Here is a 72,089-nt window from a genome sequence, read left to right as displayed (position 1 = left end):
ATAAACAAGGTTTACAATTTATTATAATATAGTTTTATTTCTAAACCGAAGTGAGTAACACCACTAGGTCTCTCTGAAAGTGATGTAACCGAAAGAATTTAATATGAATCTATTGTTGGTATTTTTTGGTTTGTAAATATGTGCTATTATCATTCGACTTAAATTTTCTCACAAGAAATATGTGTTTGTTTGGGAGGGCCCGCCAATCTAGCCATGTTTCCCTTTGTATTATATCCTATTTGGTACATTTCCATTGTAGATCATTTCCTAATTGAGTTATTTGATGAATATGGTTTTTATAGCTTTTGGTATTCATATCTCTTGTGGATGTCACAAATGGATAACCATAATTTGTGCGTTTTATACATCGTGATTTGATTGATATGGTTTGCAGCAGGTTCATGAAGTTTAGAAGTTATATAATTGAATCTAACCCTTCAGCCACAAAAAAAAAAAAAAAAAAACATATTTCAATAGTTTCCCTAGAATAATTGTGTCAACCTTATGGTTATTCGACATTTAATTTACTCTTTCTTTATCTATTTCAACCTTTGGTTTATGCTTCCAAAAGTGGAACTAAAGTCTGAAGGAGAGAATTGATACACTCCAACCTTCTATGGTTATAAGACCTCACCAGGATTTAGGTGTGAAAGACTATGATATGATAAGGAAGGGACCTATATCTATGCTAATTAGTCCCTCTAGTTTAGGGTTTATTTTATTTTACTTTTTGTTTCATTATTTTCCCACTATAAGGTGTTAGGTTGCAATACAACACTGCTTAGGCCACAAGACTTTTATTTATGCCTAGTGGTCCCTCTAGTTTAGGGTTTACTATTTTTAATTTTTGTCTCAAGAGTTTCCCACTGGAAGGTGTTAGGTTGCAGTACAATGCTACTTAGGCCACCAGAGGATTTTCCTATAGAAAATTCACATAGGTTGTGGCTTAGAGCTTAGGGGCTTTGCCATAAACCCCCTAGAGAGAAAATAATTTGTAGAATTTTCCTTTGAATGCAGTTTTTTTTCTCTAACAAGCCAAGTAGGTTAAATTCGTTGAAGGTAAGGCATATAGGTGATCCACGTAAACCCTTAGCTATAGCTAAACAACTAAATGGAGTTTTAGTATGGTTTTTAGGAAACCAATAGGTCTGTCACCCATGACTTGATCCCCTAACTCCTTGAAAGTAATCTAATTGATATACATTGTTTATTGTAGCATAGGCTCCTTAACATCTTAAACTCTACACATACAGTGTAGTGCATCAAAGTCTCAGTTCTCAGATTGACAAAGTAATTTTTTGAATTTGAGGTAATTAAATTCAACCAACATTTTGGCCTAGTTATCGGGGAGGTACTAGAAGAGCTAAGACATTACTGACCTGATGTTTTTTTTTATACCCAAAAAATTGAGAATTGATGGAGTGGGAGGCTAAGTTAGGAGTTAAGAACATGTGAAACTATTTTGGCCAGTCTGATCGATCCTTATCATGTTGGCATGGTTATTAGAAATACTGGAGGGTGAATCAATATTTCATTTCAATTAATCTTCAATTTCACATTCAGAATTTTATATGTGACTTCCTTTCAAGCAACTCACATGTGTACATTCCTTTAATGAACATAAATAACATATATGCAAGTTACTTGTTTTTTCACAAATTTACATAGTTATCTAACTCATTATATAATTAACCACACATTATGTAATAACCATGAGTAGTATCCAAAATAAGAACAGAGAAAACCATCAACACAAGACACATATGGACATTGGATGTTTAGGTGGAAAACAAATTTGGGAGAAAACCATCATTTTTGTTGTTTTGTCTTCTTCTTATTATTAAGAAAATATTCTTAAATATTTCACTAACACATACTTTTATTGATACGTAGGATCCTACCTAAAGGAGGTTATAACCTCAAGAAATGATCTGTATCTAACTCGAAGAAAGATACTACTCCCTAATCAATTTTACTGGCTCCTACCAGAAGGCTCCTACTCCTTCATCAATTTTACCAGCTACCACTCGAGGGAAGCTCCTACTCCCTCACTAAGGGCTCTGACCTTTAGGACCTTTTAGGGCCATGTCTTAGAACGTTTAACACTAGATCCACCTCATTCAAACACAACCAAAATCCTATAGGCCATGTTTCATCCAAATTTGTAACTATACCCACAACCAACAATATGCTCAATCACTAAATAATTGAATGCTAAGATACCAATATCCTCTCTGAAACCAAATATTTATCAAACAAATATGCTCAAACTATATGACTGAATACCAATATACAAATCACCCCTCTGTAACCAAACCATGTCAAATATCAACAATACTATTCGAGTCAAATTATTTTCTCACAAAGCAATCAAAACACTATCTAAAATCAATTTAATCTCTTTTCCAAGCCAATCTATCATCATCAAGTGATTCAACTCTCAAGATCTTGCCAATTAACTCAATGAAACCATCATGATACTCTGAGTTCATAGATCCATAACATAAGAATTTACCATACAATGCTCATGAACAAATGCCTCTTTCCCAATCAATGCTAAGCCAACCTCTAGCTAATTAACACTACCAAATTCTGACCTCAAACTCATGTGTGCAACCATTACCACACTATGCAATATAACTATTAGAAGCATACTTAAAGTAGGATCATCAATCAACAACTATGACAACAATAACATTAGCTTCAATAAAATAAAAACAAGAAAATTATTTACATTATATTTGAAAGGCTCTACCCTCTGCCCTAAATACAACCTATGCGACAACCTTTGTCATACAAAACTCTATCCATCAAAATATATACACACCTATCATTAAAGAAACCCATGTATATATGTGTTTCCTATGTATAATAACAACACATATATCTCAATTCATTATTCTCAAGCTTTTCATCAAACCCTAGCAACAAACCATAACTCATATTGACTTCATCAAATTATAACATTCATCAACAAATAGAAACAATGACCATATTCAAAAACAAGAAGAAATATAAATAATGGTTGAGTTACTCAAAAAATATAAATGATTATTTAGAATCAGATCTATGTATTGATATGTTATTCAGGAATACATATAGCGTACATATGTCATAAAATTAGTCACTAAACGCTCTCTGCAAACATAATCTCCTTCGTAGTGAAACAACCTTTTGAATCAACATTTTTCATACTAATCTATTTCACAAGTTTCTGCATACAATGTTAAATCAACACAATGACCTCTGTAGAAAAAACATTAATGACAATATTACACATGCAGTGAATCAAAGAAATTTTAACCTCTGCAAAAGTTCCTTGATATGAAACACTTAATCAACCCTCAGATCCCTACATTCTCATAATTAGATCTGTACTAAAACATGATTTTACAAAAATAAATAATTAGATCTAATCCTACAACTAAGTGAACTCACACATTACTAGTTAGCCCAAAGAATATTTATCTCTGTTAGATATCCACCAAGTCTCTTAGATCTAGGCCTCCTCCTTGCACCATGGTGCACACTTTTCTGAAATAAATCACAATAAACGCTACAAATTCACTTATTATTGTTCATTCTCCTTCCCCTTTTATAACCTATTTTCCTTTCCAATACCACAGGAAAATCTCTTGGATTTGTTGTCGGTAATTGTTGATGGGATCAAATATATGTTGAAAACTCAAAACCTTGGGAGATTACCATGGGAAACAATCATGGATTTTTATTTTCCATGCATAGGGTCATGTACACAACTCTTGTAAAAGAGACCTACATATGTAAGCAAATTTATCTCAAAGCAATAGCATATGGTTTCTCAAACCACAAATTCTTCAATCTTTCTCATATGAAACTTGTGACTAAGTTGTCAATACACTTCCTCCTCCTCTATAACACTTTTGAAAAATTTCATATTACCTAGATCACTTCAACAAACTATTTTAGCTTCTCTATAACCACCAGGACTCTTGCAACACCTAAACAATCATTAAGCACATTCTTCATCCAAGATATAGGTAGGAATATGATTTTGTACTCAATCATAATGTGGCAATAGTATTTGAAAAAACCATGACGTTGACGTCAAGGAAAACACATTATCCATAATGCCAACAGATTTTCCCTTTGGACTTGATGTTAACCTCTTGCAAAACACCAAGTACTTCTCCCCCTTTGACATCAAGGAAAAATGGAAGAACCAAGTTGAGAGAAGTACTCCCCCTAACATTCTCAACACTATAAATATGACCTACTTTTGTGAACCAAGGAGCATAGGTGCAAGATAAAACAATAACCTTTCATACTCAACATGCTCCCTTTGAGCATATACTAGACCTTCTAGAGATATGCAAGATGAGTACAAGGATTTATGAAGAATGCACATATGAATGATTTATACCTCTCCTATAAGCATGAATTTCATCAACCAATGACCCTACAAACCCAAGTTTACATCAATCACTCATAGCAATGGGGTTACATACATGACATGAATTTGATCTACAATAACCAATACATGATTGAATTTGACAATGTTTACAACATGGGTCTCTTCATTACCAAAAGATATGACAAAGATGGTACGTGTGTATGATCAATACATGACATTCATCAATGATAAAATATGATATCACATTGATTACTCGTCAGCAACATATGTGAAGTCAAAGAAGACCTATAACATCACAAGCCATTTAAGTAGAATATAATTGATCAACAACATATTACAATGAAAACATCCATAGTAGAAAGCCAAATAGAATGGAAACATATATATCCTTCTCAACAGTGATTATATCATCTAGAAATGCAACAATCTAAGGAAAGTAATCTATAAAACAACAAGAATACCATTAATTCATCATAGGTAAACACACTTTTATGCTATTGTTGAGCTCCAAAACTGCCCTTTCCTTAGCAACTTTTCTCATCCATTCTTCTCTGCTTTTCCATGAAAAATGCATCCTTATCATCAATCACCATTATACATTGCCTCAAGGAAAACATTTTAATGATTTACATGTTATACTTTTGCATTCGTTGTTTGAATAAGTTTTTGTCTTTTAGCTATGAAATGCAGGCACATTCTGTAGCTAATCAGCTGTTCCACAGCTATCTCCACGTTTTTGCAAGTTCCAGGTGTCAAGAGGGAAAAGTGACTACATGGGAAGCTTGGAAAACATCACGGCATGGATCGTTTCCTATACACCTAGCCCAATTAGACAAGGAAGACTCCGGTCAAAGGGAAGTCAAACATAGAAGCCTAAGGCAAACAGGACTCTGTTTTGTACACGTTTCTCAATGATGGGGTATGAAGCAGTTTCCTGAGGCTACTAACTTCATCAGCCACTTGTGCAAACTGAATCCAACATCCATTACCTTAGATTTATGTCTCCAACAACTAAGGAAGAGGATTCCATGAACTTGTCTGCCTACATGTTTTACTGTAGCTTATTTTTCTCCTTAAAACAGTTGTATGATTTCTCTATAAATACATGTGTGAAGAACGCAGAACTAGTTCGATTTTGCTCATGTGTTAAGTTCAGATTACCACTTTGTAATTTTGAGAACACATTCTCTATTTTTAATATGAAGACTGTGTATTTCATGGACACCTGAAAGCATTTGTTGGAGTGTTGATTAATTTCATTTAACCTGAGCAGTTGTAGAAGGCCCCTGCATGGGCTAAGGTTACATTTCCTTTTTGTTTTGTCTTTCATATTTGAATTGTAAATTTACTATGTTTTTCCATGATGTTTATAACCATTTGCTAACCCTGTTCATAATGCAGTTTTTATGATTTTCCTACTAATTCAGAACAACTTATTTCAACACAGAATAGTCTTTTGGTTAAATTTCTTTTCAGTTCTTCATCAGTATCTTGAAGTTGAGTTTAGTAGTGTAGAGTAGTTTATTTAATTTACTGTTCATTAGTATTTAAGTTCTTAGTTAAAACTAATCAGTGTCATTTTTGTCTTGTCATTCCATTACTAGTTTAGTGACTCATATTGTAAGTGAATATTTCTAAAAAGCCCTTCTGGTTGATGGTTCATCTTAAACCAAGTGGTTGGATATTTCATTTATGTAATGAGTCTTTTTCTGCAATTTTGTATTTAGTTTTTTTATCATAGTGAAGTATGGAGTCCCTCAAAATGTTATCACAAGGAGGTTGTTCTCCCAAACTTGTGTAGCAGAGTGACAAAGCACTTCATTTAGTTTCCATAGTAGATTAGTTGCAATTTCATTTTCAGTCTTAGCTTTTCATCTAGATTTGTTGCAATTTCATTTTCAGTTTTTTCATTAAGTTTTGATTCTGCCATAGACTAATTAGTAGTTGTACTCTCACTTTCAGTATTTCATTTCAGTTCTGTTTTCATAATAGATAGTTGCAATTTCACTTTTAAGTCCTTTTCGTTCATGATTTGGAACAATAATAAGAGCAGGAAGAGAAACTTTGTCTTCATTTTCTTGGTTAAAACTTTATTTCCAGATCTGGCTTAAAGCACTTCATTTCTCTAGATTCTTAGCAGCAATAGATTTAAGATGTTGTTAAGTACATTGAATAACATTAGGAATTAAAGGAACAAACCCACAAAACAACAAAAAACTCAAAAACAGTGAGGTAAGAAGGGTCATCTAGCACATATAGTGCACTACACTTCATCAGTTTACGATACTCAGATTGATAATTTATGTAGAGAAGTTTAGGACACTAAATTGACCAAATAGTTATCCAAAACATTAGGTCAACATTATGAAATAAACCAATGTCATAATAATAATGTTATCAATGCATTATCATAAGCACATGAGCTGCTCCCCCTAAATATGTGCCAATTCCTCATCACCAAACTTGATAATAAACTTTTTTCTAAGGGAATAACTATGTATATACATGAATTTCATTCATAATAATCACATATAGAATATGAAATGTGAAATGTTGAATTTTACTCGAAATAAATCATCCACAACTCCCCCTAAGCTCATAATTCCTTATTTTCCTTAGCACAATCACATTAGTACCAAAAGTCATCTTCATCAAAATCACAGTTGATCTAATGAACTAACACACATGCATATATCCCCCTGAGATGATGCACCATTGATCCTATGGACATGATCTCCATTAAACTATCATCTACTCCATATGAACTTCTACAGTCCTTTTATACATAAGCATCATATATAATGGAATGTAGTGGGGACTATCTTCCTCTACTCTCAATCTGAAGACGAGGAACTTGAATTCTTATTTCTTCCTAAATATTGCTTTCGAATAAATATTTTGTCTAGATTTCTAACTCCCTTTGCTATAACCTTTCCAATGTCTTCTTCTATAATTTTTCATCCAATTGAGGTAAATAAAATTACATGCCTTTTATCATCTATTTGACCTACACTTAGAAAGTTATGGTTTTTCAATTAAACTAACAATAAATTAGCTTCTTATGTATTCTCAACATCAATATTAGCACTGCCTTTTCCTACTACCTTTGTCAATGCACTATTTCCAAGAATGAATTCACCGCTCTCATTTTTATTGTGAAAGATAAATTTTCTCTTATTTCTAGACATGTGATGAGAACATTCACTATTTATGTACCATTGATATTCTTCTTCAAATGCACGTAGATAAAGGCCACACTTCACTTGCTCCTATTCCTTTTATTTAATATTAGAAGTGATGGTGGATCCGTATTCTCAGGGCTTTTGATAACTGAATTCTTATCTAGTTGCTTGTTTTTGATAGGTTCTACTTGATGTCTGAAATTTCAAAATCATAAAATTAACTTGTGCTACATGATTTTGCTACATGTCCAAATTGATTTAATGTATAACACCTTATGTGACCAGAGAATGGGGCAAGAGAATCATAATATTTTTACTTCGTATTTTTTCAATAAATAACTTTATGACCAAATAAATTTCATGTAAAAAAATACCCTTTAAAGAAACTTGAGTACTTAGGAACCGATGGTCTTCTTGTGGAGAGACTATTTGCTTGAGTTCTGAATAATCTACTTTTGCAATCAGCTGCAATGTGTCCAAAGTTGTGATAGATAAAACATTCAATATCATTGACCAAAGGAGAAAATGGATTGTTATTTCTATTTTTGGGAGAAAATTATTTCCTTTGAAAGTTCACTTTTCTTGGTTGTTGTTTTGGTTGAATTATTAATTCTTTATCATGATTTTCAGAATTTTCTTTGTTGTTCTCAAAATTTCTTGCACAAGCTTGTTGGCTAGATTCTCCCTTAATATTATCTTGAAATCCATGGCCTAATCTGTTGGAGGGAGACCTTTTATTCTTGTGAATATTATCCAATACGTTAGTTCTATATTTAAATCACCAATGTTTATCCTTTTCTGCCAATTTACATTTTAATGTTCTTACCTCATCTTCCCTTTCCTTTTTTGTCTCTTCCAATTGTGTTCTTAACTCGATAATTTCTTATATAAGCCCATTCTCTTGTTCTTGAAATACTTAAAGTATCTTCTCATTTCATTTATTCTACTTTTTGAGATCAGTTTTAAGAGAGATTATCTATGCTTCAAGTCCTTCACAATATTGTTTCTTCTTATTAAGTTGTTTTTTTATTGCTACAATGGTTACAGATTCATCATGGTTCCTACTTTGATATTCTTGCAACTAAATCTCAAGACTATTAATCAGTTTCTAAGTAGAAACAATTTTTCTCCTAAGAATAAACATGTCCTATAACCTTTCTTCTTCTGAATCTTTAACTCCATTTCATATATTAAAGGTTATTTCATTATCATAATCATATTCTGATAGACTACAAGTTCCTTCAGATTCATTTAATGTTTTAGAAACAATATTACCTATCAGTTTACATGATGAAAAAAAATCTTACTTTATTAGTTTTTTATGCCAGCCTAAGCCGCAAATACCATAATGATGCAGCCTAAACTACATATACCCATAGTATGCAAATTAAATTGCATGTCACAATATGCGTGTCCCAAGAATTCCTAAATATTCCTTTGTCTTAGTAAAATCTTCACTTAATCAAAGTTTATGCAGAAATGTTTGACTTAGCTATCCAAAGTCTAAACCTTTGATAAACCTTTAAGCGGAACCTTACACAACCCTTCATAAAGTTTGGTTAATTCTTAACTTAACCCGAAATACATTAATCCCCCTTATTTCTATTATAATTTCAGTATAATATAAATATCTCATAAACACACTTAGACCTTACCTTTCCTCCATTTTTTAAACCTTTGCACATATACCAATGCTCTCCTTAGCCTGCTAAATCTCTGCCATCGATCTCATTTCTTGATCTGATATCAGATTGGAAGCATGCGAGAAAAGTGGTTTTCTCTCTCCATCATTTGTTACGTGTCAGCCGCTAAAGGTAATCGTGTGAATTTTGAGAGACTGCTTACCACCTTTAGGGCTCACGAGAAACTACTCACCCCTTGTGAATACCACCCACATGCTCAATACAAAACTTTAAAGAACTCGTCTTAATAAAAGGTTATCGCTTAATCTCAGCCATTCATCTTCTTGACTTCATTTGTGCGGCTTAATCTTAGTCTTCTATCTCCCTTGCTCTCATTCATTGATTTGACTGATCTAACGGTGCCTGAACATTGTTACATTCTATTGGTTCTTAATATGTAATCACTCCTTCAGCTTTCTGCCTGTGTATTTGTCTTCGCCTCACAATATTCACTTGTTATGATGTCGATCTCTTCTCGTGCTCCTTCACCTTCGTTGTAACATTGAATGCTTCCTCCAATACTATCTGTGTGTAAAACCATAACACTCCTCTCTGTACTTCTTCTCTGATTCTGCACACTTGCAACCTATGTTACGCAGAATTATTCAAGTTCACACACAACTTATAATTCAAATACACATCACACGAACTCAGAATCGAGTTATCTATATTAATAAACACCCATTTACGCAGGAATTTATTCCTCGACCTGATTTTCAATATCGGTGGCCTTTCCTTTCTTGCCCGTAGGCCTAAATGACTAACTCTCTGACTCCTGACTGACTGAATAACTCTCTACCTTACTACTATGCCTTTTAGGCTTACATTTATACAAAAGGTTCTATTTAACTAATTCTGGTTCAGATCCTTAATCTGCTGAACTAAATCCTGAATATCCTCTAAGTCCACTTTTAACTCCATTAATCCCTAAGAATCCTCTCTAGTTGCACAAAACCATGACAACACTTTCTGGTCTAAGACTTACAATTGATTTCCAGCTCTCTCGTCATCACTCATCATCATTCATGTTCTCCTACATTCGAGAGCATTTACAAATATCCTCACAATATCTAGTTAATTCCTATTCTAATCACTCAAAACATTAATAATTACATATATAGGAATCTGTTACACAAAAAATTGACCTCCTCATCAGCTCAGAGGGGAAAGATAGGATGATTGAAGCAAAGACCACAATTACAGGCCTTGATTCCACACTAACGATGGTTGCACACTGAAAACGTGCTTTATAAAGCTTGTTACCAAGCCTAAGGGTGTGTTAGTGACCCTACTAACTCAAGTTGTTAGGCAGGGGACAACATTAGTGAAACGAGATGCAGCTCCAAGGGTCAAAGGAACGAACTGACTCACAAATATGTAGATATTTGTTCCTAAAAATACTCAAGAAAAGCAACGAAACATCCAAATTCGAGATATTTGGAGGAATTCTAATCTGAGAAAAGGAGGCAAATGGGAAAGAGCTAAAAAGCATGACAAGTTCAATTCCTTTTCCCTAGTGAACTCAAGGAGGACCTTGGCAACCCTAAATCAATTGCTATATAAGCAAGGTGAGGGTTATTGTGAAAGAGGTTAGAGAATTTGAAAGGATAGCCTACTTAGCTGTCGAGAACTGTCTCATATCTAAAGAAATGAGCTAGAAGGGGGAGAGGGAGAGAAGCGGAAGGGGCAAAGGAATACTGATACAATAGATGGTTGTAATCACTCTTCCGTTATTAATACATAACTGCAGTTGTGTTCCCTACTCCATGGTGTTGGTAACATAGTTCATTAAGTTGTTCAGTCGATACTTATTTATATGAGTAGTTTAGTTGTATGCAAATATATGTTCGTTGTGTATTCATATATTGGTTTTCAAGGTTGTATGCGGTGATTGTGTTTGCCTTTCCTTTGTGCAGGAATTGATTTGGAGCCGGCTTTGAGGGAGTTCCTCTTGGCTGCATTGTGATCTCCAAACAAATCTAGAAGGAGACTTGAGGTAATACTCTTTCCATACTTTGTTAATTGATATTTGTCTATGAACATGTGTATAACTTGGTAGCATCTACAGATAATCTTACAGTTTTTCGAAGGTCCCGGTAAGGACTTTGAGGGTAGTTTTCATTCTCCATACACCGTTGCATTTTACCCCATAGCAGAATCCAACTTCCTTGAAAAGACAAGACCCCCTAAGTTAACTAGAACATAATGAAATTGTTGAGCTATATGCTCCTCCATCAGACTTCCAAGGTTAAAATAATCATGATCTGCTGATCATGTGCTTCAGACCTTTGTCTTCCTGGATCCCATACTTTGTTCTATAATTTGTCTTTGGTTGTTGTTGTTGTTTGTTGTTGTTCTCCAAGTTTCCACACTTTATGTTGCTTTGCTCCACTAGCTATGCTTTCACAGTCTACTATCGTCTTTCTCTTTTTGCTGCTTGACCTTCTTACTACTATTTTCTTTTGAGGCACCTTCTTCATCAATATTATTATTCTTTCAATCTCTATGTCTAATTTATCTTCTGACTGAAAATTACTTTGCCATTTTTTGTTGTACTCTGTCCACTCATTTTCAAACTGTTGTTTGCTTTCTTTGCTTTGAATTTGTTGGATTCTTACATCCACCCTTTCATCCTTACCCTCTTGTTGCTTTCCAAACAACCTCTGTTCAATATCTGTAAATTTACTTTCAAAAAGTAAATTGTCCTTCAATTTTATTTGTACTTGATTCCTCTCAAATACATTAGTATGTTGTTCATAAATTCCATCATATTTTCCTTCCTCTTCTTTCTTTACTTGACTGCTCATATGTGCCAAATTTCCTCCAGCATCTGCAACAAAACCTGCACTCACAAAACAATTATTAAAATGAAAAACATAAGGCCTCAGTGCCTCTTCTTCCTTCAGTAACATCTCAGTATGCTACTCTGATTTTTCCTCTTCTATCAGCACATCAGTATGTTGATTCCACCTCTCTAAAGAATTCTCTAAAGGATTCTCGATACTGTTAGCAAATCTCTCTTCCACACCATTTGTTTTAATGATGTCTCTCTGCTATTTTCCACTATAGTGAACTCCTTCCTCTCCAATCACACTGTCATACTCAGATTTTTCAAGCAAATATTCCAGCAATTCAATTTCTCTTTGACACTTCATAAGTATTTCATCATCACTTATAATTCTTACATTTTTACACAATTTATCAGTTTGATAAGTACAAGGTTCAACAGTCTCAACTGTTGCTTCACATATCAGTTCTTCAAATTGAATCCCATCTCCTTCTTCCACAAGAAATTGTTCCTGGATTGTAAGAACTTCAAACATCAATGTATTACTAAATTCCTTTTGTTGCAATAATTCACTATTTTTCCCATTTAAGAGACATTCTCCATCCTTCTTTACTTCAGAGTATTCATCTTCTAAAAGATACTCTTCGATACTTTTGACAGTTTCAAAAGGATTCTCATCCTCTTCAAAACCTTCCTTTGTTAGTGACCAATCATCAGATGTCATTTCTCCCTTTGCTAAATCTTTAGCATAGACTTCTTCTTTCTTAACATCTTTCAGTAGTTATCCTTCTTCTTCAATACATTTTCCCTTGCTGTACCTCTGTAACCCTTCTTCCAGAGCTATCCTTGTCTCATCATCTGCATTAATATTGTCCTGCATTTTTTCTTGATCAATAACATTAATTAAATTCATTAGATTACCTCTCTGAGATAGTATTCCTTCATTCTTCAACAGAATAAGATCCTGATCTTCCTTCTTTATGAAAGCCTTAAATGATTGTCTTCTCTCATTAAGTAACTCATCCATTAACTCTTCCTCCTATAACCAGTCAAATTCTTCCTCTTCTGAGAAATATTCTTTGTCACATTTTACTTCAAGATCTTCATCCATCATAAAGACATTTCACAAGGTTGTTTTTCTCCTGCAATATCTGCAATCATACACAAATTATTAGCTTAAAAACATAAGACCTTGTGGTCTCTCTTGATGCTTCAGTCATCATATCTCCTTGTTGTCTTGAATTCTCACAATAATTCATAAGATATTCCACAGATCTCCAGTCTTCATCTTCACCCAGAACTTCACCCTTTTCTGCTTCACAAATGGAAGCTTCCATTTCCAACTCAGCTTCTCTGAGTTCTTCCTCCAGCCACTTCACTTGCTTCTGTTGTAGCCTTTTTTGTAACTTAGACCACTTCACTAAATTTTTCCTCAAGACCCAACCTTGTCTTTGGTTTTCCTCTAGTATCATCCTTAATACATTGAGTTGTTCTTTTAAATCTACAATCTCCTTGTCATGCTACTCATTCTCTTGCCATTTGCCTTGGCATCCTCCTTCTTCATTTTTCTTCTGTTGTGGTTTTCCTCAAAACCTTTGTTATCTCTGTTATGATTATCAGTAGTCATCTTCTTCTCTATCTTCATGATTTCCTCACTCACTTACTATGAGTTGCATTAAAGCCTCTGCAACAGCAATTCCTCCCTGTTGCCACTTACCTCACCAAGCTCTCCTTTGTACTTGGTCTTTTGGCAAGCACTTGGCTCTCTATTCTTTCGAACCTCTTTGAGAACTTCTCTCTGCTCCTTCTAGGCTTCAACTTATCTGCACCTTTTAACAACACAATTGTCCTCTTGTATTTCAATCACAATGAAATACTAGGTTCTTACCACCTCTTCTTTCACTCAAAAATTCTTACTAGCTTTCTTCGTCCCTTAGCAATTCTACCCACATCCTTTGTGGAATTCCCTTTATGATATTTCTGTGAGTTGCAACAAAACCTTTGCAGTAACAAGTCCCCTTCTTGCTACACATGCCTCACTAAGATTCTCTCTTTTGAGCTTAGTCTTTTGGCATCTCTTTGGTTCTCTTCTCTGGAACCAATTGAGCACTCCTTGTTCTAGGTTGCTGCAATCTTCTCACCTGTTATCTTCAAGACCTCTGCATGATCTTGTTCTACCATTCACCTACACTTTGAATGGATTGTTCTCTATCTCTTTGCATCTGCAAATTATGCTACACTTTATCTCTATGTGCCTACTGTTGGTTCTATATTTAAATCACCAATGTTTATCCTTTTCTACCAATTTACATTTTAATGTTCTTACCTTATCTTCCCTTTCTCTTTTTGTCTCTTCCAATTGTGTTCTTAACTCGATAATTTCTTCTATAAGCCCATTCTCTTGTTCTTGAAATAGTTAAAATATCTCCTCATTTCATTTATTCGACTTTATGAGATTAGTTTTGAGAGAGATGACCTCTACTTCAAGTCCTTCACAATATTGTTTATTCTTGTTAAGATGTTTTTCTATTGCTGCACTTGTTACAGATTCATCATGGTTCCTATTTTCATATTCTTGAAACTAAATCTCAAGACTATTAATTAGTTTCTAAGTAGAAACAAGTTTTCTCCTAAGATTAAACACATCCTCTAACATTTCTTCTTCTAAATCAGTAACTCCATTTGATATATTACATGTCATTTCATTATCATACTCATATTCTGATAGACTACAAGTTCCTTCAGATTCATTTAATGTTTTAGAAACAATATTACCAATCAGTTTACATGATGAAAAAAATTCTTACTTTATTAGTTTTTGATGCCAGGCTAAGCCGCTTATACCCACAATATGAAAATTAAATTACATGTCACACTATGTGTGTCCCAAGAATTCCTAAATATTCCTTTGTCTTAGTAAAATCTTCACTTAATCAAAGTTTAAGGTTCCTTAATTAAACTCTATGTGGAAACGATAGACATAGCTATCTAAAGTCTAAACCTTTGATAAACCTTTAAGCAGAATCTTACACAACCCTTCATAAACTTTGGTTAATTCTTAACTTAACCTGAAATACACCAATCCTGCTTATTTCTATTATAATTCCCGTATAATAGAAATATCTCATAAACACACATAGACCTTACCTTTCCTCCATTTTTCAAATGTTTGCACATATAGCGATGCTCTCCTTAGCGCGTTAAATCTATGTCTTCGATCTCATTCCCCGATCCGACAATTATCGTGTCACCTGATCATAAACTAACACAAACGATCTTTACCGTTGATCTGCTCTGCCCAATCCAATGACTATCGCGTCACCTGATCACCAACCAACTTGGCGGATATCCACCATTTATCAATCCCACTCGATCCAATGGTTATTGCGAAATCTTGTGCAAATATTTGCACGGTCGATATCAGATTAGAAGCATGCGAGAAAAGTGGTTTTCTCTCTCCATCATTTGCTACATGTCAACTGCTAAAGGTAATTGCATGAAATTTTGAAAGACCACTTACCACCTTTAGAGCACGTGAGAAACTACTTACCCCTTGTGAATACCACCCATGTGCTCAATACGAAACTTTAAAGAACTCGACTTAATAAAGAGTTATCACTTAATCTCTGTCATTCATCTTCTTGACTTCATTTGCGCGACTTAATCTTAGTCGTCTATCTCCCTTGCTCTCATTTGTTGATCTAACTGATCTAACGATTCTTGAACACTGTTACGTTCTTTTGGTTCTTAATGTGTAATCGCCCATTTAGCTTTTTGCCTATGTATTTGTCTTCGCCTCATGATCTTTAGTTGTTCTGATCTTGATCTCTGATTGCACCTTTATTCTTCCTGCACCTTTGTTGTAACATTAAAGGCTTTCTCCAATACTGTCTGTGTGTAAAACCATAACACTCCTCTTTTCACTTCTTCTCTGATTTTTCACACCTGAAACCTACGTTACACAGAATTACTCAAGTTCACGCACAACTTATAATTCAAATACACATCACACAAACTCATAATCGAGTTATCTGTATTAATAAACAACCATTTACATAGGAATTTCTTCCTTGGCCTGATTTTCAATATCAGTGGCCTTTCCTTTCCTACCTTAAGGCATAAATGACTGATTCTATGACTCCTAACTGACTAAGTGACTATCTACCTTACTACTATGCCTTTTAGGCTTAAATTTATACAAAGGTTTTGTTTAATCAATTCTGGTTCAGAGCCTTAGTCCGTTGAACTAAATCCTGAATATCCTCTAAGTCCACTTTTAACTCCAGTAATCCCTAAGAATCCTCTCTAGTTCCATGAATCATGACACCAATTTCTAGTCTAAGAATTACAATTGATTTCCAAATCTCCCATCATCACTCATCATCACTCATGTTCTTGTACATTCGAGAGCATTTACAAGCATCCTCACAATATCTAATTAATTCCTATTCTAATCACTCAAAACATTAATAATTATATACATGGGAATCCAATATCCTTGAAAACACAAGACCCCCTAAGTTAACTAGAACATAAGGAAATTGCTGAGCTGTATGCTTCTGCATCAGTTTTAATTCTCCTTCATGGATGGCCTGTATATTATCCCATACTTCCTTTTTTATTCCATAGTCCATAATTTTCTCTAATACTGAATCAAGTATGTTACAAAATATTTCATTTAATGCATGACTATTGTTTTGTAGTTATTATCCTGATGGTGGAGTGTTAGTATAACCATTACATACTAAATGATTGAGATCCAAAATATGAGGAGATAAACACATAAAAAAAGCCACATATGAACAACAAATTTTTAGGTGGAAACACAATTTGGGAGAAAACCATTGTTTCTAGTGTTTTGTATTCTTCTTATTATTAATAAAATCTTCTTACATCTTGCACTAGCGAAAAATATTACCAGTACATAGGCTCCTACTTGTAGGAGGTTACAACCTCTTGAAATTATGCATCTCCAACTGGAAGGAAGCTACTACTCCCTAATCAAGTTTACTAGCTCCTACTAGAAGGAAGCTTCTACTCCCTCATCAATTTTATCGGCTACCACTAGAAGGAATATCCCACTCCCTCAAAGAAGGCTCTAACCTTTAGGACCTATGTGGATTGCATTTAATAATAACTCACACTGGATCCACCTAACTCAAACACAAACCAAAACCTATAGGCCATGTTTCATCTGATTTTTAAACTAGACCCACAACCAAAAATATGCTTAATCACAGAATAACTGAATACTAAGATATCAATATCCTCTCTAAAACCAAATATTGATCAAACAAATATACTCAAATTGTATAACTGAATACCAACATACCAATCACCCCTCTACAACTAAACCAAGTCAAATCCTCAATAATACGAACCAAGTCAAATTCTTTGCTCATCAACCAAGCCAAACATTGTCCAATATTAAGTAAAACTCTTTTGCAAACCAATCTATCATTATCACGCCATTCAATTCTCATTATCCCACTAATTCACTCAATGCAACCATCATGATACTATTAGTTCATAGATCCATAACATAATACTTTACCATAAAATGCTCATGAAGAAATACCCTCTTGCTGAATCAATATTAAGGTGACCTCTAGCTAATCAACACGACCAAATTCTGACCTCATACTCATTTATGAAACCATTACCACACTATGCAATATCACTATTAGTAGCAGACTCAAAGTAGCATCACCAATAGGAATTTGTGAGGACAATAGCATTAGCTTTATTAAAAGAAAAATAATAGCATTATTCACATCATCTTTGAAAGCCTCTATCATATTCTCATCATACTACCTATGCAGCAACCTTTGTCAAACAAACCATATTCCATTAGAATATATAAACGTCTTTCATTAAATAGACGCACATATATATGTGCTTCCTATGCAAAATAATAATGTATAGATCTCAAAATTTCATTATTCTCATGTTATTAATCAAACCCTAGAAGAAAAGCATACATCACAGTGACTTCATCAACTTTTGACATTCGTCAACAACTAACAACACTGACCATATTCAACAACACGAAGCAATATAAATCAAGGTGAAATTAAGCAAATAATATATTTGATTTTTGAAAATTAGATATTCATATGTATGTGTTATTCAAAAATACAAGTAGCATACAAATATTAGAAAAATAGTCATTAAACCCTCTCTAAAAACACAATATCTACCCTAGCGAAACAAGCATGCCAATCACAACATTCTACATACTACTCTACATAACAAGTTTTTGCATACACTGTTAAACCAACACATTGATCTCTGCAGCAAAAACATCAATGACAATGTTAGACATGTAGTTAATCAAACAAATGTTAGTTTATACAAAACTTTCTTGATCTACAACACATAATCGAACCTGTGATCCTTGCATTCTCATAATAAAATCTATGTTGAAACATGATTTTATAGAAATCAAATCATTAGATCTCCTCCTATAAGAAATTGAGTTCACATATTAGAGGTCAGACAAAACAATAATGATTTATATCATATCTCCATTAGATATCTTAGATTTTTACCTCGTCCTTGTGCCCTAATGCACAATTGTCTGAAATAAATCACAATCAACAATACAAATGAACACACTAATATTTAATATCATTCTCATTTTATAACCTCTTTCCTTGCCAATAACACAGGAAAATCCCTTGGATTTGTTGTTAGTAATTATTGAAGGGATCAAATAGATGTTGACACAAAACCTTGGGATATTACCATGGGAAATGCTCATGGTTTTTTTATTTTCCATGCATAGGGTTGTGTACATGACTCTTTTTCATGATACCTATATATGTACATTACTTTATCTCACAAGAGTAGTGTTTGGTTTTGCAAACTACAAATTCTTCAATCTTTCTCATATGAAACTTGTGACAAAGCTTCCAATTCACTTCCTCATCCTCTACATCACCTGTGCAAACATTCATATTACCTGCAAATATTCAGAAAACCATTGTAGCTCCTCTGTAATCATCAGGACTCTTGTAACACCTAAAAAATCATTAAACACATTCTTCATCCAAGATGTAGGTAGGCATGTCATTTTTCACTCAATCATAACGTGCCAATAGTATGTGAAAAAACCATGAGGTTGATATCAAGGACAACACATTTTCCATAATTCCAATAATGGTTTACTTCTCTTTTATTTATGTAAATATTTTTTAGGCTAACTGTGTGAATAGATAACTTGTTTATGGCAAGATCCTAATAGCATCAGGAGCTCATAGTGTTTTTTTATTTCATTACTTTATTTTGGTTTCTTTTCTTTTAAGAGTTGCATGAATAGAGGAAGAGACATTAGTGGTAGATTTAAAGGTAGACTTAGACTATATATTCTTGAAAATAATCCTCCTTCTAATGGTAAATTGCTAGCAGATAAATCTTTTAAGAAGGACCAGATAGACAAAGCCACAAAAGGAAACTCCAAACCTCAAATAAACAAGGGAACAAATTTCACAACTTCTGTTACTGATTCCATAGTGAAATATACTCTAGTTGGATAAAAAGAATAAGAATGTAGCTCTAAACCTTAGGATACAACAATAAATAAAGTAGAAGATACAATAATTCCTCAAACTACTTCTATAATGGTATCTACTCTACTCAGAGAATTAGAACCATAATTAGAGATAGATTGCAACCCTTCTTAGGGGCCTAAATCACCACACATGGAAATTGAGTTCATTATGTTGGAGGATAAAGACATGGAAAAGAGAGAAGAATTGTTTGTAGAAGGACTAGCCTAAATGAATAAGGAGGAAGTGGTAACCTTTGGATTCCCCATTGTGGATCCTAACATAAAGATCCAAATGGAAAATTTCCCTCCATCATTTATACCACATTTTTATGAAAAGATTAATGAATACCCTAATTTATTTTTTAGTTTTATATATTATGTGGAAGTTAGGAATATTCTAATTATGCCTAAAATCCTAAGTTATTCATTTCCATCGTCATGGATGCATCCTTACTCTCGTTTATGGGGCTAGGGGGTGAAACTTTAGAATATGGAATGGGATACATAGAACCATCCTTAAAAGGTGATGAGAATTCTCTAAAACCAAGGAATTAAAGGAGGAAATCATTAATCACACAAAAAGAAGACGAAATCTTGGAGGATTACCTCAAACTATTCCTATTTTACCAAGAAATAATGAGGATAAAACCATACTAGAACCAAAAACAATCCTTGCAACAAGGAGCAAGAAGTTACAAAGTCACACAATTATTATGTTCCTCACTAAGTCAAAGAACCTACTAAAAGAGGAGGCAAAATGGGAATGTAAGTTATTCAAGAAAAAGAAATCATAGCTAATCAAGTGTTGAGGGGAACACTTGCTTCAAGAGGAGAGGCATGTTATAAATCCAAATATATTTAGTTAATACAAATCTGCTATTATATTAGTGTTGTCTACTAGACACCTTAATTGTAATTGAATATTTTTCTGCTATATATTGCAATCTCATACATTAAAGTTGAACACAGATAGAACTTATTAGTCTTACTTTGTCTTCTGAGGCAGTACTATGAATTACACTATTCTTTGAGGATATCAAATTTTGATGATCTGGTTATTATTATTTGATGTGATGATAACTCATGATGTTCTTATTCATATTTTATTCTAGACTATGAAGATGGTTATAATACTTGTAGTTATTGATGATTTTTATGTTACTTATGATGCATTTATTTTGAGTATTTATCTTTGTGACTAGATGTTACTAGTATTTGTTTGATTATAGCAGGAAGCTACCTTATCACACGTGCATGATGAGGAAATAATTCTAGTATGGTTATTTGACTATAATTTCTATTCAAAAATTGGAATTATCTATAATATATTTTTACAAATACTGAAAACATGTTAGTGGTTGTAGACACGGGTCAAGGGCTTAATTGAATTACTCACACATGGGTTATGGGAATGTATAGAGTACAGTGTATATTCATGGAAGGTGTGGGACAACATCCCTGATTCCACCCACTAGCACTTTCACCATGGCTTGGGCTAGAAGGTGCTAAGCACATTTGCCTTAAAATTTCATGACATCATGAGGTTTTGACCACAAATCCAGTCAGTCATGAGTTTTAACTTAGGGGAATGCATCAAAGTCGACACCTTGATCATCGGTCACAATTACTGTAACAACCCTGATGAAAATTCCATGTAATAAAAGTTAAAAAAAAACCATGGACGAATGGGATACTTATTCCAAGCTAAATGTTGGGCATGACATCCTAGGGGATTTTCATTTGGTTGTTTATGGCTAAGGAAATTAGCAAAGGAAATGGTTAAGGAATTAAAGAGGAAAAAAGGTATTTTGGCACATTTATTTATGAAAATAATGGAAATTAGAAGAAAAGGAAGGTGAAAAGTCACATGTTGCATGTGAGGAGGAAATTGAAGGAAAATAAAGGAAAATGATGAAAATAAAGTCCTCATTAATAAAAAGGCTTATGAGGATCAGTGTTAGGTCCCTATACTAGTAGTGTAACCCCTTAATGTTATTAGTACAACCCCCTTATTATATTGTTGTGCCCCATAGAAGCCTACTATTGTTATTATTGTGCCCTTACATTATTATTGTTATGTTGGCTCTGATTGTATTATGACCCCTTAGGCTCCTATATATAGAAAGGAGGTCTTGTCATTTGTATCATCCAAGAATTGTTCATTTGTGTAATGTAAAGGAGGTTTCCCCCTTGAAGAGGCTAAATTCTAAGGTGTTCAACTATCTTTTCTATCTTCTTGTGAGCTAGTTTCATAACATTTGGTATTAGAGCTTTGGATTATAGGGTTTTGCTGCTCCAAACAGGTCATCATGGCATGTGTGCTATAACATTTTTTTTCTACAACGTTTCAGATGCTAAAAACAAAATCCATTTGGGTTGAAATATTTCTAAACCTAGGGTCTAAATTTCAGAGCTTTTCGCGCTATATTTGCAGTGATATGCTCTGAGGAAGTTGGCCTTTTTGCAGAGTCTCGAATTACATTCCAAACAGGTGACCTAGGGAAAATAGTTGTAGCTTTTGTTTTGAGCATCAGATTGAAATTTCGTAAGAATTTATAGAACAGGGACAGACTGTAGTTTTCTGTATACATTTTTTGAGATCCAAAGGTCGAAACAGTGACACATGGCACGTCGTACAAGTTCGCTCTACTGAACCAGTCTATAATCAGGTCACTGTGGGCGATTTGGCATAACTCTTCCTTGGAGAATCCAATTTGGATCAAACTGGTGGAATTGGAAAAAGGACACAGAGGGCTACTATAGATCATGATTTCAAAACTAGACGATCCGATATTATAGAGTTATAGTCGTTTCAAGATCGAGCTCCTAAAATCAAGAAAAAGCGAGATGAGGAAGTTTGATGGCAAGGATCCGATAAATTGGATACTATAGATGGAGAAATATTTTGATCTACATGGTGTACCACTGTTACAAAAAGTATGTATTGCATCTAATTATTTAGAACCGAATCAATTTTTATGGTATAAAGGGCTTTGTTCTTGTAAACCACTTGTCACGTGGTCAATTTTCACGGAGGAAATGATAGCACATTATGAGGACACAAAGAGAAACACCTTCTTTAGCCAATTGATAAATCTCAAACAAAAGTGTTCAATGGAGGAGCACATTGAGGACTTTCAAAAATTGAATATAAGGTAAAATGATAGTCTAGAGAAGCAAAGGATTGATGTCTCCATAGGGACTTTAAAGGATAACATTCAACATGAGGTTCGTCTTTGGGAACCTGATTCATTGGACAAGGCATTCAGGTTGGCAAGAAAAGTGGAAAGAAAAATTATGGAAACAATGAATTCTACCCCTCATAACTATAAACATGGAAGTGTTGTTTCTCCTAGCCTTCCACAACTTACAAGGGTGACACCATCACAATTGGAAGAAAAAACAGAGAAAGGGCATTGTTACATTTGTGATAGCAAATGCACTAAAGGTCATAATGTTAGGTAAACTTGACTCAGGATAGAGTCAAAGTTGACCAGGTTAAACAATGATGGTTTTGGGGCACATGGTATTGTGCACCCATAGTATTCTACCCGTGGTATTATATGTAATGGAGCTTATAAAAGACTGGAATGACTTCATTGTAATGCAAGACCTGGACGTGAGTTGTGAAGGCTCACTTGGTCGGATTGGCTAGGGTTTTGGCAAGGATAATGGAATTTCTTTTATGGTTGGGTTTTTCCCCGGATTTGGGGTTTTCCTGGATAAACATGTGTGTTTATGTGTTTATGGTTGTTGCTGGTTATTTTTATATTTATTCCTCTCAGTAATTATTTATGTTATGTAGTAAATTTCTTAACAACTTGTATCAGAGCCAGATATTAGCTTCAAAGGGATTCTTTGATGCCAGGGGTTTATAGTGCCTCAGAAGATCAATGTAGCCTTTTTACAGATCTGGTTCTAGAAAATAATGGTGGAACAATCATACGCAGAGGAACCTTGAGGAGAATGCATGGAAGATAGTGCTGTAACTTCCAGGGATCGCAGTGCGTTTGCGATATTTACCAGTTTGGAACATGCTGACAAATTGTTCGGGATTCATGTGGCTTCGAAAATTGTTCGTTTTCTACTATGTGAGGCCTTGCTGGAATCTACAAGGTTCTCATCGGGCTCTCAGTTGGAGCGGTTTGTAGAAGTTTTTGAGAAAATCAAATTGAGAGAGGATGGATCAGAATGGCAGCAGCAATAAACAAAAAAAATAAAATTAATGAAGTCAAAATTATTGCATGTAAATGAGCATACTACTGTAAGACCTAGTAAGGCATGTGTACCCCTCGGTGATCACCGGTAAAGTCTGGGTTAGACTTAGGTGATAGGGGGGATGTCGGGTTAACAATACCCCGGGTAAAAACTATGAGAGGGGTAAGAGCTAGAGTGAGGGGATTGTCTCACTTAGGTTTGGCTAGAGTTAGTCAAGGAACCCCAAGTCAAGTTTAAGGGGGGAATTATTAGGTAAACTTGACTCAGGATAGAGTCAAAGTTGACCAGGTTAAACAATGATGGTTTTGGGGCACATGGTATTGTGAACCCATAGTATTCTGCCCATGGTATTATATGTAATGGAGCTTATAAAAGACTGGAATAACTTCATTGTAATGCAAGACCTGGAGGTGAGCGGTGAAGGCTCACTTGGTCAGATTGGCCAGGGTTTTGGCCAAGGATAATGGAATTTCATTATGGTTGGGTTTTTCCCCGGATTTGGGGTTTTCCTGGATAAACATGTGTGTTTATGTGTTTATGGTTGTTGCTGGTTATTTTTATATTTATTCCTCTCAGTAATTATTTATGTTATGCAGTAAATTTCTTAACACATAAGTGTGCTGAGAAGAAATTATTTTACATAGACTATACAGAGGAGGAAGAAAAGGATCAATAAATATCAAAAGAGGAGGATATACACCAGGAATCAACCCCAGAGAAATAAGAAATGAATCCGACCATATCTTGTGAAGCATTGGCAAGAATTACCACCCCTCAAACTCTCAATATAGAAGGACATATTGTAGGTTTTAACCCCGTACAGAAATTACCTGCATACAAATTCTAAAACACAGAAAATAAATAATGCAAGAGCAGAACACGTAAGCACATATACACAGAGATTTTCCCCTGGATCCCAAAACCGGGATTACCAGCTTGATTTTTCATTATGTTCCTTTCAATGTTACAATACATATTTATACATGCCGAAGCATCCAATACCATGGACCGAAAACCATCACGTCCAATACCATGGACCGAAAACCGTTGCATCTAAAAAACATGTGTGAAAATCATGCACAAAACCATAGGTGGGTCCGCCCAACCTAACATAGGTCCAAAACCAAAATTTTCCAGGGCGTTGCCCTGGACCCCATAAAGTGGGGTTACAGGTGCCCTTCAAACCCCCTATTAACTATGTGGAAAGAGTATAACACAACCCAACATTCTCCCACTTGTTGTTTTCTTTCCACCGGGGCCATAGGAGAGCTTAGTCATTTTTCCAGCCCTGAAATGCCCATTGTTTCTCTACACCAAGAAAACTTCTCAGAGCTCACAGATTTTGTCAATGCATTTGCATTATTCTTCAAAGTGTCCACCTTTACTAGAAACACCTTTTTGTCTCCTATCATATCCCTCACAAACTGATACTGAACATCAATGTGCTTTGTCTTTAAATGATATGCAGGGTTCTTTGCCAAGAAAATTGCATTTTAGCTGTCACAGTCTATCCTTATAGCTTCCTGTACTAACCCCATACTTGAACACAATCTCTACAACCAAACTTCTGCCTTGCTTGCATGAGTGGCTGCCATGTATTCTTCCTTTGTAGTTGATAGTGCCACTACAGATTGTTTCTTACTCATCCAACTGACTGCACCTCCAAATAGGTTAAACACATACCCACTTGTAGATCCTCTCTAATCCAGATCTCCAGCCCAATCTGCATCAACAAGTCCATGAATATCCAACGCTCTATCCAATCCTGGTCTTCCTTGGTAGCACAAACCATAATCACTAGTCCCACGTAAATACCTGAAAACCCACTTCACTGCTATCCAATGCTCCTTTCCTGGTTTTGACATAAACCTGCTCAATACTCCCACTGCATGTGCAATGTCTGGTCTAGTACAGACCATTGCATACATCAGGCTACCGACTACACTTGCATATGGAACATGGGACATATCCTCTTCCTCTTCTTGTGTCTTGGGACACTGCTCAGCAGATAACGTTACACCTACAGGAATAGGAACCTTCACCGATTTACTATCCTGCATATTAAACCTCTGCAATATTATCTCTTTTAATTTCCATGCCCAAAATATAGTTTGCAGCACCAAGATCTCTCATGTCGAATTTGGAGGAAAATTGGGTCTTCAAATCCTGGATAATTTCTTTGCCATTTCCAACTAGCAACATATCATCCACATACAAGACCAGATAAATAACACGGTCACCAATTAATTTAAAATACACACAATGATCTGCTTTTCTTCTGGTGAAGCCAAGTCCCCATATAAATGTATCAAATTTCTGATACCACATCCTTGGTGACTGTTTTAACTAATATAGAGACTTCTTTAACTTGCATACCATTTCTTTCTTACCTTTCACCGCAAAGCCTTTAGGTTGTTTCATGTAGATTTCCTCTTCCAGATCCCTATGAAGAAATGTTGTCTTTACATCCATTTGTTCTACCTCAAAATCAAAAGTAGCAGCAACAGATAAAAGTAATCTAATAGAAGTTACCTTGGCAATAGGAGAAAAAATATCACCAAAATCAATTCCTTGCACCTGGGAATAAACTTTTGCTACCAATTGAGCTTTGTTTTTCTCCGATTTTCCTTCTGCATTTGTCTTCTTTTTGAACACCCATTTGCTACCAATGGGTTTCCTTCTAGTCGGCAACTCCACCAGATCCCAAGCCTCATTTTTGTGCAAAGATGCCATTTCATCAACCATGGCCTCTTTCCAGAGTTTTCCATCCTTTGAATCCAATGCTTCCTTCACAGTTCTAGGATCACCATCAATAACAAAAAAAGCAAAATTTGAACAGAAAGTAGATGGACTATACATTTCTAGCTGCCTTCTTTCTCGAACTGATCTTCTCACAACCGGAGTTTGTGGCTCTTCATCTTCTGATTCCTCCTCTGCTGTAGAGTCTGATTCTTCCTCCTTTATCTCAAACTCTATCTTCTCAAGTTCCTTTCATCGGACTTTATGTTTAATAACATCTTTCACCTCACTGAACACCACATCTCGGCTGTACACAACCTTCCTTGTTACTAGGTTCCAAAGCTTATAACCCTTTAAACCATCCTTATACCCAATAAAGATGCACTTTTCAGATTTACTATCCAACTTGGTTCGTTTCTCCTTTGGAACATGTACAAATGCATCACATCCAAATACCCTCAGATGTGAAAGAGAGGGTTTCTTACCAATCCATACCTCTTGTGGATTCTTATCCTTCAACGCTGATGTAGGTGACCTGTTGACCAGGTAACATGCAGTATCCACTGCCTCTGCCCAGAATTCTTGTCCTAACTCGGCACCACTGGGCATGCTTCTTGCCCTTTCCATCAATGTCTTGTTCATTCTTTCTGCAACTCCATTTTGCTGAGGTGTATATGGAGTAGTCTTCTGCTGTGCTATACCACACTTCTTACAGAATTCTTCAAATTCTTTACTGCAAAACTCTCCACCATTATCTGTCCTCAGCAACTTTATCTTCTTCTCTGTTTGGTTTTCCACCAGAGCCTTAAATTCTTTAAACCTGTCAAAGAATTCAGATTTCTTCTTAAGGAAATATATACATGTATTCCTTGAGAAGTCATCTATAAATGATACATAGTACACAAAATACCCAGTGATGGAACCTTCACAGGTCCAAAAACATCACTGTGCACAAGTTCTAATATTTGTTTCACCCTCTTACTACTAGAGGGGAAACTCACTCGATTCTGCTTCCCATATACACAATTTTCACAGAAATCAAAATCCAGAGAGCTATTACTCATAACTTCTACCATACCTTTACCATGAAGTATCCAAAGGTCCTTTTCTCCAATATGTCCAAGCCTTTGATTGCACAGCATGGTCTTCTCTCCAGAGACCACTAGATTTTCTGCTCCATTTTTAGGAACCACAGAACTATTACACCCATCAATAACAGTGCTACCTTGCAACTTGTCTAGAGTTCCAATCCAAACTCCCCACATCAATACTAGTGCTCCCCAAACCATCTTGTAGGTATCCTTCTCGAACACTGTTTTTACACCTGCATCATCCAACTTACTTATAGAAATCAAATTTCTGGCCAATGCAAGAATATGTAGAACACCCAGAAGTGTTCTAACCCTTCCACCTTGCAACTTCAACTTTACTTTTCCGTGACCAATGATTCTATCGTTCCTGTCATCCCCCAAGAAGACATCACCACCATCATATTTCTTATACTAGTAGAACCACTCTCTATGGGGAGTGAAGTGAAAGGATGCACCTGAGTCAATCAACCATGCCTCATGATCTACATGTGTACTTGAAGAAGCCAAGTACACATCCCCACCTTCATCTGAGGTGGTTTTCGTCTCTGCAAAAGGAGCCTCATCATATCCCTTTCCTTTGTCAGGAACTTTAGATTTACAGACCCTTTTAAAGTGGCCTTCCTTTCCACATTTCCAGCACACCACCTTTACAGGTTTTCCTGGAGATTTAGATCTCCCACTCGATGACTTATTTTTGCTTTTGTTCTGGGACTGTCCTCGTACAGACAAGGCATCACCATTTTTGCTCTCCATATTTTTCCGTCTCATCTCCTTCGTCAACAAAGATGAGACTATTTCATCAAACTGCAAGGCAGTTGCATTGCTACCTATTGCAATAACCAGACTATCCCACGAATCTGGTAGAGAACACAACAAACTGATGCACTTATATTCATCTGAAATTTTACTATCAATAGATACTAACTGACTTACCACAGTATTAAATGCATTCAGATGCTCTGTCACCGAGTCTCCATCCTTCATCCTCAGGTTATATAGCTTTTTCCGCAGGAACAGTTTATTCACCAGAGACTTAGATTGGTACAAAGTCCCTAAATTGTCCCACAAAGCCTTCGCCGTAGCTTCCCCTGAAACATTCAGCAATACTGAATCTGAGACACACAATCATATTGTGCTCTTTACCTTTTGATCCAACTTCTTCCATTCTTCATTGGACACTCCCGTTGGTTTAGTACCCGGATCTACTGCGATCCACTGATCTTTATCCACCAACAGATCCTCCATCTTGAGTTTCCACAACTCAAAACTCTGACCATTAAACTTCTCGATATCTATCTTTCCACTGCTCACTGTCTTCTTTCACCACCAGAATCGATCTCACAGATCTCCCACTGAACAGGGTCTACCACAAGCCTGAGCGAAACCCCTCAGCAACAAAGGTGTCCCCTTGAAGACAAAACTGCTCCAATACCAAATGTAGGTTTTAACCCCACATAGAAATTACCTGCATATGAATTCTGAAACACAAAAAATAAATAATGCGAAAGCAGAACACATAAAAGACATATACACAGATATTTTCCCCTAGATCCCAAAATCGGGACTACCAACTTGATTTTTCATTATGTTCCTTTCAATGTTACAATACATATTTATACATGCTGAAGCATCCAATACCATGGACCGAAAACCATCGCATCCAAAAAACATGTGCGAAAGTCATGCACAAAACCATAGGTGGGTCCGCCCAACCTAACATAGGGTCCAAAACCAAAATTTTCTAGGGCGCTGCCCCAAACCCCATAAACTGGGGTTACGAGTGCCCTTCAAACCCCTTGTTAACTACGTGGAAAGAATATAACACAACCCAACACATATCAAGAAGAAAAAGGTTCAAGAAGTGAAAGATCACATCGAGAAAGAAGAAATGAATCCAACCATATCTTGTAATGCATTGGCTAGAATTACCACTCCTCAAACTATCAAGATAGAAGGACATATCAACAAGAAAAATGTTCAAGAAGTGAAAGATCACATCAAGCATCAAGAAATGAATGCGACCATATCTTGTAAGAAATTACCACTCCTCAAACTCTGAAGATAGAAGGACATATCAAGAAGAAAAAGGTTCAAGCAGTGAAAGATCACATCGAGCATCAACAACAAGTTCTCCAACTTTTAAAGGATAATGCCACTTTGGTGCAGAATCGAATGAAACAATGGGTAGATCAACATCACAGTGAAAAATGTTTTGATGTAGGTGATTGGGTATTTTTACGGCTACATCTCAAGCAAGATATTTATGAGAAGGAATTGTTGGCAATACTACATGCACTTAAGAAATGGCGGTCTTACCCAATGGGAAGACACTTCAAGGTAAAAATGGATCATGATAATGTTAAATACTTTTTAGAACAAATATTATCTTTAGAAGAACAAAAAAAATGGGTCACAAATATGTTGGGTTATGACTTTGACATCATCTATAGAAAAGGGAAGCAAAATTTTGTTGCAGATGCACTCTCAAGAAAAGATGACGATGTGGAAACATTGTTTTGTGCTATTTCTATTATCCAACAAGATTCGATAAACGAAGCAAGGGATGAATGGAAGAAGGATGAAGTGTGGCCACTCATTCAAAAATTGCAGAACATCCCAGTTCAAACAATATTGCCAGAACTTGACGATGAAGGAAAAGTCATATTGGATCCTGGAGCAATCACAGAAAAAAGAACCCGATAGCTACAAAATCAATCAATTTCAGAGTATCTCATCAAGTGGAAGAACTTACCCGCTGAAGATTCCACATGGGAGGACAAATTTTTTATACAGAAACATCAAGAACTACTCAAGTGTTGAGGACAACACTTTTTGAAGGAGAGAGGCATGTTAGGTCCCTATACTACTAGTGTAACCCCTTATTGTTATTAGTACAACCCCCTTATTATATTGTTGTGCCCCATAGAAGCCCACTATTGTTATTATTGTTCCCTTACATTATTATTGTTATGTCAGCTCTGATTGTATTATGACCCCTTAGGCTCCTATATATAGGAAGGAGGTCTTGTCATTTGTATCATCCAAGAATTGTTCATTTGTGTAATGTAAAGGAGGTTGACCCCTCGAAGAGGCTAAATTCTAAGGCATTCAACTATCTTTTCTATCTTATTATGAGTTGGTTTCATAACAATCAGTGGGAAAGGCTTGATCAGTTAAGCTTTGGAGCTCTCTCATTATTCTCTCTCTCTCATACTCTTGGACACTTAGAGTTTTCTTGGAGCACATTGACATTGGAGCAACAAAGGAAAAGAAGGAAAGAGGAACCAAAGATCAAGTAGGGAAAGGCAAGATCAAGCAACTACAATAGGCTTCATTGTAGGTATTGACTTGCATGTGTATTTTCATTACTATATTTTGCATGCATGGGATTTCATGTGTTAATTTTATACCATGGCATGGGTTTTTTGAGGTGTGACAGTACTTTTAGCCTAGCCTTTCCATTTCCTGATAGCTTTGATAAGATGGGTTCTCTCATTCAGTTTATGTGTGATGGACGAATTGGATTTGAAGTTGAGTGGGGTGGATCTCCTAATTGACAAAGACATGGTGTAGTGGTCCCTGAACCAGACTAAGGACACATAAAACCACTGGCCTAGTAACCCCTTAAACATATTGTGGGTTGCGGTAAAGCCATATTATCTACCTCAGTGGGTCTAGGAATCCTTGTCAGTGAATGGTAAGATATATGGTAAAGCCAAGAGGTAAATTTTCTCTCCATTGGGCCTAGTGATTTTTGGAGGGAATGCACATTAAATCCATTAGAGTATATCTTGGCGTAGGGTCTACTGATCCCTGGATCAGACTGGGAATGCACGGTAAAGCCTGAAAGACTAGGAGGCACTCAAATTCCTCACAGTGTAGGTTGAGAAGTCTGGTGGAATCCATATTTATTGGTTTTTTTCATGTGTTCTATGAGTCCCACATTCATGCTTGGAATATGGTATGGCGGTGATTGGCTAAAGAGAGACTTAGCTCAGCCAATCTATGGTCAAGTGGAATGTGGTATTCCCATCGCTAGTTGGTTCATTGCATTGATTAATGAGAAATCCATTCTATTGATTTTCATGTGTAAATTTACTGGTGTATATATGGATTTTGATGGCTGATATGTTTATTGTATTTTTGTTCCTATTATGTTGGTTATATGCACATTTTATGACAAAAATTAGGTTTGGCGCTTAGCATGTTTTTACTTGTATTTGAATTGATAATGTATATATGACCTATTACATGATGAGGTAGAAAATGACGTGATGAAACAATGGTTGATGGCGATTCTCAGGTAAGTATGAGACCCGTAAACTTAATTTTTCTATTTACACTTGTAGGTTACATGTTGATGATATGTTTGATAAAATGCCTGTCATCACTAGTAGGGTTCTAGTTAAGGTCTTAATAAAATATTTACTTTTGTAGCATTGTTGCCCTGTACTTTACTTGATTCTGATCTTTCATTCCATTTTAGGCAGTATCTTGGGATCTGGGCCTGAAAAATGGCTTAAATCCTAGGTTCGCTGGCATAGAACTGGAAAATTTAGTCCACAGTCATTGAAAGGCAGGCCTATGAGAGAGACTTTAGGTTTCTAGTCACTCACTTTCCCATAGAATGAAAGCGACTATGGCCTTAGACGTCCAAAACAAAAATGGGACCTAGGGACAAGCTATCTGATTGGCTAATGTTTCTCCTAAGGGTTCTGTTGATGATGTTGGACGACTGTGTGTGCTATTACATTGATTTCACTTCCTTAAGGTAACAGAGGAGGTTGAATCTGATCATAGTAGCCTCTCATCTCATGTTTAGCTTAATTGGCATAGTTACTTGGGTGGATGTGGGAGGAGTGTTATAGACATTTTTGTGCCTTACAGCTATAAGCATGAAATGTCCATAATTCAAGGGATCCAAAGTCCCTAAAGATGTTGTTACAACTCCTAAAAGAACAAGGTCAACCAATGATAGCTTCTCCCAGAAGTTCTCCACCAAAAACCACTCAGAAACAGTCAATTCAGGATCAATTCAGATGCTCTACTAGCTACCTGCGTTGCAAAGCACCCAAATGCACTGGCTAGGTGCGTTGCAACGCACTTGGATGCACTACCAGGGTGCGCTGAGCGGGAAATGATAAATGGCAAGCTCATTCAACGAGGTGGGAAGACCATGGAAGCTTCCAGAATCTTCTCCAATGACACTTGCCTCAATGAATTCGACTAGTGATGAGTAAGAGGCTCTCAACCTCCAAGTGGAAGCAAGAACAAACAGAGAGAAGCCACAAGTCAAAGCATAAGCGGACTCATCCTCTCTGCTTACATCTATATATGGATCCCTCATCCCAGACATCCAGGAGGCTGGAATTTTGTACTTTGCAGAGAATTGCTGTTGGTTTGATATTGAGATTAGTACATTGGGTGATTTATGCTTTGTTGGTGGAGAGGAAGGGATTCCTTTGCTGGGAGGTAGATGCTGGATCGGAACTCACTTGGTTGTATCTCCTCTTGGACTTTCTTATTCTATCAATAAACTATTTGAGTTTCTCCTACATGTTGTGTACCAATGATGTTTTGTTATGCTTACATGTTTAGCTTAATCTGATCTTGAGCTTTTTATGAATGTATATCTATATCTTCGTGTAGTTTCTCTCTCTTGTGATCTTGCAGGAATTCGGTGAAGTTGGGCTGGTGAAGGAGCAAGGAGCTGGGAGCCACTGAAGAGAGGAGTGATTGGATCAACAAACTAGCGGAAGACACAAGTTAGTTACATCCTTTCTCCTCATTTACATTTCATAAAGAAGAAATACTCAATTAGTTTTCCTTGTTTGTTGCTAAGGCACTATCACACCTTAGAGTGGGATAGGGGCATTCCGAATGGATACTTTTCCCAACAACAAATTGGCAACTCCGCTCGGGAACGTATCTTGTTAGTTTATTTGTGTTTCTATTGTTGTTCTTCTCATAAACTCAGGAGTTCCGAATCGAAATGCATTTTCCATTTACAAATGCAAAGTAGAGATCTGCCACTCTAGTCCACTCACTAGGCCTGTTTTTATGATCTGAACAGCTGATCCACAAGTGCTCTAACAGCCCTTTGTGATAGAACTTAGTCCTCCTTTAAATCATCCTCCTAATTGTACCTAATTGATAGCTTTCATACGGCCAAAGACTGTAGATTAAACTGCAAACCGTGACCCAGAACCCAGAGACAATTCTCGTTTTTGCTTCAGCGCAGGCTCTGTGAAGAGACTCTGCATTTCAACGCAGGTCCCGAGTGGGCTACCTGCGCTGAAGTTCAGTTTCTCTGTGCTGAGGGTGCGCTGATCAGCCTTTGCCTTGTGCAGCTGTGGTTCTTTGCATCCTTGTGTTCAGTTTTATCTCTGTTTTTTGCAGCCTGTTATCAGTGTGTGTACCTATCTGAAACCCCTTTTCTTTGCCTTAATTCCACCTCAGTTGTATAAAGAAACTCTATTTGTTCTTTGTGTATTTGTTACATCATTTACAGTTTCCCATTACAAAAGTAAACTAGTCATACTATCGCCCTTAGATCTAGACCTGTCGTAAGTGTCGTTTTTGATCTTAGGAGTGAGTTTGTTTGCTGTTCACAGTTGATTACACTTTTAATTTTGTCTTTTGGTTTGAATTTATGCATTTCTAGTGTTGAAACAAGTTTTTACTTCAAAATCATAAAGTGTTGTAATCGTCTTTTTGAGTTCAAAATGAAACTTGTTTGTGTTTTCACTTGAAATCGAATTCAAATTTGTACAACAGCTTTCTTTTTAGGCATCAATATTAAGAAAGTGAAAACAAATACATGCATTTGTGCATTTGCATATTGATAGTTTGCATGTTGATTTAGGAAAAGTGCATTTACAGTGTGCTCTTTTCTCTTTGAGAAAAGATTGTGTCTTTCTTTTCCCCTTGTAGCTAGGATTTTCATTGTTGAAAAGAGATAAATGCTTGCTTATCATCGTTAGACTGCATTTAGGAATTGTATCATACATCTCATGGTGATCCAAAAAGGCAAACTTCTAAGAAAGATCAACCTAAAATAAATTGAATGAACTTAACAATGCTTTGTAACTTAACGCACAACATAGAGGTCTAGGCTAGAGACGTGTTCCGGTGTTGTAAAACCTGGTGACTGTCGATCTCGCCGATGGTTGGGTGATTCCTCCTGAGAGACGATAAGCACCAGTACGGATTGTGCTCCCACGTACCGTCGAGTATATATTGGGAGACCCCTATAGGCATAAAACCTTTATCCATAGGAAGCCGTGTCAGCCGCCCTACTGATCGCAATGCATTGAACACAGCATTCGGGAAGATTGACCGCCCGTACCTTAAAAAGTATTCTGCGGTTTTGCGAAAAGTTTGGCACACCCTCTACCTAGAACTCCAGAGCAGTTCCTTTTGGCCTTTTTCAGACTCTATAATGGAAAAAGTCTATCCGAGAATTTGTCACTTCGGGCTCGTCAAAACATTGAAGGAGACTAGAGTCATCTTTTGCTTTTTCTCGACTCTTTAAAATTGAAAAAGCAAGTTGTGTCTAAGCGTCGTTAAAATTTATTTTAAACGGAATATTCATACCATTTTTCCTGCGTTGATCTTTAGGCTGAGAAAATGGAGCCCACCAACCAAGGAATTCCCCTTGGTGGAAATCCTAGTCCCTTCTCCTCTTGGGGAGATGTTGGTGCGCCCCATATGGCCACATTGTCGCTTCCAGGACTGACAATTGGCTTGTCGGTCTGGCTCTTCTCAACCAATGTCGTTCAGAACACCACTATTCCTGAACAGTCGAATCAGCAGTTAGACCAGTCCAGAGTTACCCACCAGCCTTCTACTTCCTCTAATTCTTCCTCTCTCCCTTCCTCTTCGCTTGACGGAACTGGTAAAACTAAAAACCAAGTTCCTAAGGAGAAGAAGGAAAAGAAGAAGAAAGAGAAGAAGAAGAAGGAGCCGAAAGCGACTGGGGGAAAACGAGTGTTGTCTAACGAAAATCCACACATAGCACTGACCAGGCCTAAACCGCCATGTGTCATATGCAATGGAGACCACTTTCACAGAGATTGTCCCTACATCCCTCGGATACTAAGGGACTGGTCTCCCCGTTTGCACAATTCGGTGGCATCAACCTCTGATAGCCATGTTGAATGCACACCGTCAACTAGCGAAAGTGAAGTCCCGGGACAAAAAGGGAGAGCTAGATCTCCCTGTAGACTGTACGAAGGCAACCATGCCATCCACCATTGTCCCTTCTTAGACGAAGTGAAAAGAGTTTTGGATGATCGTCTGGTTTCACCGTTACGACTTCCTCCTGGATATAAAAAACTTTTGCCGAGTCCTTCGTTAGTTGAGAATCTAGCTGGCCCGCTCAAGTGGTCAGCTGAAGCGCCGGTCATTGAAGATGAACCAGTTGAATCCATACCCGACGAAAGTCAAAAGGTCGAGGCGGCAGTTGACCCTGTCTTGCCTTCAGAGGTTTTATCTTCAAATGATACAGTCACGGAGGAGAATAAGGATGACACCATCCAAATTCTCTTCATCAACACAGACTCCGACGAACACAGGGGTAATCCACCCATTCCTTTATCGCAGGAAGGAAGTTCGTCAGAGTGATACCTGGCCGTCTACTCGGTCCCACCACCAAGCAACCTAGTTGTCTCCTTCGACTGGAACCAACTAGGCAGACCCCATTTGCCAACGAGCATACCATTCAGAATTATCGTCCAAATATACAGGATGGTCATGGCTGGCACCATCATTGATGAGGGGGCATCTGTGAGTATCCTTTCCTCTACTACTTGGAAAGCGCTTGGTTTGCCAGCGCTTTTGCCTGAAATGAGAAATCTGACAGGCTTTGATAAAGGAACCAGTCGACCTTTAGGGATCCTCCCCAATGTGCCCATAACATTAAAAGGGAAGACCGTTCAAATGAACGTGATGGTCGTTCAAGGACCCTTGGATTATAACCTACTCCTTGGAGGAGACTATATATATTGCATGGGAGCCATCGTCTCCTCACTCTTTAGAGTAATGTGTTTTCCGCACGAAGGAAGAGTGGTCAAGCTCGTGGACCAGCTTTCATTTCCCGGATCACGCATCGCAAATAGTCATATACCATCCCTAAATGGTCTCTTCACGCAAGAAATGTCTCAACCCACGGTCCTTCCTCCCGATGAGCGCGAGTAATTCGGAGGGATATGACTAGAACCCAGGGGGCATGCTTCCTGGTCTGCTTCGGCAGGAAAACTTTGGGTATAGGGTAGGTTTCCGCAGGAGAATATGACTAGTCCGTACCCCGTCCGTGATTGAGACAGGGGTTGTTCTAGAATAAGATTCTTTTGTCAAAGTCATGTGAGTTGGCGGGCCTCGTCGCTCACCTTTGTTTATCTCGGTAGACATCGCCGAAGAAGTGTTTCGTTTGAAAGATTAATGGAACAATCTTTGGGTGACCTGTAAGAGGTAGGCCTCTCTCGGTAAAACAAATGTTTTGGCGGAAGTGAAGTAGGGGTAACCTTGAAATCGTACTTTATACCTGGGGGCATGCAAACCTTTTGGAGTGCAAGCGAGGGGCGGCTATTTATTTTTTAAATTTTTAGGTCCTCCCTTTAAACCTGTAGGTCTAACCCTTTAAACTCGTAGGATTAGTCGTTTTCGAACTTGCATAACGAAAGGATGCGGGGCATAGCTTTGTAAGGCGCAAGCTCCATAAAAAATGGAATCTTACATGAGACATTCTTATCATATGACTGGATTTATCGAGCAGTTTTAGCGCATAGTTCATGCTCGTTAAAAAATAAACATAAAATCGAGCAGTTTTAGCGCATAGTTCATGCTCGTTAAAAAATAAACATAAGATCGAGCAAGTTTTTCGACCCGCATTTAAGCTCGTTAAAAAATGAACTACCCTCCGGTAAATAACCACCGTGAATGTAACATTATCAGCCATTAAAGCCTTGGTCGTGTTTGCACCGTCACCTCCACTTTTCCATTGGCCGATCATTCACCTCCATTTGATTGTTTACCCATTTTGAGGAACAACTGCGAAGAGTGATTTCACTAGCCATCCTTGTGACACTGCCATGCTTGGAAAATTCCAACCTTTACCAGGAATCAGCTGCTACCCATTTTATCACTCGTTCCTCAAAAGACGAGTCTTCTTTAAGCTCTTTTCATCTGACTCGTAAAATATGAAAAGATTGCCGAGTTTTGGCCTCCCAGCTCGTTAAAGCGACCGGAAGAGCTATCCCTCCTCTAGATTTTAATCTTTTCGGACCTGAGAGATTATTGCACACAAAGATCGAGCGCTTGTTTTGTTCGGCTCGTTAAAACTATCGAAAATTCATCCCTTCTATATTGTTTTATACTTTTTCGGACTTAAGGGATTAGATGACGAAAAAGGACTTCTGGAGTTAACTTTACGTACCTTTTCAAACTCTTTAAAAATGAAAAGGATCGAGTTATCTTTGTCGTTAGACTCGTTAAAAACATTAATAGAGACAAACTTGTCTTTAGACGAGAACGAGTTTCACTATCGCTAGGCTCGTTAAAACATAGCGATGGGTTTACCTGAAGGGAAAATTATAGAACAAGCATATGTTATCCTCCTCAAGCTTGACAAAAATAAAGAGGTACTGGTCAGCAATGACTGGGGAAAAATTGGGAAGAAACTCAAAGAACCTTTATTGGTAGCAAGTCGCTCTTGAACATGACACTTCCACTCCATGCTTGAGTCGGGTTGGGTTGTTTCATTCACCGGTCACATCACCATGGTCTCGCCATACCATCCACCTTTGGGGTAAATGCTACCAATCCATCACATAAGTGTCGCTGATATGTTCAAGAGAAGTCATCCAGAGAAGTCAACCGTGTCCCATCCACTACCATACATTATCCTTCATTCTTTCATGACCACCACCCTGAACCATATATCATCAGATCATTTTCACCTCCATAAAAATCATTTGCTCCGTTCCGTGTCACTGATGTGGGATACATCAAGGCCCTCCTTTGATGGATCGCTTCTTGTCGACATCAGCTCATTATCCAAGAAGTTGATCTAGGAACACCCCCTTTAGTACTTTGAAGCTTGCATGCCTCAATGGCAAGTTTCTCACTTCTGGCGACAGGTATACATCAATGACCTTCGACCGAAAGATTTTGCATGGTGTTCGACGCCAAGTCCTTTATTCACACCACGTGAATTGTACTGCAGTACCTTGAGGGTCATTATCATTATTGGTGATTCCTCTCGCGCTTGTTAACAGTTTACATCATTGACTGGTAATCAAGCGATGTCTTTCCATGTTCGACTTCAAAAACATTTCTCACATGGATCGACTTGTACTTAGAGTGAAGATCGGACGAGATTGAAGACCCCGGATCTAGTTTCATCCATCCGGGCTGCGATATATATTCAAGAAAAATAAAGACATTGACATGTACAGCATTGCAGAACAGATAATCATCCTACCAAAAGGATGATGATTTCATCAGAATCATCAGTCTACCATCAGACGATAGTCTGTCCTATGTACAAAAAAATTAATTTATAAAGCTGAGCATGGGAATGCCCGCCTCAGCTAGATCATGAAAACAAAATGAAAAATAATGTATTGTATTGTATCTTATTACAGTTCTCCTCCCAACATTGAATGAACTTCGGATCCTCCTAATAAAGCATTTCACCCGATAAACGGCCTCATACTTTAGGGGGCAACTGTTATAGACATTTTTGTGCCTTACAGCTATAAGCATGAAATGTCCATAATTCAATGGATCCAAAGTCCCTAAAGATGTTGTTACAGCTCCTAAAAGAACAAGGTCAACCAATGACAGCTTCTCCCATAAGTTCTCCACCAAAAACCACTCAGAAACAGTCAATTCGGGATCAATTCAGATGCTCTACTAGCTGCCTGCATTGCAAAGCACCCAAATGCACTGGCTATGTGCGTTGCAACGCACTTGGATGCACTACCAGGGTGCGCTGAGCGGGAAATGACAAATGGCAAGCTCATTCAACGAGGTGGAAAGACCATGGAAGCTTCCAGAATCTTCTCCAATGACACTTGCCTCAATGAATTCGACTAGTGATGAGTAAGAGGCTCTCAACCTCCAAGTGGAAGCAAGAACTGACAGAGAGAAGCCACAAGTCAAAGCATAAGCTGACTCATCCTCTCTGCTTACATCTATATATGGATCCCTCATCCCAGAGATCCAGGAGGCTGGAATTTTGTACTTTGCAGAGAATTGTTGTTGGTTTGAGATTGAGATTAGTACATTGGGTGATTTATGCTTTGTTGGAGGAGAGGAAGGGATTCCTTTGCTGGGAGGTAGATGCTGGATCGGAACTCACTTGGTTGTATCTCCTCTTGGACTTTCTTATTCTATCAATAAACTATTTGAGTTTCTCCTACATGCTGTGTACCAATGATGTTTTGTTATGCTTACATGTTTAGCTTAATCTGATCTTGAGCTTTTTATGAATGTATGTCTATATCTTCGTGTAGTTTCTCTCTCTTGTGATCTTGCAGGAATTCGGTGAAGCTGGGCTGGTGAAGGAGCAAGGAGCTGGGAGCCACTGAAGAGAGGAGTGATTGGATCAACAAACTAGCGGAAGGCACAGGTTAGTTACATCCTTTCTCCTCATTTACATTTCATAAAGAAGAAATTCTCAATTAGTTTTCCTTGTTTGTTGCTAAGGCACTATCACACCTTAGAGTGGGATAGGGGCATTCCGAATGGATACTTTTCCCAACAACAAGGAGGGTGTTACAGAGTGGTATCATAGCATGGTTCAACTCTTAGACTAGATGGGTTGAATGTGTTAGTCATGCATGCATGTCATTTGCATGTGTATCTCCTACTCTTGCATTTCATGTGCTTGTTTCATTTGCTTGATTATTGATTAGGGTTCTTGTGGAGTAGGTAAATTTTCTCTACAGATAGAGACAATCCCACTACCCCAAGAGGGTGGGTCTAGCCACAAACAAGACAATCTAAAGTAAATTTCCTTAGATTAGAATTGAATAATAGGGCCTACCTATTATAACGTTAATCCACTTGTTGGTGATATTCCTTCCTTTCTCTAGCTTCCTTTCGCTCCTTTCGTTCAAGTACCCGAAACAAACATGCAAGAAACAACAACAAACATGATAGCGTAAAATCGAATCCAATATACTTGAAAGGTCAAGGAGTTCTAAGCTATCAAATGTAATATTACACTTGATATAAGAAATAAACCATTAGTTCTATTAAAATAAACTTCAAAGAGAAACACAAACGAAGCCTTGACATTGGAGATCTCCTTTTGTGGTATCCAAGTCCTGCTACATGCCTTTTCAACACTCTTTTCCTCCTCTAGCTTGACATGAAATGGATTCCAAGCTCTAACTCTCTCTCCTCATGTTTTAGCTACCAAAGAATAGTCTTTTGTCATGTAAAACTAATATTCTTCTACCAAAAGTTAAAGATTTCAGAATTTTGTAGTTGCTTTGTATATTGTAACCAAAAAGGGTAAGATGAAGTGGTTTATATAGGGAGAGCAGGATAAGAATGAGATCCACTCAAGGGGGGGAAGGTCTTATCTCCTTTGGAAGGTCCACTTTTAGGGGGGAAATAACCTTATATGGAGTTCTCGGCCCTTATCTGACCAAACGAACATTTAGCGCATTGCCACTTGAAGTTTCTAGACGTGAAACTCCATATCATTTTGTAAAAGCTTTCCATAAGTAGACCATTACAGGTATGGGGCTAACAATAGCACTGATCAGCATGGGTTATAGTGTAAAATTTCACCATCAACGTGGGTGAGACACTGGGAAAGAGAATTGATCTTAAAAACTAGGTCTTAAGAAGGATTCTGTGGAAATGTTCTGAAGGGAGTGGGGACTTCTTTATTCAAACTTCAAGGGATGCAAGAGCATAGGTTTCATGGTGAAAGTATAACACAGTAGTCACTAGTAGGGTTCTCTGGGATCAAGAACGGGGAGTGACAGGACGGTGACAAATTACTGTGTAACAGATGCCCCCTAAAGCATGAAGTTAGAGCTAAGAGCGATCGCTGAAATGCTTTAAGACACAGCGAGGACTTAGAACACCATCATCGGAATACCTGCAACTCAAACATACATGTGCATATCTAAAATCTGATAGTCATGCCTGATAAACATGAGAGGTATATAACAATACATGAATCCATGGTATAGACGCAGCTATCCATCAAGAAAAGGATCATGTGCATCGATCCTCGGAATAGACGCAACCATCCGACTGAATGGATCATATGAAATAGATCCACGGCATGGGTGCAGCCATCTTCTTAGAGAGGATGAAAATGAAAAGACCCAAGGTATTGTCGCAGCCTCCTAGTTACTAGATTTCAAACTTTCACTAAGTGAAGTAGAAGAGGACAATGAAGAAATAGGGGAAGAAGGTGAGAGGTCAACCTTAGAATCAATGTGATCTAGTTTAGAAGGCTGGATAGGAGTTGGGACACTCGGGACCACTGAGGTCAAAAATAATTAGATAGGTCAACCAATGGTTAACCCAGGGATGGATAACGTTGCCATATAAGGAGCACCAGCATTTCCAAAAGAAGGAAAAGGACCAGAATTCCCATCCGAGGGGAATCCTTGACTGCTAGACTCTGGGAAAGTTTCCATTGGAATCGACCTTCAAAGAAATTCTAAGGAAGATAACTTGAACCAGGAATGTTTCATGGGTAGTTAATTTTAAGACACTGAAACAAAACTTTTCCTTTTCATATTTTAAGAGTCGAGAAAAAGGCAAAAGGTAACTCTAGTCACTTTCAGATTTAACGAGCTCGAAAGGACAAGTGCTTGATGATATTTTAAATTTAAAGAATCAAAAAGACCAAAATGACTAATTAGGATAATCTAGCCAAAAAGATTACCAGGTAACTGTGAATCGCAGAATACCTCCTGGCGAATCGAAAAGTACGAGCAGACAATCTCCCCGAATGCTGTGCTCAGTGTATCACGTTTACAAGGTGGCAGACTTGGCTTCCTATGGATAAAGGATTGTAACCTATAGGGGTCTCCCTTTATATACACGATGGTATGGGGAGCACAAGTTCGTACTAGCGATGTCTAATGCTGAAGCGAACGACAACTGCTAGGTTTAAAGATGCCGAAACACATATCTAGCCTAGACCACTAAATGTAAGCATTAAGTTTCAATGCTTCCTTAGGTTAATTAAATAAATTTTAATGCTTGATCTTGAATTAGGCTTCAATTCCAAGGATCTACAACTGTCGTCTGAAAACTCCTACATGCAGCGATATGAGAAAAGAAATCTTTCTTCGATGAAGGTTAACACTAATTGAGGGATAAAGAGCACACAATCAATGTAACAATCAAAGAATGAAATATTTCACTAATACATGTCCTAAATGCACTTAATCTTCCCTTAACAACAAAAGAAGTTTCATTTCATTTCCAATGCTTATGATGATGCAATTCTAGATTCTTAATGATGCTACTAATGCAATACTTTCACTTAAGTAAAGTAGAATGATATTCTTATTTTCATAAAATTCAAAATGAATCTTGCACACAAAGCACTTTAATGAAAATTTTCACAATTCTGAACAAACAAGCATCGATCAAACCTAAAGCATGATAAATGAAACCTAAAGCAACTTCTTCCCTGAATCACACAAACCAAACACACAAATGCTTCAATCGAAAAACCAAGCAATGTAATCTATGCTCGGAAAGAGAAAAGAGACACTCGAAATAAGAGAACAAACGAGACTCTTTCACTCATTCAATTGAAAATGAAACAATGAAGATGTTGTGATTGAAAGATGGATTAAATGAAGTAGCGAATCAAAAACTTGACATAATGAGTAAAGAAAGAAATGAATGATAATTGACCTAGATGCCCTAGGGTCATAGAAATCATCCAAAAAACTGAAAAAATCAAGCAATGAAACTTCAAGCTAATCAATCAATAAAAACCAACAAACAAAGCATTCTAGTCACTTCTGGGTGGAAGAACAGAGTCTGAGGGTCAAGACACACTGGCACTAGAATGGGAGAAATTCTAATTTTTTCTTAATTGAGAGAACGGCATGACTTGTCAGGCTACAACTAGCACTGATAGGCTTGACCGGCGTGACTGTTTAGCCAAAAAGAGCGGTGATCGATGTATTCAAAGAAAAAATAAAAAATAACTTCAGATAGGGCTAGACTTAACACATCATAGGGTGGGCTTCAAATAGGTCAATACAGATCCAAAAGACCATAAATAAAAAAACTAGGCACACAAGTAGAAAAAATAGATTGATGAAGAGGAGATGTATTTCCCCAGTGGAGTCGCCAATTTGTGGAGTAGGTAAATTCTCTCTGCGGACAGAGACAATCCCTCTAGCCCAAGAGAGTGGGTCTATCCACAAACAAGACAATCTAATGTAAATTTCCTTAGATTAGAATCGAATAAGAGGGCCTATCTCTTATAATAGTAATACACTTGATTGTAATATTTCTTCCTTGCTCCAGCTTCATTTCACTCCTTTTGTTCAAGTACTTGAAACAACATGCAAGAAACAACAACAAACATGATATCATAAAATCAAATCCAATCTACTTAAAAGGTCAAGGAGTTATAAGCTATCAAATGTAATATTACACCTGTTATAGGAAATAAACCATTAGTTGTATTAAAATAAACTTCAAAGAGAAATACAACCGAAGGCTTGACATTGGAGATCTCCTTCGCCATATCCAAGTCCTACTACATGCCTTTTCAGCACTCTTTTCCTCCTCTATCTTGACATGAAATGGATTCCAAGATCTAACTCTCTCTCCTCATGCTTTAGCTACCAAAGACTAGTCTTTTGTCATCTAAGACTAATCTTCTTCTACCAAAAGTTAAAGATTTTAGAATTTTGCAGTTGGTTTGTATATTGTAACCAAAAATGGTAAGAGGAAGTGGTTTATATAGGGAGAGGAGGATAAGAATGAGATCCACTCAAGGGGGAAGAAGGTCTTATCTCCTTGGGAAGGTCCACTTTTAAGGGGGAAAGAACCTTATATGGAGTTCTCGGCCCTTATCCAACCAAACGAACATCCAACGCATCACCACTAGAAGTTTCTAGATGTGAAACTATGTTTCTTTTTATAAAAAATTTCCAGAAGTAGACTAGAGTAGGCATTGGGCTAACAATAGTGCTGATCGGCATGGGTCATAGTGTAAACTTTCACCGTCGGCATGGGTGATACATTGTGAAAGAGCGATGATCTTAAAAACTAGGTTTTAAGAATGATTATCTGGAAATGTTATGAAGGGAGTGGGGACTTATTTCTTTAAACTTTAAGGGATGCAAGAGCATAGGTTTCATGGTGAAATTATAATGTAGTATTCACTACTAGGGTTCTCCGACATCAAGAACAGGGACTGACAGGAGAGTGACAAATTACTGTGTAATAGTTCTACTATGGTTAGCATGGAGAATTTGATGTTGTTTTCATGAAGAGTATTTGACATGAGTATGTGAATGATTGTATCTGGTTATTTTTCACTTAAAAGTTGATTTTAAGTTTCCTACTTACATCATTTTATGTTAAGTTACATTTTGATTATTTTGGTTACATGTATCAGTCTTGTAGGTTGATTGCAAAAAGTGATCGATTATGTTCGACTACATGCATTTATGCGTATTTGTGGTTGGCTAGGCATTGCTTATGCATATTTTCAGTTGCATGTAACAATATGTATAATGAAGTAATTGTTGTTGTCATGCATGAAGTTATATCATGCATTGTTGATATGACCTTGCAATGAGGACTGAATCCTAGCTAGAGTGATGTTTATGTGTTGTTACATCTACTCGTGTATGTCGATAAGCTATTATGTTTATGTTATATATGTATCACGCTGATTTGGTGATATTGCAGACAAGGTATCCTCCCAGAGATATAATTAGGTAGGTTGATTTATTGTGATTTGGTTTATCTGACATATCATGCATTGCAGAAAGAGAAAGATAAAATGGCTAGCAAGGAGGTACATTACGTCGAATCTCCCTATACATTAGATAAGTAGCATGGTGTGGGGCATACTTTTGATCTAGACGATACATTGAGAAGTTCGAAGGAAGAGAGAAGGAGTTGTAAGGCAGATAATGATATGATGATATAGGCACAAGAGAAACAAAAAGATATTAATACTATACTTCTTGAGAGTTTGTCAGAACTGCAGTGACAAGTACCACTTTGGATAAGACATGCACATGAGGATGGGATGAATGGAGCATATGGCAGTAGATTTCTTGGCAAACATAGGTCAGATAGATCTGACACAATGAGAGATGGCAGGTTGTTGGACACTCTCGAAAGGAGGGGCGATAAGTACAGGTATTATTCTAGTTCTCGTTCTGATAGACATCATGATTTCCATCACTATCATCCTTAGAAGAGTAATGATAGGGCATACTTAATGGATGAATTCAAGAAAGAAAAACCACCTAATTTTTATGGAGATGTGAAGAAGTTAGAAGATGTAGAGGCTTGGATAATTGGGATGAACAAACTCTTTGAGTTGCATGAGTACGCAAGTAACATGAAGACTACAATAGCTTTAAAGGTAAAGAAAACATTTGGTGGGAAGATGTTAAGTGGGTTAGAGACATGAGGACATATAACTTGATTTGGCATGAATTCAAGAGGATTGTTAGGAAGAATTACTTTTCATGAAGGCACTATGATAGTAAGACAAAAGAATTCTATGAGTTAAAGATGGGATCAATGAGAGATGAAGAGTACATGGCCAAGTTTTGGGAGGTATTGAGGTATGTACCATACCTTATTGATGAGAAGTCTAAAGTTCAAAGATTTTTCAGTGGTTTTCCATTAGCATTTAAAGATCGAATTCAGTATGATGAGCCTCAGTTACTTGAGGAAGTTATTGGGAAACTGAAGCATTGTTATGAGCAATAAAAGCGTAAGAATTAATCTTAGCAGGGATCGAAGGGAAAAGACAAAGGTAGATGTAAATGGTAGCCTAAGAGGAAAAGGCCTCAACATGCAGGTGGGAAAGAAAATAGGGCTCCAGAAAAGAGATTTATTGTAACTAGAGAGGGACATGGGTCATAACATCAACAACATAGAGGTGAGGGCACTGGTCGTTTGGAGTGTTGGATATGTAGTGAGGAACACCTTAGGAGAGATTAGAAGGTCTAAGATATAAAGTGCATAGGAGGCATAGACTATTGGGAATGTCGGTCAAAGTATTCCATGTATCTATGCAGCAGTGGACAATGGGAAAGTAGAACACCAGACATCTATCATTGAGATGGATGGTAAGCTTTTTGATCAAGTGATTTCTATTTTGATTGATGCTCGATTTAGTTATAGATATGTTAGTCCTGACTTGGTGGATAAGTGTCGTTTGAATAAGGAATTGCATGCAAATTCTTATTTAGTGCAGTGGACTATAAAAATAAGCAAGTTCATAATTGGGTAAAATGGTATGCCTACAACAACACATTTGAATGTGTTACTATTGGGATCATATAATACGTTTTTGGGCATGGATTGGTTGTATCTACATAGAACCAAGGTTGAATGCTATGAAAAAGCTATTGAGTGTGTTGATGACAATGGAGAACCAAGAGTCTTGCAAGGTAAGAAGAAAGCCACATCAGTTAGGATGGTGACAACTATGCAAGAAAAGCATAGCTACAGGAAAGTGTGCAAACTATTTGCAATACACATTTCTAGTGATAAGGGTAAGGAGGTTGAGGTTGTAGATGTGTTGAATAGATACTGAGTGTTGGAGTAGTTTCAGGATGTATTCCCTAAGGACATTATAGAGTTGCCACCTCACAGGGAGGTAGAATTTTTTATTGATTTAGTGCCAGGGGAAGCTCCAGCATCAAAAGAACCTTACAAGATGAGCACACCTAACTTGGTGGAGTTAAAATTGTAGATGAACAAAATGTTGGACAAGGGATACATTAGGCCAAGTGTACCACCTTAGGGCGCACTTGTCTTGTTTGTGACAAAAAAATATGGTACTTTGCTGATGGTGTTGGACCGGCCAACAGGTCAGGGGATCTCCCCAGTAAGAAGTCCCAACTAGACATCAGACCATTTGGAGTAGGAGTCCCAATAGTGGAGAGTAAAATTATGCCTTAACTGTAATAACGTGCAGAGGTAAGCAAGGTATCCTTGTCGGAAGAAAGTGTGTGACCTTGCAGTGAGTTAGGAGAGATGAATGGGGAGGTTTGAACACACAGAAGGGGAAAATAAGTGTGTCCCTTAGAAGCCTGTAATAGTACATAGCCTTAAAGGAACACACAAGCTGAATGACATCACAAACTAGAAAGAAGAATAGTCGAAAATCCAAAGTGATGAGTTAAACCAACAACACACTTCAATAAGATTCATACAATCACATATGGAATATTCCATACATCAATGTGTAAGTAAAACTACATACATTGCTAAAGTAACCAGAATAGTCAAACTACAATAAGAACATATTCATGGAATATGTTCGATCTATTATATTATATAAAGCGAAAGTTCCATCCATACATACAACCATGACAACCATGACCCCCAATAGTTGAACATTATAGTCTACATCGCCTGCTCCTCCAAAGAGATGTGCTCACTCTGCACTGTGAAGAAGCCAAAGCTCATCACAATACTCTCCAAGCCCTCTCTAAGCAATGCCTAGCAAAATCTTGGCTCCAAAAATCCTATTCTATGAGTTATGAGGTTCTATTTATAAAAATGGGTGGGGTGACCCTTGACATTCCCCTTTGTGACTCTTGGACTACCCTCATGACATATGACTGTTTGTATTCCACTAGTGACACTTGGAATTTCACTTTACATCATGTTTACAAAAATGATACATTTTCCATATATACCCATGTGGGACAAAACTGTATTGATTCAGCTAGACAAGACAACACCAAGACTCAAGCAGCTATGGAAATACCAGCTCATCAATCTTCTCTCTATGATCCTCAATGATCAACTAATGTGATGCTTGATAGTACGCAATGGTCTCCGTGCTCTTTGATGAAGTCCTTATGGAAATGAACTCTTGCCTCCGTTTCTTCTAGGTATACTTATTTGGAAACTCACCCAAAATCATCCTATAAAATGTGAAGCTTAGTCCCGAGCAAGGTCAAACTGGCGATGTACATCGACATGTTATCTACACTGACTTGTAAATCTGCACTGATGGTTGTGAGCATCAACTGATCAAAGTAAACATCGAGCTCTAGTCTAACTTGGTTCTTCTCTTTGGCCTTCGTGAACATACCAATCGATGGGGTGCCATAATTTCTCACCATGACCTCCAAACTCCTGTACAACTGTGCATACAAAGCCTCAATACTAGTGATGAGCAGTGGGATTATTCATAGTTTTGGATCTGAATCCAGATGCATGATTTGTCCAACTCCACCTGTGACTTCACCATCTTGTGCAAGTGAAGTAGGGCTCCCTTGTACCTCATTTTCCATGTCTGTACATGAACAACTTCGCCATGTATATCTATGTGTTTTTGCGCTATCTTGGTGCAGTGTTGCTAATGACCATGTAGGATGAAAACTTCCTTGTGCACGGCAACTAACCTATCATACAATATCCATGTGACTATCTCAAGAGTTGATACTTCAAAAAGTATGGCCATATTCTTCTTTTCTTTGGCAGATCATGTTGATTGTTCCTCTCTCTGCTTGGTTTCTTGCAACTCCTTAGCCATGCGCTTTTTTTCTGCTATCAAGAACCTAACATTTGAGCTCATGGCTTCAGCATAAGCTTTTGTAATATCGACCAAGGTAGATGGATGTCTCCATACATCTAACATAACCACCCGTTCTTCTAAGTGTGTAGGTGATGCAAGCTCATCTCAGGTGCACACTCTACATGCCTGTACAACTTTGTGCTGTGACTCATCAAAGGCTTTGTTGTACATCTCTGTTTCCAGACGGTCCTCAAGGAGAATGGTGTCCCCTTGTTTACTTGGGAATTTCTCTACTATTGGATTTGGTGAAGCCAGTGGAGTGAGCTCGATTTATTTTGGAATGAGGTCGGTATCTTGATCCTGTTCTAGCTACTCCACCTCCATGTCCATCTGTTCTACTATCTATTCATCGTGCAGAGAAAGTTCCTATTCTTGCGGTTGCTCACACTATTATTCATCTGCTTTCTGTTCAGAGTCTTCAAACTATATTGGTGTATTTTTAGTTGTCATTGAGCCTTGCACCTCCTCCTGTTCCTGTTCCTATTCCTGTTAATTCTCATGTTGCACTTCATTCTCTCTTCTACATAGATCTTATTCTTCCCTGAGCTTCTACTGGACTTCCTACAACATCGTCTCAATTTCTTTTAGCCTTTTCTTCTCTCTCTTTCTTTGTACTATCCTCCTATCATGTTTATGCCTCTTTGCATATATCTCCAAAGCTACCTTTTCCACAATTGGGTGTTCCTTAAACTTGTAATTTTGTTCCATTTATTTTCCTTTCACAATCTTCCTCATGCCTTTGTCTTTGCATAGGTTTCTACTTGCTACTACTGTTGTTGCTTCTCCCTGTGGTGCTACTAACTTGAGTGTTGCTAGTGATGCAACTGCAATGCTGACTGGTTCATTGAGCCTAGAGGAGTTGTAACAATATCCCCATGGGTCTTCCTCCAGCCAATGACACACCTCGTGGACCCAAGGATAGTACACTCTTGCACAGTGGTCCCTACATAAACCATGTAGGTCATACCAATTGAAACTCTTAGTGCCAAACTTAAACTTCGTGGAGTCATCCACTTCGACCTCTACTTCTTTCAAACTCCCGATCACATACAACCTAACCCACACAGGAAGAGTGGGCCATGGTGTCTTCTTATTCTTGTGCAATCCAGCTAAAAACCCTGTCCAGATGTGGTATGCAACCTCCTAAAGGACCAACTTGTTTGTGGAAAACCTTGGCAACACATGCAAAGATTTCTCCATGTAGTACATCCCGATTAAGGTTCCCACGGGTGAGGTGTACAAATATCATGGAAAATTTTAGGGGTGAATTTTCGCCCTTGGGTGAAATTAAGGGGTTTTATATTTTTATTGGGCGAATATTTTGTATCACAGTACATTGTTACAAATCACCTCAAATTTATTTTATAAAAAAATTAGGTATGGAGATTAGCCTGCCTTATTTTAAGGGAGAGAGTAAAAAAAGTAAATTTATCCCTTGAAATTAGGAGTTACAACCTTCCATTCACCCTAATTTTCAAGAATAGGTATTTATGATAGTTATTTCACCCTCCACATTCATGTAAAAAAAAAAAGTTCTTTCATTTTCCCGTATTTCATGGTATTGGGGCTAATTTCGAGAAAATGACCCTCTTGACCCTCTTATTTTCATGTTTATTTAAAGATTGAAAAATGTTCTTGCCATATTCCAAGTTTGCATCTATTTAGTCATAATCATATAAAGAATAATGGAAAACATTTTTTTATATTTACCCTATAAGTCACCTTATATTTACGTGTAAATAAATAAAAATATAAATAAAGTGGAGTATGGTAAATAAATAAAAACTATTTTTATACTTACTCCAAAGGTATGGTAAATAAATATAAATATAAATAAACTAGAGGTATGGTAAATAAATAAAACCTCTTTCTATATTTAGTCCATAACCCCGTTTCTATTTAAGAAGGCTCAAAAAAGGGGTTTTATTTAAGTGTGTTGGGTGTGGAGCTTGATTATCTTCTGTATTCAAAGATTTCAGCTCGACGTATACCCTAGGAAGACTGTATACCCCTCCACACGGGGGGGGGATGCAGGGGCGAATTGTCCCCCCCGTGGGGGTCCGAGGGGCCAATTCCCCCTGGCTGGGGGGTCCAAGGGCCAGTGGTCCCCCGGCGGGGGTTCGGGGGTAGTGCCCCCGAAGCTAAAAATAGATGTAAAATTGCCTTGTAAAAGTCTAGTAATTTCTAGTCAATCTAGGCCGTTCATTAGGTGGATGATCTAACGGTAGAAGTTATGTTTAATTTATGGTTTTTTGCCCTAGAAGGCAACCCCTCACTATATATGAGGGAATTGTATTTTGTCTATGTATATCTGTGTTTTGAGTGCGGAAGAGAGAGGAGATTGAGAGCGAAGAGGGTGTTACAACGGATCTGTTGTAGGTTGTATCTCTTCAGTTTGTTGGATAATATAATAAAAGAAGGATTGGTTGTTTCTCCATGGACGTAGCCCAAACTGGGTGAACCACGTATATCTGTGTCTCTCTTGTTTTATGCTTTTTCTATGTTTATATTTTTGCAATATTTTATGTGTTCCATTGCTCCGTAATATATAATTTTCTAACAATTGGTATCAAAGTCGAAGGTCTATTTGGCTGATAAACTCGCAGGAGAGAAGGGTTCCTGGTTCAAGTGGGAGTAATGGCAGAAGATGGTAGGTTTAGGGTCGAAAAATTCAACGGCCAAAACTACCAGCTATGGAAGATGCAAATGGAAGATTATCTGTATCAGAGATATCTATACCTACCATTGAGCGGAAAGACAAAGAAGCCAACTAGTATGACAGACACAGAATGGGATATTCTAGACACAAAGGCACTTGGAACAATACAGGTGTGCCTAGCGGCGTCGGTAGCATTTAATATTTCAAAGGAAACGACAACACAGGGTTTAATTTCGGCATTGGCCAAACTATATGAAAAACCCTCAGCCTCAAATAAGGTATTTCTTATGAAGCGTTTATTTAATATGAAGATGTCAGAAGGTGGATTTGTTGTAGATCATTTAAATGATTTTAATACAGTTGCAAGTCAGTTAAGTTCTGTAGGGGTAAATTTTGATGATGAAGTTAGGGCTCTGTTATTTCTGTGTTCATTGCCAGAAAGTTGGAATGGTTTAGTTATGGCCATTAGTAATTCTATCTCTGGCTCTAGTACTTTAAAGTTTGATGATGTTGTCAGTGCAATCCTTAGCGAGGAAATGCGATGGAAAAGCTCTGGTGAGACATCAGGTAATGCTTTAACTGCAGAGACTAGGGGAAGAAAAATGGAAAGAGGAAAGAGCCCAGGATATCATAGTAAGTCATGAAAAGGCAGATCCAAGTCTAGATTGGGGATAGTGTGCTAGAAATTTGGGAAGAAAGGACACATGAAGAAAGACTGCAAGTCTCCGAAGGGAAAAGAAGGAGATGCGTAGCAAGAAACTAATCATGAAGCGAATGTAACAGGTGATGTGTTGCAAGATGCTTTGATTCTTTCATTAGAAAATATTATTGATGCCTGGGTGGTAGATTTAGGGGCCTCATTCCATGCCACACCTGATAAGAAACATTTTCATGATTATGTTCAAGGAGATTTTGGACAAGTTCGATTGGGTGATGATAAACCCTGTAAAATCATTGGAATGGGTATAGTTTTCATAAAATAGCAAAATGGAAATCAGTGGCTATTGAAGAAGGTAAGGCATTTTCCAGATCTGAATAAAATTTTGATTTCAACAGGGTAGTTGGGAGGTGAAGGTTGTGTAACTGCCTTCACAGATAAAACCTGGAAGGTCACTAAAGGATCCTTAGTAATAGCAAAAGGAGAAAAGGTCGGTACATTGTATTTATGCAATGGTATTTCTAATTCTGTTAATGCTTTAACCTCTACAGGAGAAGATACGGCATTGTGGCATCATAGGCTCAGGCACATGAGTGAGAAGGGGATGTAGATTCTTCACTCAAGAATTTTGTTGCCAGGTTTGAAGCATGTTGATTTAAAATTCTGTGAGAATTGTGTTTATGGAAAACAGAAGAGAGTCAGATTCCTTAGAGTTGGGAAAGAAAAGAAGATCGAAAAATTAGAGCTTGTGCATACAGATGTATGGGGACTTGCTCAGGTATAATCTCTTGGTGGCTGTCGTTATTATGTTACTTTTATTGATGATTCAACCATAAAAACCTGGATTTATTGTATTCGAAATAAATCTGATGTATTTGATACTTTCAAGAAATGGAAAGCTTTGGTTGAAAATGAGACAGGGAAAAGGTTGAAGTGTCTTAGATCAGATAATGGACGTGAATACTGTAGCAAAGAGTTTGATAGGTACTATTCAGAGAATGGAATTCGCAGAAAGAAGATAGTTCCAGGAACACCACAAGAAAATGGTGTGTCAGAAAGGATGAACAGGACAATCATGGAGCGTGCAAGGTGCATGAGATTGCATGCAGGATTACCTTTACAATTTTGGGTAGATGCTGTAGACACTGCTGTTTATCTAATAAATAGAGGGCCTTCAATTTCCTTGGATGGTGGTATTCTAAAGGAGGCATGGACAGGTAAAAAGGTAAACTACTCATTTTTAAAGACTTTTGGTTGTGAAGCTTTTGTCCACATTAACAAAGAAAATAGAACAAAGCTTGAGGAAAAATCAAAGAAATGTACCTTTATTGGATACGGTGTTAATGATTTTGGTTATCGTTTATATGATTATGAAAATCAAAAAATCATTAGGAGCAAAGATGTAATATTCAATGAAAAGGTCTTGTATAAGAATCAGTTGCAGGAAAAGAAATAGGAAAAAGAAAACAGAGAATACACAATGCTTGACGATATCACAGGAAAAGTGATGGTGCCTGAAAATCATAATGATCAACAGCTAGAACAACAACCACAACAGCAAAAAGAACTTCAAACACCTGAAAGTGGTGTTAGAAGATCTACTAGGATAAGTAGACCCCCTGAACGATACTCTCCTTCATTATATTATGTATTGTTGACTGATTCTGGTGAACCGGAATGTTATGAAGAAGCAGTGTAGGTAGAAACCAGGAAGAAGTGGGAGCAAGTCATAAAAGAAGAGATGGACTCCTTAGCACATAACTAGAACTGGGACTTAGTCAGGTTGCCTGCACGTAAAACAACATTGCAAAATAAATGGGTTTACAGGCTGAAGAAAGAAGATGGAGGAAAACAGAGGTACAAAGCTAGACTTGTGGTGAATGGGTTTGCACAGAAGAAAGGTATTGATTTTGATGAAATATTTTCTCCTATTGTTAAAATGACTTCAATCAAAACTATTTTAAGTCTAGTAGCAGCTGAAGATTTTCATCTTGAGTAGTTAGATGTAAAGATGGCCTTTCTCCATGGGGATTTGGAGGAAGAGATATATATGCAGCAGCCAGAAGGATATGAGGTAAAATGGAAGGAGAAACTAGTGTGCAGGTTGAAGAATAGCTTGTATGGCTTAAAACAGGCTCCAAGGCAGTGGTATCTAAAATTTGACAGGTTTATGTCTGAACAAGGTTATACTAGGTGTCACTCTGATCGTTGTGTTTATCTCAAAAGGAAAAATGATGGCAGTTATGTTATATTGTTATTGTATGTAGATGACATGCTTTTTGCATGTTCTAACATGCAGGAGATAAATGTGCTCAAAAGAACTCATTTGCAATGAAGGATTCGGGTGTTGCAAAACAAATCCTTGGTATGAGAATAACTAGAGACAGGAGGAATCACAAATTAACATTGTCTCAAAGTGAGTGCATAGAAAAGGTGTTGAAAAGGTTTAATATGAAGAATGCAAAACCAGTTGGTATACCTTTGGCTAGCCATTTCAAATTAAGTAAGGAGGCGTGTCCCAAGATTCAGGAAGAAATGGCTCATATGTCTAAAGTTCTATATGCATCAACAGTTGGACGCTTAATGTATGCAATGGTCTGCACAAGGCCTGATATTGCACATGCAGTGGGAGTTGTAAGCAGGTACATGAACAATCCAGGAAAAGAACATTGGATGGCAGTGAAGTGGAATCTTAGGTATTTGAGAGGTACCACAAATCAAGCATTATGCTTTGGTGGTTCAAACATTGCTCTACACGGATATGTCGTGCAGATATGGCAGGTGACAGAGATAACAGGAGGAGCACTACAGGATATGTATTTACTATAGGTGGAACAACTGTCAACTGGGTTTCAAAAATCCAAAATGTTGTTGCAATTTCAACAACAGAAGCAGAGTATGTTGCTGCTACAGAGGCTAGTAAAGAAATGATTTGGTTACAAAGGTTTTTGGATGAATTGGGTAAGAAGCAAGAGTTGGGCAGGTTATACAGTGACAGCCGGAATGCCATACATATTGCAATAAACTCTGCATTCCATTCCAAGACTAAACATATACAGCTCAAGTACCATTTCATACGGTCAGCATTGGAAGATGGACAGTTGAAGTTGGAAAAGATACACACTAGCTAGAATCCTGCAGATATGTTAACAAAAGTTGTAACAAGGGAGAAACTGAGAATCTGCTCAGTTTCAATTGGTCTTCAAGTATGATAAAGAAGATGAGAAATAGTCAAGTCCAAAGTGGAGTCATTGTCTAACAAATGAAGTAGCGGTGGAGTTGCTATAATCAGTCTCCAAGTGGGAGATTGTTGGGTGTGGAGCCTGATTATCTTCTGTATTCAAAGGTTTCAGCTAGATGTATACTCCAGGAAGACTGTACACCCCTCCACGCGAGGGGGTGCGGGGGGAATTGTCCCCCAAGCGGGGGTTCGAGGGGGTTAATCCCCCCAGGATGGGGGGTCCAGGGGCCAGCGGTCCCCCGGCGGGGGTTCGGGGGCAGCGCCCCTGAAGCTAAAAATAGATGTAAAATTTCCTTGTAAAAGTCTAGTAATTTCTAGTCAATCTGGGCCGTTCATTAGGAGGATGATCTGACGGTAGAAGTAATGTTTAATTTAGGGTTTTTTTCCCTAGAAGGCAACCCCTCACTATATATGAGGGAATTGTATTGCGTCTATGTATATTTGTATTCTGAGTGAGGAAGAGGGAGGAGATTAAGAGCGAAGAGGGTGTTACAACGGATCTGCTGTAGGTTGTATCTCTTCAGTTTACTGGATAATATAATAAAAGAAGGACTGGCTATTTCTCCGTGGACGTAGCCAAAACTGGGTGAACCACGTATATATGTGTCTCTCTTGTTTTATGTGTTTTCTGTGTTTATATTTCTACAATATTTTATGTGTTCCATTGCTCTGTAATATATAATTTTCTAACAAAGTGAATCCTATGGGCCAAATACCATATTTATAAAAGAGGTATGGGAAATTAATAAAAATAAAAATAAACGAGAGGTATGGTAAATAAATAAAACATTTTTTTTATATTTACTCCAGAAGTCACATTATATTTAAGAACACTCAAAAAATGTGTTATATTTAGGTGAAGCCTATGGGCCAAATACTATGGGCCAAATACCATGGGCCAAATTATTATTAATACCATGCAAAAAAGCATTATTAACCCATTATTAACCCTAATATTAGTATTAATAAAAAAAAGATGGCACATGGTATTGACCCATGGTATTCACGTGGAATGTAGGCTATTTAAAGAGGGGAATTAAACTAGCATAGATCCATCTTTACTCTAGATCTACTAAGCCCTGGGAGGGATCAAATATCGTGATATGCAAACTAGCATAGAGTGAAAAAATATTTGATCCTCAGGCTTGGTAAATCAAGGGTAAAAATGGATATTGTAATTTAATGTCACTTAAATATTTTAATTTAGTGAAAATAAAAAATTAAAAAATTAAAAATCAATTATTAATTTTATTAATTTTTATAAATTACTAATAGTAGTTTTTAAGCTCCAGGTTTATGATAACCCATGGTATTGACCCATGGTAATATCATGGTATTCATGTGAGCATATACTATTTAAAGGGGAAATTCTATCAGCTTAGATCCATATTAATTCCGGGTCTACCAAGTGAGAGGGATAAATAGATTTCATCCCTCCAAGAGTGGTAGAAGTGGAGTTAAGATGGATATAGGTTGGTTTTTATGATAATGAAGATATTAAATAGACTTAAGAAATTATATTATAAAAAACATCTTAAGGTGAATGGTTAAAGCTACATTTAGTCACTTCACAAAATTTAGTAAAAAATACCAATATCTCCATTAATATTGGTTTTTTCTGATTTAACAAAAAACAAAAAATCAAAACAGTGAAATCTTATCACTCTTTCCGCATCACCCTAGCAGAAGAGAGATAGTCAGTGCCCGAATTTCCCACCATTTTTCAAACATTCTCAATATGATATCTTCATGAAAAATTTAAGGTACTGATGTTGGATTAGTTGTTTGAAAAATATGTTGGTTTGTACAACCTTTCATCTTCTCTGTTATTCTTAATTTGTCGTAATGATCTCTAGGGGTTGGGCCAGTGCTTGAAAAATACGCTGGTTTGTACAACCTTTTATCTTCTCTGTTTTTCTCAATTTATCGTAATGATCTGTAGGGGTTGGGCCAGTGCACCATATTGTCCTAAAGAGTGGAGATTGTGCACCAAAAAGGAAATTAATCGACATGTTACAACGTTGTTAAAAAATGAAAGACGTATGAAGGTAGTGAATTATGCTAATAAGCAATTTAGATTGGGAGAGACATAATTAAATTTTATTATTTAATTGATGATTTCCAATTAAAATAATAATAAATCTGTATGTATATATTAATATATTGATTGGAAGGCTTCTGACAACAATCACTTCTTTCCATTATATCCCCTTCAGGCGTTTGGGATACCTACTACTTTCTTATATTATATAGTTGGGGCTTGCTACTTGTTGGCGTGTTGGGGTAAACAAAAAGTGTTTTTTTTTATCTTGCAGTTGGAGTCTACGGAATAAGAAAGAAATTTGATAGCTTGACAAAAGTGGTACAAAATATGTTTTTTTTTATCTCTTAGTTGGACTCTATGGAATAAGAAAGAAATTTGATAGCTTGACAAAAGTGGTAGAGAAAAGATTAATCTCTCCTACCTTGACAGAATTGGTAGTGAAGATCAACACCTACAAGAAATTTGTTGTGGAATATTATCAAAACTAATAGAAGGATATGAAAGAGTGTACAGTGAGAACCTTGACAAACATGGCCACTGAAACTTGCAACATTGTTTATAGAAAGAGAAAATTATATTTCTTTTTTCCAAACATGTATGTTAGTATATTACAATTTAATGAATATGTTTTCCTATTATCATATATGGTTTCATACTTTAAAAAAAAATTCACCAAGACTTCACTTTTTATTATTCAGTGAAAGATTTGCCAAGATCTTACAAGATTTTATAGTTCAGTGATAGATTCGCCATGACTTTACAAGATAATATAATTCGGTGAGAGACTTGCCAAAAAAATTATATATACATATTATATTATTGATAAAATCACCTCCCATTTTTCCTATGTATCATGGGCATTCACCCATTTATTATACATATAAATTTAGGGTGGTTCTTAAAATTTTCCCTTCGAATCTACAATGTTTAGCAATGCCTCCATTGTTTCTTGGGACATGCAGGGAGGATCTTGTTCAATGATCATTATGTACAGAGGGGTGATGAAATGGTCACATATTCTAGCCATGACTCCTCGGTAGCTGCAATCTGAGAGAAACTTGCAATATATGTTCACAACACTTTCTGAAGGTGTCCATGCCCAACCCATGCCGAGAAATTGTTAACAGGCATATATTGCATCGAGTGAGTATGCAGATGTGAAGAAATTTTATTTTTGATCCTTGGGTAGAATCCGAGCATTGGATAGATGCATATTGAACTGGAGAGCCAACACGTCTGACTAGTTGAATGGTTTTCCTTCACTTTCTAGCTGATCCAACATAGCAACCCAACTCTGCGGGAAGGTTTTTGTACTCCCTTGGCCATTAAAGTGGCATGCGAAGATGAACAGGAACTGATATTCCTTCCTAAGTGTCCTCATCCTGTATATCTGGTTGGGTGTTGCTCTGAACTTTGCTGACTCCTTTACCCAATGCTTCAAGATGTCTTTTGTGTTTGTGATGCTATTGGGAGTGTAGAACAATGCATCCATACTACTGACTGGGAATGGAAAACGATATATCTCCTGATAATCTTTCATCCTAAAGGAAGCAAGCTTTTCTCCAATGATGCTGCTCAGTATCACTGTCTTAGGATCAGTGTCTGTGACAATCTAGTGGATCACATATGCGCAAGGGAACGCAGGAAACTTGCATGAAACCTTGTATAGTCCTGACTTATGGATGTTCACATAGACCTATCGATCCTCTAGATTCTCCTCAAAGTTGCTTTATAAAATGGTGATGATGTCTTTCCATGTGATCTTGATTTCCTTCTCGATGAACATGTGTGCATCTATGTACATGGGAAAGCTCATAGACCCCTGTTCAACCACGTCCCTAATACTTCTTTCAACTATGTCTTTTGATCCATCTCTCTTGTAAACCATGATACCTATACTGCTAAGAAGCTACTAATAACCTGTAGTACCTAGAGATAGAGAAGACACTCACAGCAAGACAATGTCAACTAAAAACATCAAACAACTTCAAGAAACATTTGGAAAACAAACTAGTGACCACTAGATAAGATTTCTTAACACTTACTTCGGGAAGTTGGGAGACTGTCAGTTGGAACTATGCATTGATTAGTCTAAGCTACCAATGAGGCTAAGTGTTAGCTGGATATATGCAATGACCAGTCCAGAGAGGTAGAATGCTGACCAAAACTATGCAATGCGCAGAACGGTCAGGCCGAGTTTCTGGCTGGAACTGCGCATTACACAATTCCAGTGGGCAAGACTGGGCACTACCTCCTAAGATTGAATATGGTGTATTTATGAGTGAAATAGACATGCGTGTGATTAAATTGAGTTTAGAAATCATATAAATGAGAAAACCAAGAAGCTCATGAAGCGAGTCACTCAAACGATGACTCTAAGTCCCGAAACAGTCTTATGCATGCAACACTAGGGAAAGGTAATGAAAAACTTGAAAAAACACATCTAAAAGTTAAAATACATTGAAACACTAGTGATTGTTCAATAAAACCAAGGAAACAACACTCATACAAGACAAAACTGAAAAGCGACAAAAAAAACGGAAAAGGCATGAAAATAAAAACTTACTTGGAAAAGTTGCTTTGACTATGTTGAAGGTTCCTAGATGGCTCGAGAATTCCAAAGATCTAAGATCGAATGTGAAGAATGAGCTTTGAGGTGTAGTTTAAATAGATTTGGTGAAATTAGGGTTTATGACACACATGCCACAAATCTAGGAAAAAGTGACACTTAGCAGGAAGCTTCTAAAAACATTTTTGCATGTAACTCTTGTTGGTAAAAATAGATACCTAAAATCCAAGGATGATTTTTTTCTTTTTTCTTTTTTCTTTTTTAGGAAAATCTACCTAGCATGAAACAAAGGATTGCATAGTTCTATAGGGAACCGAACAACGCACATGTGACAGACAGTCAGTGACGGAAAAATTCTCTGTTGTTTTTGGACTGAGAGGCCTTGGGTGACTGGCTAGCTCTACGCAATTTTCTAGAGCAGTGATGATGGGCTTCTCTATGCATTTCCAAAGAGCAGTGCAGCTAGCTAGTTCTATGCAATTCTAGAGAACTATGTAGCGGAATGAAACTGCGAAATTTTCCAGAGCAGTGTCAATTGGCCTGCTCTACGCAATTTCCAGAGCAAAGCTTCTTGGCCTTCTTTGAATAATTTTTGAGTCCATATTAGCTGTTGGGCTTCTCTGCATTTTTTTGGAGGGGAAGTAAAACTTCCCTCTAGATTTGTGCATTTTTTCTTGACAGTCGGTTGACCAGATGTGGACCAAGTGCTAGGTGTGCTTGTGGTTAACTGATGGAAGAAGCGAGTGGAACAGAAGTTGCAAAACAAGAGATGAACTCTAATAAAAACAAGTACCTGATTAGTGCAGGATAGCTGCGATGATTTCAAGGATGGAGGATCTACAATGAAGTGAAGGAAAATTTTTGGAGGGTGGTTGTAGCCGCTACAACATTGGTGACACACTGGTACAACTCCATCTCTCTGTATGGAGCTTGTACATGAAAAGTGAGTCTAAATCCTCTGAAAGTATTGTTCGATTCTTTAATCATCATGGCTTTAGCACTAAGCTTGAGTTAAACATATAGTCCCTTACCATTCTCTTGATCTCTCAAAACACGTTCGAAGCCAAGTCAAATCATTTGTTTCGATTGGGGATGAGGGGTATATTGGTAGACAAGAAAAAAAGATTTCAGAGTCTTAGTTTCATATCTGGTGTTGCTCCACTGCCAGCAGGCGTGGACAGTACCTCGACAGAATCAAGAAGGGAAACAAGCATCAATTTGCTACTACCGAGCCTAGTTAGTACCTCGACAAAGTTACTTGCATCACCTCTCTATGTAGGAAGCCTTTCTCTTCTTTTGCCTTATTCATTTTTTCATTTTTCAAAGAACTTTGCATAGGCACCTATTTATTTCAGAGGCGGAAGAGGGATCCTGACTTATTGAGAGCAGAAGAGGTTGTACCTTTAGAGAAGTATTTTATGTATACCCTTGACACTACTTGCTAAGGTCTTTCCCCTCACCTTACTCTACTTGACTAAGTTGACAAGGGTTAACCCAAAAGAACCGATTAGAGTAGGTGGTACTAGTTAAAGTGCAGGCATTGTGTTTTCACCAAGACTGACTTCTGAACAGAACATGTTTTCCATCAGGGCATCATCAAATGAAGACAATAAGTTCTTCATAAGGAGAGAGGATGACAGATAACCATTTGTTAATAACAGGAAAAGTCCTCTTGTACTTTACCTTGCTTGTCTCGAGAGCCACATGTGGTTTCATGTGAAACTAAAACTATGGGTAAAAAATAGGAAAACAAATGGAAAGTAAGGGACATAAGTAAATGAAGGAAAAGAAAGAAAATAAGGAAAGAAAACAAGAAACACAAACAAAGTAAACAGAGAAATCATGCAGACAAAGAAAAACAAGAATGAAAGAACTACTGCTACTCCTAAGCTAACCAATGCATGGGCTGGCTCACGTGAAGTGATATTTCCAATGTAGTCATTGATGCATTGGTTGACCCACATTGGTGAAGGTGTGGTTTACGAGAATGATAAATGTGTAAACCAACAAACAAGAAAGAATAGTAGCGAAGACCAACATGCTTCGAGTTTAAAAATGTCCACAGAAAAGAAAAGAAGAAAAGCATAAGACAAGCCTTCTGCAGACGTGTCATGGTCATGATTCACATTGTGTGCAGACGACAAACATATACACTCTTTTGATCATGAAAAACATGAAAACATGAGAAAGAAAGATAGCTTATTCTTTGCCAGAGTTCTCATTATGTAGGATTCCTCTAATGCATGAGTGATTTGGTCATGTGATTCAGGTGGAGGATTTGAATTCTATGGACTAGATTGATCTTCAATGCAAAATAGTGAATGATGAGAGCCTTGGGTGTTTCAACGGATTTATGATCTGGAGTGGGATCAACCTCAAGATAGTAAGGACCTGACATAACCATTAGCTCAGGCTGAAGTTTGTCAACAACTTATGGGTTTTCCACTTCATCAATAGGTAGATAATTGAAGACGGGTGGCTTAGAAAGATCAGCAACGAATGAATAAACATGGTGATCGAACGAAGGAGAAAAGAGATCATGGAAACCATGATTAGAAAATTTGATATGTTCATCGACATCCTCGTGATTTGATGAATCATACAGAGGGGTTGATGAGAAGAAATGATGTTCACCCTATGCATTTTCAGAAATGACATATGAAATATTGAGTGGATTTTCAAACACATATGTGTCCTCTCCACTATGCAATGACAGACTAACATCCATTGTATTTTGTGAATGATCGGAAGTAGATGCATCTAGGAATGTATTGTCACATGGAAAATCAATAATGGTAGAATCACCAAAGATGTGAGGGAAAATTAGATGAGGTGAGGATAGAAGGAGGTCATCCTTCACTGCAGGTTCTTCTTCAGATTCCCACGCATACTCATCATAAATGATGGCACAAGTTAGCTTCTCAACAACAACTCTATCGACACCTTGATCCTCATGAACAACAAGTGTTGAGTCTGGAATGGGATAACAAAACATAGTACAATCCAGAGGATCAATAGAATGCAAGGATGAAGTTTTAGGAAATAAGTCCACATGACAACCAATAGTATTGTTAGCCAAATCTGCACAGAGATCAAGAGTAGGTGCAGTGGGAAGATGTAACAGTTCAACAGATATATGTGCAACTTATCTTGCCTCATGATGTAGGGTCAGAGCTATTTGATGAGATGAGGACAAACAATCACTTGTGACAGCAACCGTGTCCATACTGGATTCAACAGCTCTAACACCAAGGTATGCTAGGGTTGGTTTGAGTGGTTCTAAGATATGTGGATTCTCAGACACATGAAGAAGATATTGAAATATTTCATTTAGAAATTCCCAATCAATTTCATCCTTTGGGAATTGAAATGCGAGATTACGAAAGAGATACCAGACTTGCGCCACAGATTCATCAGGGGCTTCCCTTAATTGGAGAATTATTTTATTAAGTGTTCGATGGTCAAAGTTATGGAAAGAATGACATGAATCTATAAAAAAGTGACCAAATGAGTGAATAGTTTTTTTGGGCAGTGTGTTAAGCCACTACAATGGGTTCCCATGAAGCACGAATGCGAATAGCGTGCAAATCATGTAATCCTAATGGGATTTGATGTTTCACATAGATTGGAAAAGGCAAGACTATGCCTTTCCAAGATTTTTTGCTTTCACCTTCATATGTGTTCTGTGACAAGAGATTCTAGAACTCCTCCAGGATTTCAAAGTCATCTCCATAAGACAAAAATCTCCGAGGACTAAGAGTAACATAAGACATGATACATATCTGAAGATTCAAAACAAATTTCGATGAAGCAGCTTGTCATCTAGCCTGCCTTCTAGTGCCAAAAATGTTGACAGTGTTGGGCCTACCAACATGTCAGGGGATATCCCCAGTAAAATGTCCCTGCTAGACCTTAGACCATTTGGAGTAGGAATCCAAGTAGTGGGTAGTGAATCAATGCCCTGACTTTGATATCGCGCAGAGATAAGAAATGTATCCTTGTCAAAAGCAAGTGTGTGACCTTGCAGCAAGTCAGGAGAGATGCCTAGGGAGGTTCTAACACACGGAAGGGGAAAATAAGTGTGTCCCTTAGAAGCCTATAATAGTATGCATCTTGGAAGGAACACACAAGCTAAATGACATCAGAAAATGGAAAGGAGAATAGTCGACAATCCAGAGTGACGAGATAAACCAACAACATGGTTTAATAAGATTCATACAATCACATATGGAATAGTCCATACATGAATGTGTAATTAAAACTACACACATTGCTAAAGTAACTAGAAAAGTCAAACTACAATAACAACATATGCATGAAATGTGATGGCTCTATTATATTATATAAAGTGAAACTTCCATCCATACATACAACCATAACATCCACTAACCGCAATAGTGGAATGTTACAGTCAACATTGTCTACTCCTCCAAAGAGATGTGCAAGCTCTACACTGTTGAGAAGCCAAGGCCCATCACAATACTCTTCAATCCCTCTAAGAAATTCCTAGCAAAATCTTGGCTCCCAAAATCATGTTCTTTGAGTTATGAGGTTCTATTTATAACAAAGGGTAGGGTGACCCTTGACATTCCCCTTTGTGACTCTTGGACTACCCTCTTGACCCTTTACATTACATATGAATGTTTGTATTCTACTAGTGACACTGGGAATTTCACTTTACATAATGCTTACAAAAATGATACATTTTCTAGAGATACCCATGTGGGACGAAATTAGCTAGACATGACAACACTAAGACTCATATGGTTGTGGAAATACCATCTCATCAACCTTCTCTCTGTGATCCTCAATGATGAATTGATTCCGTGCTTGATAGTGCACAATAGTGTAGGTGTACTCTTTGATGAAGTCCTTATGGAAACATACTCTTCCCTCCATTGCTTCCAGGTATACTAATTTGGAACCTTGGTTAGACTCATCCTATAACACACAAAACTTATTATTGAGAAAGGTTGGATTGATGATGTACATCCACATGTTATCTATGCTGACTTGCAAATCTGCGGTGGTGGCCATGAGAATCAACTGATCAAAGTATGCATCGAGCTCGAATCTAACTTGGTTCTTCTCTTTGGCCATGATGAGTGTACCAGTCGACGGGGTGTCATTAAAATTTTGGCTCGCATGAAAATTTCGGAGCCTACCTTGGATCCTGCAATCATTCATCCTTGGTCACTTGTTGGTAAGCTAATGATTTTGAGCTCCCCTCCTTGATCTTAAGATTTTTCCATGTTCTCATCTTTATGCAAGCATGTGTCATTTTTGGGCACAGGGGTTGTTTTTTGTCATGCAAAAGGAATGTTGGTTTGCTTCAAGGGAAAGCATGTGTGCATGAGTGGTTGTCATCACATAGACATGTTTCACTCTCACTTCATGTACTCTTGTCACAAAGGTTGTTTCATCAAGAAAAGTATGCCTTATGCATTATGGATGGTCTACATTGTCTCACTAAGTGTCCGTGTGTGATCAAAATCAAGTCTTATAAATGTTTACATATGTTTCACCAATCTCACACTTAGCCATTTTCCCAAGCAACCTAGCCTCATCCAGCTTCCCGAAACTGTGCACTTTGCTTCTACAACCATCAAGCTTCCTCCCTTTCCTGTTGAAACCCCACAGTGTGTAGAGAAACCAACCTCCCTTTCCTATTGAAATCCCATAGCCCACAGAGACACCAACCTCCCTTTCCTGTCGAAACGCCACAACCCGCAGAGACACCAACCTCCCTTTCCTACTCAAACCTTGCAGCCCACAAAGACCCTGACCAACACTATTCTCCAAAAATTCATAGAGAAGTTAGGAAGCCAGCACTGTTGTCCAAAAATGGGTAGAACAGTCCAGCTACATTGAACGCAAAAATTCCACAGAGGTGTCCTCATACAACCCCCATCCCATAGCATTGTCCTGTGCCTCAAAACTGCATAGTGTTGTCCAAGCTTCTCTGTATGTCTTGCATGCATAAATTGCAGAGACAGGCCTCCGAGGGCCTCACTTTAGAAGTAGTCACTATCTGCTGAAATTGTGCAGATCTACCTCTCAGTGACTACAAGAAAAGGTGACATGCTCAGATCACTCCCAAGTAATTGAGGAGAAGGATCAAGGAACCAAGTAATGGAAAATATTAGGACCTCATGCAAACTTTGTTGGATGCATGATTATCTTGAGGGTAAGTATGGTAAGTAAAGAACACCTTTCAAACTATACCTCTTAGTTGAGTTTGTAGGACCACTTGTCATTGTCATATGATCCTATCCTCAGTAACATGCATGTGTGCAAACACAAAAAGGAATTTTCTATGTTTCTTCTACATGTCTTGCTTCCTTCTCACTTGTTTGATCAACTGTCATCTTCAGGATGTTAACTGTTATGTCATGCTTGCTACCTCGTTCTGGTGATGTTGAAGGTTATGTTTGAGTATTTGAAGTGTCGCACTTGTCACTCTCACCATTAAATAGTCCCACAGTCAATCACACTGAGCATGTTGTCTTGTTGATTTGAGGTGTCTTGTCATCGAGTCGTTTTGAGTGTGTGTTCGCAAGGTCATCCATGCACAATATCACTCACACACACACTTAGTCATTTTGCTAAAACTCAGTCAACTGGATCACCCTCTAACAACCTGACCTCCGATGAGTTGTGTTGTACAATCTCAGCCATCAGTGATCATGTACTGCTACCTAGAATTACATAGGGCTTGAGGCTACCTCCTAGGCAATCTACATTGCACAATCTTGAATCAACCCAACAATCTTTCACCCAAAACAATGAAAAAGTTGCTCAACAAGCCATCTCTATATGCACTGCCCGCAAGCAAATCTATCAAGATTCTCGTTGGTCAACCAGAGAGTTTGACCGAGCAGTGACCCCGAGCTTCACTCCTCCAAGAAATTGCACAGAAGCTTCCAGCATGCCCACTTCTATTGATTAAATAAATTTTGTATACATTTCATATAGACACCCGCTAGCTGTCACTAGAATGTCCTAAAAAATTGTGAAGTTCTGTTAGCCAACCACCCTGTCAGTCGGCTGACTTATCCTCCTGAAGACTGTGTAGTTTTCATGGCCTACCTCCCAGCTTCCCAACATCCAGCTCACCCTAGAAACTGTGCAGGGATGTCCTACAGGCTAGCCTCCCAGCTTTGTACAATTTTTGTCAGCAGCCTCCCGCAACTTGTTGCTAGACTCCCCAAAGAATTTGTGCAATTTTCATTGCCAGCGTCCCCTTGCTGCCTGCATTATCTCCCTAGAAAAATTGCAGAGATCTTCCATCCAACCAAGAGAGATCTCGCAGGCAGTCACTATTGATCCAAACTACCCATCTCAGCCTCCTAGTGACCTCTATGAAATTTTCCTTACGAGTGGCCGGAGCTTGCATCCCAGCCTGAAATGTGCTCTGCGCTATTTCAGAGCCTTATCCTCTATCCCAGTCACCTTCACTGGAAAGTGAAAGATGATGCACCATGGTAGACTAGGATATTTCTAGATTTGGTGTCATTGCGTCATGAGTGATTGCAAATATAGGTACATGGATGAGACACGACGCGACAACGAATGAGATGATCAAGGAGCGCATGCTAGGAGACTTGTTCATGAATGGATGAACACACGAAGTGTACAAAGTAGCAAGCAAAGGAGACACATGTGAATGCATGAACTATCAATTGAACACCAAGACCATCGAAGACTCCACACACCTTTCCATGCAGAGGTGAAGCTATGATACACCAAGAGCACACTCATCACTCAGCAACACTGCAACTCAACATGGACACCACCACTAGCATGAACATAAGAGCACTATCTTGTCTAGTCATGTCATGAGTCATCTCGGCCACGTCACTACTCTGGGCCATACTGTTATAGTCAATGTAATGTAACGTGGAATTCCAAGAGACCCACATGAAGAGTCATGTAAATTTGAAGAGTCATGTAAGTCAGACAGTCACGAGGGAAGTCGAATAGTCACAAGGGTCAGTTTCACCCTTGGCTATATATACATGTAATTTGTACATGAAAAGGACTTTTCACCTTCGTTCCTCCCACATAGCTTGACATTTTGTAGTATTTTCCTTGAGGAGCAAGCAGTGGCTCCAATGCCCCACTATCAGGGTTAGTGATGTAATGGTGTATTGATGTGTCTTTGAACTTTCACTTAATTCTGAAGCCAAATAACAGGCCAACATGTTTTCACACATGTATTCTATTTGTTTGTAAGAATATTCTTTGGACACCTGTAATGCATGTCTCTTTAATCTGTATTAAGACAATTGAACTATTTCAGTTTTTCTAATACATATGCTTATGAAAATATATTGTATAAGTTGTTAATGTTGTCTCGCCTATGTGAGCTATCCCATCAGAAACTTGATAGAACCATTCTCATAAATTTGTTATAACAATTGCTAGACTCATGTGGACTATTCTTCTTGGTGTTGTACATGGTATCCATTCACTTTGTGTTTGTGACTGCTGCATCCGTGTGGACTACTCCGTCAGATGTTGTTGCGCATGTCTTGTTGTGTTGTGAATCTCTGACAAAGCTGGGACTATTCCCTTTCCACTTGAGACTCACTTCCACCCCCTCTAATCTAGATTTAAACAAGAAAGAAACAAATTATGGATATAAGGATAAATACAAAGATGCAGTAGAAACAACACTTCATTTCATTGATATCAAATACTGAAATATGCTTATAAACAGAATGGAAATAAGACTAGCCTGGACGATGGTAGATTATCTGTAAGAAGAGATGTGGCTGATACATGCCTCCAAAATGTGTTACAATGAGGCTCGAAGGCCTATTATTATTGAGAAATAATGGAAACCCCTAAACATCGAAAAACCTAACCGTAGTAGATGAAGCACCCAACTATGGGACCCATTTGGGTAAATTGGTACATCAACTTACTGGGGTCGTAACTTTGGTATACGATCTCTATTTGATGTGCACAATACCTCGTTAGAAAGATCTATCCGAGGACTATAGATTTTGAATAATCAACATCAATTTATGGCCCCGTGTTGGTCCCAGTTTTCTCAAAATGCATCGTTTAGGGCCTCAAAACGTGTCCGTAAGTTGAGGACTCAAAAAACTACCAAAAATGGTAAATTATGCTACAAATAATTAAAATAAAAAAATAAAAGAAACAATGGTGGGTGTCCAAGTGGAATAGGTGGGTGGCCACCAATATCCACCTACATCACCCTCCCTCTGCGGTGAAAAAAACTTAACACATGTAACACTAAGCACTCACCAGGCACCTGAACCTCGTTGTTCGAAGACAAATCCGACCACTTTCATGTGCTAACAAGCAAGAGCTAAGGAAAACCTTTAAGATAATAGAAACCTGGCCATCATACCAGATGGGACTCCTACACCAAACGATGTGAGGTCTAGTTGGGACTTCATACTGGGGAGATCCCCTGAATGTTGGTGGGTCTAACACTGTCAACATATTTGGCGCTAGAAGGAGGCCCAGATGATAAGCTGAATCCTCACATATTGTTTTGAATCTTCTCACATCTATCATGGATACCATCGTAGTTAAACCTACATGATGTCTCTTCGATGCACATTCCTTTAAAATCACAAAGGAGCTTTTTGATCACTTGTTTGAAATCACATATGATGGTGAAGATGAAGTGGCCTCGCCTGAGTACCTAGATGAATTCCTTGCATTCCTAGGGAATGAGGAAGAGATTTATGACATAGAGGTCAAAATGCTACTTGCAAGCACACTTTTTGAATCACCGAAATGATGGTGCCACAACCTGCCTCACAATTGTGTGCACTCATTTAAGAATTTCAGTGATATAATTGAATAAGTTTTCTATCATTTTGATCTTGAAGCTCTTGACAAGAAAATGTTAAAACAACGAAATGCCCCACATGAATCACATATGCATTTTTGACAGCTCTTCCATTTACACATGTTGGAAGCTCTGAAAAGTCAGATGAAATTCCAATATCTCATGTATAGATTTGAATATTGCCTTACTAAATCACTCTATCCCAAGGTGAAGATGAAGTTCAAATCCCGCTTAGCATACTTCGGTGATGGAGCTCTGGAATCATAAGAAGACATAGTTGTTATCATGAGTGAATTTCCACCTTCCCCTCATGTTGGGCATGGAATCGCCCCACAACATGTTTTGGGGCTCAAAGCCCAAGTTTTGAGTAATATTATTGTAAAGCTCTGTGAATTGTGGGTGCGGAATGTATGATAGAGTCATAAGGTTGTCCACCCTAAGTTTTTAATGTAATGTCGACCTACCCATGGTCTGCGGACAATGGGATTGTATAATTAGAGCAAAGCTCTAAGTGTAAAAAGTAGTGAAGTAGAAGGAAAAAGGAAGAGCGAAGCATAGAGCAAGTGTCTAAGTGTGTCTTGGGTTGTAGTAGTAGGAAGAGGCTATGCAGTTGAGTGCACAGAGGCATAGTAGAGTCCATAGCTGAGTGCACGGGCCCCTGCAGTTGAGTGCACATGGTAGAATAGAGTCTGTAACGGAAGAGAAAGAATAATAAAGAGATTTTTTATCTAAATTACGTGTATCTGTTTTGGGTTATTATCTATTGGATATCAATTGCAATTATACTATTTATTTACTGCACGCACTTTTATGAATTGTGAATAGTGTTAAGTATAACTGAAAGGATATAAATAAGCTAAGCTAATCAACTCAGAAAGGATTACTAGTAAGGACTGGGGTAATAACATTGTTTGTCCCTTGACTAAGGCTGTGCAAAGGCAGCATCTCAAGCTACGAGGTACGGGTAAATGCGCGTAGTGACATCCGCACAGTGTCGAACCACAGACCACTTGAACACATCAAACGTCTCCAGGGTGTGGAAACCTAGTTATAGCACCCTCCCATAATACTTTGGGTGAGACCTCAGCCTGCGCTCCGTGGACTATTGCTGAAAGGGCCAATAACATCGGGATTTGTTTGGCTAAATCACCTCTAAACCTAGGTCAGGCACCAACCAGCCAACAAATGGTTCCATTGCTGGGACCGGGATCTGCATGAGGGATGTCTGATGTCGTGTCACTGGAATTCGACAAAGAAAGAAATTGAAGGGTAGTTGGACAGAAAGATTCACGAGTTTGTGGTGCAGGAAAGAAGGAATCCACGAGTATCAAAGGAACAGTGGTTGGAGTGCTATTTATATACAGAAATCCACGAAATTTTCTTTTCATCCTTCCCCTCTGAATTGTATGAGTGGATCACAAAGCTAGTAGACAGTCAGGGAAGGTGTAGGCTCGACGAACCAATTGTGTGGACTCTAGAATTAATGCGTAGACTAGAAGCGTCGGAAGATAAGATCATGCGCATTGTGGACCATTGGCTCGATCGAATTATAGGAGGGTTTATCACCAACTTTGCGATAGATACGACCGTCAGCTATGTCGAGGCGGAACGACGCTTCCTCAAAGGACTGTGAGGTAAG

The sequence above is a fragment of the Pinus tabuliformis genome, chromosome 5_1 (assembly GCF_031772625.1).
Source record: "Pinus tabuliformis cultivar Carrire ecotype Pingquan chromosome 5_1, CPIR1, whole genome shotgun sequence".
Classification (NCBI taxonomy): Eukaryota; Viridiplantae; Streptophyta; class Pinopsida; order Pinales; family Pinaceae; genus Pinus; species Pinus tabuliformis.
This window is presented reverse-complemented; position numbering follows the sequence as displayed.